At 39.1% G+C, this 72,089-nt stretch overlaps 1 protein-coding gene across 1 annotated transcript; it reads left to right on the top strand.

Moving 5' to 3' along the window:
• Positions 1-34,129: 34,129 nt before the first annotated feature.
• Positions 34,130-62,986, top strand: LOC308646924 (cytochrome P450 3A9-like; the record flags this gene model as incomplete). Its single annotated transcript, XM_081290502.1, has 13 exons — positions 34,130-34,200; positions 36,064-36,157; positions 37,203-37,255; positions 38,687-38,786; positions 40,996-41,109; positions 41,373-41,461; positions 42,139-42,287; positions 47,972-48,099; positions 49,666-49,732; positions 52,047-52,207; positions 52,696-52,922; positions 62,066-62,228; positions 62,852-62,986. The coding sequence occupies 13 exons, from the start codon at positions 34,130-34,132 to the stop codon at positions 62,945-62,947; spliced, it is 1,512 nt and encodes a 503-aa protein (XP_081146628.1). The 3' UTR covers positions 62,948-62,986.
• Between the last annotated feature and the right edge of the window lie 9,103 nt (positions 62,987-72,089).

The raw sequence follows: 72,089 nt of genomic DNA, 5'->3' as shown, positions 1-72,089 counted from the left end.
GTAGTAATATCTAGGTAACCATGGGTGGGTGAGTTAAACTTTGTGGGACTTAGTTTACTCATTCATAAAATAATGACTATAACCACACAAATCTCATTAAGGTGTTGGATGGATTGTGCCGGATAATTAAGAAGAAGTTCTTAAAACAAAACAACAACAACAAAAAAAACATACACTAGGAAAGACAATGGAATTAATTGAATGTCACCTTCCTATGTTCATATATGAATACAAGACCAATGAAACTCCACATCATGTACAACCACAAGAATGTTATTCTTATTAAAATAAGTTATACTCCATGTATGTGTAATGTCAAAACACACTCTACTGTCATGTATATCTAAAAAGACCAAATAAAAAATATAGATAAGTAAATTAATTCTAGCTATTTTTTCCTGAGTTATTGATTTCTGTGTGTGGTGCCTTTTTTTTTGCACTCCCAATTGACAGACCTCTGTAGATTTTACAGCTCAGGACATCTGTGGCAGGTGTGTCATCTTTCAGTTCCAGTTAATTCCACCTTTTATGCATCCTGATCATAGGATCTCTTGGTTTCTGCATGAATTGGAGAAATTTGGGGACTATAATATACAAAATAATTAGAATAATGAGGAAGGAATGTGTTTCATGCCAAACCTGAGATAGGCAGGCAGTGCTGAGTGGGTCTTGTGATTGAGATAACAAGGCTTTTGGACCTCTTAGGTCAACTTCTCCCACATGAGGAAAGAGGTCCAGGCACACCCAATGCCTCACACTTTCCATGCCTCCAGTCCCATTGATCCTGTTGTTTTTAAATTTTTCAAAGAATGACTGATTTGAAGAAAAGAAAGGATGAATGTATCAAATCCTGCTGCAAAGATTCAGTAAAGGATTCTTTTACTTCACAGAATTTCTCCCAATCTGTAATTCAAAATCTGTATGAGTGGAATTTTTGTTGTTGCTGTTTAGTGTCTCTTTCCCCCAGGAAAGGTTAAACTTCATGAAGGCCAAGGTTCTGCCTGGCTTATGTGTAATGCATGGCTCAGATCCTAAACACAGCAGGCATGCCAGACCAGTCACCCTTCAGTGATACTGGGGTGAGGTATATACTTCCTCCAGTGCCAAGAGGGAATGTCCCTAGATCTGAACCTCTCCTCACCAACACAAACAAAAATGCCAGAAGATTTGGCCATTCCCTCTCCCAGCCACAAAGCTTAGATATCTGCCCCTCAAAACTGGCAAGATGAAGATAGTCCCTACTTTTAAAAAAGGACATTTGAGAACTGAGGTACACAGATAATATTTCTCTTTTCTTTTATTCATTTCTTTCTTTTTACTTTTTGCATATTTAAGATTATGACCTTTGTGTTTTGAATGTAAAGCATAAACCAGTTTATTCCACCTTTTATGCATCCTGATCATAGGATTTCTTGGTTCCTGCATGAACTGGAGAAATGTGGGGACTATTCCACCATGAGAAATTTACTTGCCCCTGGACGTCAGAACAGGCTTCTCAAAGAGATGTCACATGTGCTGACGAAGAACAAGGGGACGGACCATCCCGTGGCAAGAAAGAAGCTCCACCATTCAGGATTGATAGGATGCTGTTTCTAATTCCACTGCGATTACTTTATTTGGCATCCTGCAATTTCCTGTTTATGTGTGCCTCTCTCAAATCATCAAAATATCTGGGGCTGAGTTTCTATGTAACCAAGTACTTAGAGCAGAGATTTATAGATGAACAGTGAACCAAACTTGGTGCCCTTCAACAGGTGAATGGATAAAGAAAATGTGTTCTATATACACAACAGAATATTACTCAGCCTAAAGGAATGAAATTATGAATTTTTTTAGTATATGAAGGGAGCTGGAAAATATTGTGCTAAGCCAGTCCCAGAAAAACCAAAGGCCGAATGTTTTCTCTGATATGCAGATGCTAATTCACAATAACGGTTGGGGGTTAGGGAAGAATTGAATTACTTTGGATTACACAGAAGGAAGTGAAGGGAGGAGAGGGGATAGGAGATAAGAAGGATAGTAGAATGAATCTATTGGTTGTACACTATGTAGAGATACAAGGGTTGTGTAATCATTTGCATAGAGTAATAATGTGTGATTCATTCTATTATTCTTCCCTTTCTATGTTTTATTTTGAGAAAAGGTCGATCTAAGTTTCTTAGGACCTCACTGAGTTTCTGAGGCTGTTTTTGAACTTGCAATCCTCCTGCCTTAGCCTCCAGAGTCTTGGGTATTACAGGCAAAATATAAATTGTCCTACTGTTTGAGATAAATAAGGAAAGACTCTACCAAATAAGCGCTATAGGAGATGTGTTTTGGAGGCTGAGCAGGAATGTTTTATGAGGCACAAAATCATACTAGGCAGATGAAACTGTGTGGGCAAAGATTTAAGAATGTTTTGATGAAAGTCTGTTTTTAACAACAGCTATGTTGCAGAGACACATAAGGAGATTTAATGCTAGTGGCTTCACTTTGCTTTCTCATGATATCAAATAACCTATGACATTACACAATGATTTATTGATTTCCCACAATATATGAACTAAAAGTATTACAGGAGTTCCAGGCCAGGTACAAAAGCCAGGTTTGGCCACTCACCCCAGAAACAAACCCAAATGCTAATTGTGAAAAGCAAGAAAAGAATTTTAATACCAGCCACAGTGGGATACATGTTTTAGGCATACATTCAGCATGCTGACATGACCGGAAGGTTTAAATAGAAGAAGAATTGGGGAAGTGGGGAAGAGGTATACATTTTTAAGTAGTCTTGGCCAAACTGTAATCTGATGGATCATTATCTCAGTTCTAGCACTCTGAGAAGTCCTTATCACTTGAAGTGGGTAAATTTAACTTACTGCACAGTATGTTCATCTACCAGACCTGGAATGCTAGAAGTGGCAGTGTAGGTCCCATAAAATGATTGCTCCTGTTGAGGGAACAATCTCCTCATGGTGATCTGTCTATAATGCTGTGTCATTTCTGGAAGGGATTGAACAATGACTGAAAACTTCTAGGCACCACACCAGGTCTCTGAAACAAGGTACTGTAAAAGCTAATGATTAAATGTTCCCTCCATCTTGCCTCAGTTTTCAAGGGGGTATCAAATATATTAGGTAAATTTGGGTTAATAAATGTGGTATTTCCAGTTTTTAGATGAGCACTCCTTAAATGATTAACATGTCTATGTGCAGAGCTGAGAAGTCAAAATATTAAGTTATTAAATGATACAAAGTAAAAGCAGAACACTAAGCTTTATCCTGCTTTTAGTTACCCATTGAACAGTGGACCTCAGAGTCACTGCATTTACCAAAGGTAGATTTTTGAAGTTCCTATTATAAAAGGACAATGTAAGACAGTGCATGATTCTTTGCCAACTGCAAAGAGGACACCTCACCCTACAATTTCAGGAAATGGAGAGGGCCTTTCTTCTGGCTGTAGCTCTTGTCACACCTCATTTCCCAGCACATAAACTGGCCTTGCACCACTTGGCACAGAAGGGATGCTCTGCAGGCACAGTTCTCCAAACAGCATCCCCCAGAGCTGAAAGTAAAATTCAGAAGACAGAAGTGTTGAATGAAAGTGGTGATGGATCTGATCCCAAATTGTTCCATAGAGACCTGAGTCCTCCTATCTATTAGCCTGGTGCTCCTCTATCTATAAGGAGCACCATTAGGAGCACCAACCTGATTAGGCCCCCAACTCCAGAGGAGAGGAGGCTAGCAGCACTTAAGAGTGAAATTCAGACAGAAGTCCACACAGGTTATATCAGACTTCTGTCTGAATTTCACTCTTAATTGCTGTCTAGCCTCCTCTCCTCTGGAACCCTGGAGTTGGAGGCCTAATAAGGTTCCTATTTCCCTTATGTTTGGAAGATCAAAGAAATGATGCAATTGAAATTGCTATGAACACTTAAGAAGTTCCTCTTCATCTTAGGCAGACTTCTTGAGCTCATCCCCACCTCTAAATCCATATTTCTGTGGGTAGAGGGATTGGTGGTGAGGTTTGTTCCTGGGGATGATCTGATTAGCTCTGAGTTTGCACCTAGTGTAATGAACCAGAAATAAACATATACAGCTAATGAATAAGTTATTACCATGTACAGTATAAACTTCACCCTTTCGAGCTTTGGGAATTTCGGGGACAACAAGTTTGCTTGGGTTTTGCCTTTATCCTCTGGGTTTTCTGTCTTCTGCAAAACAAATGTAAAAGGAATATCTCTCATGCATGTGGGGATTCCTGACTCCTCCTGCCCCCAGCACTATTTATACAATGAACCAATTACACCTGAGACTCCCCCAGGAGGCTAACTGCACAATTTCCTGTTTTCTGTGAACCACTCCTGGCACTCCCCTCCCTCCCAAAACTCAATTCTTCCACCCTGCAATACACAATACTGTTTCTTTCTATATCATGAGTATTTAGAGCAGAGTATACCTGACAGAAATTTTAAGAAGTCTTATTCTTTTGCTTTGTATTGATTATCATAAGTAAAGAGATGTATTTCCCCCAATATGAAATCTGCAAGCAACCTGAATAACACCCCAAAGCCAACTTGATTTTACAGTTTTTTCTCTATACTCCAGCATAAAAACATAAATAAATATCATATAGTAGAAAATTGTGCTTAATAATGAGATCATCATATCTTGAAGTTGAGGAAGAGAGATTACTTTGATGTGTGTGTAGGAGAGATTCCATGCAGGTTATATTCATTCTTAAAAGTAGGGAATCACAATAGCATTAAAAAGGAAAATGTAGATCTAGTTTCAATTCTCTGAAAGTAAAGGTATTAATTCGGGGTGTTATAGTGACATAATCCTCTTTCTAATGACATTTTCTAGTAAATTGATGTAGCTTAATTTTCTTGTATTTAGTTACATGATTTGTACAAAAGTGTATTAAACCTACATTACCTTCAACATTCTCCTCTAAATAAGTAGCATCAAGTGCTTATTGCAGCTGTATGGAACTCATCATGGATTCTTATTTTATGTTGCATATTTTCTGCTGTGTCAACAGGACTGTACCTGAACTTTGGAAGGTACTTCCATGTAGCTGAATGGAATTGCAGGGCTATTGAGCCATTTATACTTGCCACAATTTCCTTCTCTGCCACTATGGGGCCACCTATACAGAATTAGATGTTTCATGATTAAAACATCTGGCAGAAATCTCTTCTTCACCTTTTCTTCTTCCCCTAGTCTCTCATCTTTGAGTAATGCTGGGGTAGAGCAGGAGTTTTAGGATACAGAATACTCAGGAATGGGGGCTTGTCAACATGACACATCTGAGTTCCTTACTATTCAGCCCAAGGGTGCACCAGCCTTTGTGGATTTTCTTACAAAAAGAGTTTATGTATCGAGACAATAAACAAATTTCTTTGTGATTGACCACTTTGGTGAACATGAGCATGTCTGGCTCTGTGCTGCCATTTGACCATCACCAGTTGGAGGAACACACTCAACAAGAAGAGGAATAGTCTGGAGATGATTTTTCAGTCATTCATTCCTCAAAGTAGCACTTAAAGGATGTAAGGGAAATCAGCCTTCTTTATGGCTCAAGTCAACCTGATTGTCTGACAACAGACTTGGGTGTCACTCAATAGATCTCATATTTGTGTTAGGCCAATGGAAGTCTCATTTTTTTAAAATGACACATTTTTCATTCAATAGAAATAAGACTACTATGACTGCTTCCAAGTGCCCATGTGAAGTCAGATTTAAAGTAGTGCTGGATGCTGAACCAGGGACACGGCAGAGAGAAGAAAAAGCATAAAAGTTTTGTGAAAAAATTGCAAGGAAAAAAATGTCACCATATTCTCTCAGTGGATTCCCTAAAATTGAATGGACTTGGTTACCCAAAATCTCACCATCAAAATAATGTCAAAACATAAGACCCCCACCTTTTTTTACCTAGTCTAGAAATCTCTACATTAAGGAAGGGTCAACATACCAAAAAGACATAGCAAATAAAATGCCCTGGCAGAACACCAGCCTGGACCTCTCAGGAGCACTCACTTATGGGAATGTTTAGCAAGTACGAACCCAAGAATTTGGGCCATGAAGACTAAATATTTTTAGCTAATTGTTGTGCTTTTGGGGTCGGGAGGGGGTGTTCTCTAACTGGAATTGGAAAGAAGAGAATGTGCTGATGGGGTTTTCATTGTTATGTGTCATCTACATGTTACCTCCCTCTCTGCCTGGTCCAGTTTCTGAGTCAGAGACTGGCCAGTCCCTTATCTATAGAATGACAGTCATGGTTATCTGGGTTTCTCTTTTGCTTTATAGATACAGAACATCTTCACATGGGTTATTTAAGAAGATGAGAATTTCTGGGCCAGCACCTCTGCCTCCCTTTGGAACTTTCTGCACTACTACAAGGTGATTGTTGTATCTAGGGTATCTAGGGTATTGATTTCCATCTCTTTCCACCATCTTTCCTGCCCTCCCACACCCTTCCCACCCTGCCTATCCTTTGCCCAATCAAAGTTCTTCAATTTTTCCCATGTCTCCCCCCTCCCTGTCTTGGATCAGCATCCACTTATCAGAGAGAACATTCAACCTTTGGATTTGGGACATTGGCTTACTTTACTTAGCATGATATTCTCTAACTGCATCCAATTGCCTGCAAATGCCATGATTTTATTCTTTTAAGGCTAAGTAATATTTCATTTGTATATATACCACAGTTTCTGTATCCATTCATCTATTTAAAGGCATCTAGGTTGCTTCCAAAATTTAGCTATTGTGAATTGAGCTACTATGAACACTGATGTGGCTTGAACACTGATGTGGCTGCATTACTATAGTATGCAGATTTTAAGTCCTTTGGGTAGAGGTTGAGGAGTAAGATATGTGAGTCCAGTGGTGGTTCCATTCCAAGTTTTCTAAGGAATCTCCATACTGCTTTCTTGATTGGTTGCACCAATTTGCAGTCCCACCAGCAATGTATGACTGTGCATTTTCCCCTATATCCTTGCCAACATTTATTGTTGTCTGTATTCTTGATGACTGCCATATTGACTATCATGTGATGAAATCTTGAGTAGTTTTGATTTGCATTTCTCTGATTATGAAAGATGAACATTTTTTTTCATATATTTGTTGATCTACTATATATTTCAGAAGATCAGAAGAAAAGATTCTCTGTGCTCAGATTTCCTCTCCCAAAAATCTGAGACTTTTTAAAATTAGATTCTAATTCTATAATTCTAGACCTAATGTCCACCTGAGAATTCTATACTGCTGTTCTCTCTGTAAAAGCAATCATTTCCTTTTCATACTTCCCCAGTCAACTACTTACTAGACAGGAGCTAAGATCCACATTATTGGAGACTCCCTTTGCAGCATGAAAATATCACCTCTGAAACTTAGCAATAGGAAGATTTATTTTTAAATGTGAAAGCAAAAACTTAGAGCAAGTATTTAATTTGCTGACTCCTGTGTGTATTGGTGCCATTTACCCTTCTTTTCTACACTGAGCTAGGAAACTTGAAGGTGACTCCATTTTGTCATTCATCACTCATTTTTCTCACTCGACAACATGTTTGAGGACAACTGTTATGTTTTAAATATGAGGTGTCCCCAAAATCTCATGTATGAGACAATGCAAGAAAACTCAGAAATGAAGTTATTGGCTTATGAGAGCCTTAATGTGATCAGTGCATTAACTGTTATAACTGTAAGCAGGTAGGGTGTGGCTGGAGGAGGTGGGTCACTAGGCCCTGCCTTTGGAGCTTATATTTTGTCCTTGGTGAGTGGGGTTCTCAGTCTGCTTCCTGGTGCTGTGCCCTGAGCTGCTTTCTTCCATTATACTCTTCTGCCATGTTGATCACACGTTAGACCAGAACAAAAGAATCAAACATCTTCAAAATGAGACCTCTGAAACAGTGAGCCAAATAAATTTTACCTTCTCTACATTGTTCTTTTCAGGTCTTTTGGTCATAGCATGAAATGATGAACTAAAACAATCACATAAACTTTGTAAAATTAAATTCACTGGTGTTTTAACTTCATAATTTTACCAGTATTCTAGGGGATTCATAAAATAAATGAAAAAAAATCTGGAAAAATAAAACAAGTGAAGTGTCATTGTGAATATTTCTGGGAAACTCACTCACTTTCCCTCAGTTTTAGTTTTCTCACATTCATGTGGAGGAAAAACTTCAAATGTTGGCAGGATTCCAGAAGCAAAAAACTCACACAATAACGCTACAGAAACCCAGAGTTGCTTCATATTCATACTCAAAGACAACTATCCAAACAGTGACAAACACCTGCAGTCCCAACTACTCTCAAGGATGAGGCAGGAGAATAACAAATTCAAGGACAGCCTGAGCGACATAGGAAATATGACAAGATCTTCTCTCTCTCTCTCTCTCTCTCTCTCTCTCTCTATATATATATATATATATATATATATATATATATATATATATATATATTTCTTCAATATGTGCAATACTTCAAGAAAATTCAAGATACACTCTAAACTCCCTTTTCAAATATCCCCTCTATTTTCTCTCCTTTGCCTTCAGATGTTTTAGAATAGGAGCTTCTCTCCAGCTGCTAGCATTGGACAGACAATAAGTCTGATGCCAAGGGATTGGAACTAACTAGAATCATAATTCAATATGTTAAAAATAACAATATAATTTCTTTTTTCCCTCTTCCCAGGATTTTTGGAAATATGAACCCAATGTCATTAAAATATGGGAAAATGTGGGAGTGAGTATTCTGGAAAGTTTCCTTAGGTAGACTTGTTGGCATAAGGCACCCACTGCATGAGGACAATGCCAGTCCAGATGTACTACTGGCGACTAATTATCATAAAGCTTTTGGAGGCTCCTACTTCTGCCAAGGGTCCCATGTGTCATCTGGTGTCAGGACTCAAAGCCAAGAACGCCACACTCCTGACTTTTCTCAGTCTATGAAGACCCAGAAACTCCTGGTCACACCTTTTATCTAGTGCCCAGTCAATCCTCCCTTTTCCAATTTTTCTTCCTTACAAAACATTTAATAATGCATAGGAGACCTTACTTCAAACCCTTATAATATATGCACTATGCATGGCTTTATCTCCTTTCAAGATAGTCACTTTGATTGAAAGTCAAACACCATTATATAAATTTTGGGTATATCATGTGCATTTGAAAGAAAAGATGAGAGGCAGAGATAAACAGATTGGGAAACGATTTGTCCTCTATTTTATTTTAACTTTATCTACAAGTGTAAAATCTTGGGGTGGTTAATTTGTTTTTAATTGTCAAGTGTTTTCAGCAGAAGTGTATACAGGGATTTGTTTGCCAACATCATTCTATTGACTATGAAGAATGGATGTCCAGTACATTTAAATCACTGTGTTCCCTATGAGCTTATGTACTTCAGGATCTGGTAGAGTGAATACAGCTAATTTTAGCAGCTGTTTCCTTAATGCTGTTTGGTGAAAGCAGCTCCAGAGGTATAATTGTAGTTCTTGTGTGCTATAAGCAACTGGGAGAAGGCTTTGCCTCTTCCTGCCTCTTCATCTTCTCTCATTGAGTCCTCAGGAACTGCAGGACGGGCCACAGCATCCTGCCTAACTGGCATGGACCATAAAGGGCATGTGGTCAAAGGGAAAGAGCACACAGAGCTGAATCTCCACTGATACAACCCCAGTATCTGAATCCCTTGTAAGGACTTAATAATTACTTGCCTTCAAATTTTCACTAATCCAATACTCTTTCACAGCAAAAGGCCAATCAAGAACATGAACCAAGAATGTACAGAGGGGGAGAAAATCTTTGCCACCTGTATCTCATTCATGGTGTTAATTTCCAGGATATACAAAGAACTCAATAAGCTTAACATCAAAAAAAAAAAAAAAAAAAACAAAAAAAAAAAAAAAACAAATAACTCAATCCAAACTTGGCAAAGGAACTCAACAGATTTTCTCAAAAGAAAAAATACAAATGATCGATGAATGTATGAAAAAATGTTCAACATCTCTAGCAATTAGAGAAATGCAAACTTAAAACTCCACTGATAATGAAATATTTTAAAATACAAAAATTGTTACGTATGGAAGAGAAAATACATATGCACCATTTAGACTTATCTGACCAGCCTCTCCTTATGAAGAATTTTTTTGCCTTTAAATATCTCTTTCCTACTTCAGCTATATGACCTTCATTTTATGAAAATCAGAGTGGTTTCTATGGCCAGAATCTTGCTGTGTATCATACCCTAATTTGACTTTGTATCTAGTGTCACTGTGCATTATACAGTTAGGGATATGGGTTATGGAACATAAGTCTGGATTCCTGGGGGTCCCTCTAACTGCAGAATCTGGCTTTTTAGTTTTAATCAGCTCTTCTTTCCCATTACAGGTTGTGTGATGATCCACAGTCTGTGTTGGTTATTGCAGATCCAGAGATGATCAAAACAGTGATGGTTTGTTTTCATAAATCAGATGTAAGCATTCATTTTTTAAAATGAGATATTTTTATTAAATTTCTGTCTTAAAATGATTATACTTTCATAGAGAATTGCTAAAAAAATATACAGGGAGGTTTCATATACTATTCTCCTGCATTCTAGCAGTTATATTTTATGAGCACATTGCTTATCTATGAATATAGTCTAGTCTTCTTATTATAGTAATGAGAAATTGTCATTGATACAATTCACAGAACGTATTTAGATTTCACCAGATTTTTTTTTTTTTTTGCGTACCTCATGCATGTGTGCCTATGTATGTCTGCAAATTTGCTACTGTGGATAGATTCATGTAACTATCATCTTAGTCCAGAAAAAGTATTTCCCAAGGCTCTGCCTTACTCTTCTTTTAGAGTCCTTATGTGTATCTTGTCTTTTCCTCTTAACAGGGTCTTCATAAAAGCAAATATGGTTTTATTTGGAGGAGACTAATATATTAATATTTCTTTGTCATTTAGGCATAATATCTGAAAATTCTTTACTTCTGACTTCTGTTTTTCTTGTTTCTCTTCTAAAAGTTGTACTTTTATGTTTTGCATTTGAATCTATGATCTATGTCACATTCATTGTTAAACAAGATGAGGTTTGGTTTTGTTGTCTCATTTTGTTGACCTGTGTCTGTCCAGTTTCTCCAGTGCCATCTTTAGAAAGACTGTCCTTGCAGCACTTCCAAGCTCATTCTCTGAAGCCAATATCACCCTGATCCCAAAACCAGGCAAAGACACCAATATCTCTAATGAACATAGATGCAAAAATTCTCAATAAAATACTGGCAAATTGAATACAAAAACATGTCATAAAGATCGTGCACCATGATCAAGTAGGATTCATCCCAGGGATGCAAGTTTCATTCAACATATGGAAATAAATAAATGTAATCATCACATCAATAGACTCAAGGATTAAAATCATATGATCATCTCAATATGTGCAGAAAAAGCATTTGAGAAAATACAGCATTGCTTCATGTTCAAAACACTAGAAAAACTAAGGGTAACAAGAACATATTTCAATATCATAAAGACTAACTATGTTAAGCCTCAGGCCAACATCATCCCAAATGGAGAAAAATTAAAGGCATTCCCTCTAAAAACTAGAACAAGACAGGGATGTCCTCTTTCACCATTTCTATTCAACATAGTTCTTGAAACACTGGCCATCTCTGGAATTCTTGTGGGTTGCACTCTGGGGCCTGTGCATCTGTCATGGAGATCTGTTTTGTATTGGGCAGATCAGGACCAGGCTTTGTGAGCTACTGACCGGTCATGTAGCTACATGTGCCAGGTTAGTGGCTGTGGGGGTGAAGGGGGAGTTGTGGAACTAAAGGTAGCTTGATATTGCTTCTAGGCCTCAGCCAGTGTCCCAATATGGGAGTTGCCCCAACTAAAGATGACAACAAAAGTGTTTCAAGATAGAGGCAGCTGCTTTCAGAGATGGGGTGTCAGGTAGGGCCAGGCGGTGGCCTGGGGCAGCATGCTCAGAAATGCTGCTCTGTAGCATGCAGTGTTTTTGCTGGTAGCTATCTTTAGACCCTGTCAGTTGTCCCCAGGTGCAAGTGGATATGGCAACAGTTGCAGTGCCTCAAGATGGAGGTGACAGGGGATCCCCATGCTGGAAGATGGGGGCCCACATGGAAGTGGCAGCTGGGCATCCTGCACAGGCACTGATGCTGGGGGTCCTGCACATACATTGAAGTCAGAGGACCTGTGTGGACATGGCAGCCAGGATTACTACATGGGAGAGCTGTCAGGGGTCCTTTAATAACTCACAGAGAAACAGTATTCCCACTGGTTGAATCCTAGGTCATGGAGTGACAAGGAATGCAGCCTCCCTCCAGCCTGCTATCTTGGATCTCTTCCTCACAATTTCTTTATCCATTCATCTGTTGAAGGACACCTAGATTAGTTCCATAGTTTGGCCACTACAAATTCAGGTACAAACATTGATTTGGCTGTGTCACTGTAGTATGCTGATTTAAAGTCCTTTGAGTATAAACTAAGGAGTGGGATAGCTAGGTCAAATGGTGGTTCCATTCCAAGCTTTCAGAGGAATCCCCATACTGCTTTCCATAGTGGTTGCACCAATGTGCATTTCCACCAGGAATGTATGAGTGTACCTTTTCCCCCCACATCCTCACCAACATTTATTGTTGCTTGTATTCTTGATAATTGCCATTCTGACTGGAAGTGAGATGAAATCTTAAAATAATTTTGATAAGAAAAATTATTCAAATTAGCTCAGTTTTGATGGATGAAAGTTCCAGCAGCATGGCTTTGGCTCTTGTGAGAGTTCTTCTGGCTTCCATCCATCAGGTCTCATCATGGTAGAAGCATTTGAAAGAGGGAGAAATTGAAACCATTGGTTACCAGTGACAAGTCCTGCTTCCCCACATGTTGAAGTATAACATTAGAGAAGCATGTCCAGGCAAGCATATAAAGCAGGGTTTACTTAAAAAGGTATAACATAGACTTCTCCAAGGGAATGATAGCTGGTATCTTGGTATCCCGAGGAGTGAGATGTTCTGACTTTAAAAAAATATGTCATAGACTTCCTTTGTTCTTCTGCTTTCTTCCCTTTATTTCTTTCTCTTTCCTCTGTATGTGACTAGGCCCAAGAGATGCTTGGTAGGATGGCCAAAAGGTGAGAAGCTACCTTGATAGGGTGGAGAAAGCATTCTGAAGGAATTAACATTTCATTTCCTCCATTCTTTGGATCTGACCCTTGCCTATCTGCCTGTCTAATTCTGGCTTCAAAATGACAGGAAGAGATAGGATGCCAGACCATGGGGACAGGCCAGGAATGATTTCCTGCTATGCCAAACTAGTGGTAAGTTTCACCTGCTTATAACATCACCACACTAGGGACCAAGTTTCTGACATGATCCCTTGGGGTAAAAACCAAATCCAAACTTTAGCACTATAATTTTCAATATATGGTGACTATAAAAATTTTTAATACATTATTTCTATTTTTTCACACAGAGTCTCTCACTCTAGTAAATTCACATGACATTGGATAGCAGCTATCAATGGGGAGCAACCACATTTCAAGAGCTCAATCACGAGGTCCTACTGCATCAGACAGTGCAGGATTAATTTTAACTTGGAAATGAGAGAAATCCTAAGGAGAGTTGATAATTGACCAGGGACTGGACAAGCAGTGATAGGGTAGAAAAATCTTGGAGGTTAATTTCAAGTGACTATAGCCACAGATTGAAAGTGAGTGTAGTAAGAGACTGTGCACAGATTTCTACTACTGCAAATATTGTCACAAGGGATATCTTTACATAGATGATAGATATCTTTACATATCCTTGCTCTGGCATTGGATACCATGAATTTGAATAAGGTCCCAACATGAACCAGCTGTGTGACATGGGAGCAGTTTCTTTACTCCTCTGGGCCTTGATTTCCTCATCTGGAACATGAGGATGGTAATAGTATGTACCTCATAGAATTATTTGGAGACTCAGTGAATTAAACACAAAAAGCATATAAAATGCTTCCTATTGTGTAGTCGATGTTGGCCATTGTGTGTTTTTCTTTGCTGAATTATTCCTGAAAATGCATTCCCTGGAGAGAGGTACTAGACTGATGTTCTACAAGAGTGTGGTATGGACTGTGGGCACAGGGGTTCTGTCCTTGAACACTGCTAATATTTCACTTCTGTTAGGCTGTCCTCCTAAAGAAGGAAATGGTACTGAATCAAAAGAAAATTATTCTAAATTTTGCAGAGAGAACTTGCAGAGACCTGAGTAGTCCCCCCATCTGGAGTAAAAGTAGGCATTGTTTTTGAAGGAAATCTGCCTGTGCCAGATATGCATTCCTCTTGGAAGTAATAGATTTTGTGAAAACAGACTGGCACCATGTGGAGTATCTTGCATATGATCCTTAGAATTACAATCAACCCATATCTGTAAAGTTCTACTGTGTGTCAGGTGCTTTGTCCATGTTGAAGATACAAAGGTAAAATAGATAAAAGATCCCTGCCTCAAGAGGGTCACATGCTATGGTTGAGAGACAGCCAACAGGCAGGAACACAAACTCAGGAACTACCCATTGCTTAATTGCCAGGAAGGAAATGAATAGGATGTTGAGAGAGCAAGTAATAGGGCATCTAGTTGCCTAGAAGAGTCAGTGAAGTCTTTCTGAGTACAAGGGATTTTAAGCTGAGACATTAAATATTAAGCATCTGTCCCATGAGCAGCCAGGGAAGGAGCATTCCAGAAAGCAGAATCAGCAATGCAAAGGGCTGTTTTTTTTTTCCTCTGTGTTTCTTTCTCTGGAACACCACCCTGTTGTTCCAGGGTTAAATCCAGTTTATCATGGTATATTATCTTTTGATCACTGCTACTGGGTTTGGTTTGTTATTTTGTTTAAAAATTTTGCACTGAGCCTCATGACAGAGACAGGCAATTAGCCTGAATTTGTTGTTCTGTTTTTTGTTTTGTTTTGTTTGTAATTTGGATCTAATTGCTGTTTCCCCTAGAATGAGTTGGTCACAGTGCCCTCTTTTTCAAGTCTCTGGGTTGATTGACACTGTGGTGTCTCTTGGCTTCACCTGTGTATTCACAGCCTCTAGATGGTTGCCCATGGCCCTGTGTCCTAGGACTTATGTTTGTGTGCAATTGCTTCTCCTTTGCTATAATCTGGTGGTCCCTAAATTCTGTATTTTTTTAAATACAGAAATCCACATACATTGACATTAATATGTATCCTGGGTTGACTGTCACTAAGTGGTGCTTCATAGGACCTGTGGGTGAGCAGAAGTGGGACCCTCCCTACCAGCTGCCTGCTGAGGCAGTGGAAGTGGGTGGTTGGAGGAGATGATGTCCTGCTTCACTCCTGAAGGAAGAATAGGAATTCCGCAGATAGAAAACTGTTTGGGTCCATGTCAGGCTCTAGAACCATCTGTGAAAACTAAAGAGACAAGGCCATGCCACTTTTGGGGACTGTGGCAATTGGCAAAATGTTCCAGTTTCTTAAAACATCACATATCTCTGAATAAACCAGCTGTTGCCAGATGGAGAGGGGTCTGGTGCTACGATTCTGAGGCATTTACATTTTATCTCATGGTTTGGGGAGCAGTTGGAAGGATTTGAGCAAATAAGGAACATTATAAGATCTATATTTCAGGAGACTCAGACTGCAGACTGAGCAGAGAATTCCCTGGATATCTCACTCCTGGGTTCAGAAAAAAACTGATTAGGAGGTTACTGTCAGAATGATTGCAACCAGAGTTTTGAGATGAGATTTGATTCCCCACTTCACCAATTTTCTTCTGGGTTCTTTTCTCACAAATTTAAAGAATAAAATCCATGGACAATGATGGAAGGGAAGAGTAAAGGGTGTAAGATTTATTTAAATGAGAAGAGATAGAACTCCTGATGTGGGAGGGGGCAAGAGAGCAGGAAAACCCATTTTAGAGTGCTAGCTTAGGGGTTACAAGCATCAATCAAAATCTATGTTAAAAAGGCATTGAAAAAATATCAAGGCTATTGGTTGTGATCTTTAGCTTGAGTTTTAATCCTTCCTGTAATTCCCATCAGGGTTCACTCCCACCTTCCATTCCCACCCACCACCTCTCTGGGAAAAAGGAGTTGACTGGAGTGTTCTCACAGGTGAGCTTCATGGTCTTTTCCATTTGAAATAGGCCTTGATGGTGCCTAGTAATATTTCTACTGGTTAGCCTCCTGGTAGAGACTCTGCCTTTGAATAAGACCTTAATACCAGCCGAGTCTGACAGGTATCTATCCTTATTCATTATATGGGGACCCAGGGCACATACCTTAATGCTCATCTTTTCCTTTAAATATTGCCTATTTATTTCCATATGGTTTTCTGAAATTGGTCAACACTCTGGTTTTTCTTTGACTTGTTGATTTCATCACCTTTTATTTTATGCTCTCCTGGCACCCTAAATGATTCTGGTTGGGAAATATAACTGTTTGCGATGTCTGTTTTTCTCCTGATACCAGGAGTTCAGGGAATATGCAAGTTCATAGTGGGTTTATATTTATGGATATTTCTTTGTAACATCTCAGTAACATTTTGTAACTACATTGGGTGTATTCTGTGAGGTACATAAGGAAATATTTATCCAGTGGGGGAGAGAGGTAACCTGACAGGTTTTTCAGGAGGCTGCTTCATATGCAAACAAGCATAATAGTAGCACAATTTGGAATCACAAGATCTGGTTCCAGGACCTGGATTCCTGCTTTAGTTCATTGGCAGGTCTATCCCCCATTTCTCTGTTTCTACATCTGTAAGTGCTCATTAAAATAATCCCAGTTCTACTCCTGATGTAGGAAAAAAGAGGCTGAACACCCAAGGAATTTTCAGTTAGCAGGTTTATTGGCTACAGGGTCCAGAGGGGCTATCACCTGAAAAATTCTCTGGACCTTGAGTCTGGAAATTCTTGGAACTTTGTATGGGGGAGAGGTTGGTGGTGTACATGAAAAGTGCTTCTTGTCCCTTTTTTTTAGATTAATCAGAGATTTTCCAAGTTTTATCACAAAAGCAGAAGTAGCACCATCAAGTCTTTGGCCAATCCTAACTTTTGCAAGAAAGATCAATTTAGTCCTCACAAAAAATAGGAAGTTCTTTCCCAAATTCAGTTATTTCAGAGGGTAATTAAAGAAGTGATCCATCCCACATTTTCCCTGTGAGAGGTTCAATTCACCTGTTAATGGGAGACAGTCATTCTTCTGGTACCATTTTTGAAGTCTGAATTACTTGTTTCCTGTGGTGGGTGTGTGCTTAAAGACAGATCACTCCACCTAGGATTGGTAAAAGATAGTTTCCCACCCCCAGATTATAGAGGGAGAGAGGGAGGAGAGGAAAATAAAATCACGTCCATTTTAAAGTAATCCTTAGTGGCAGAGAATCCAAAAGCTGTATTCAAAGCATGAGGTGGATCACTGTTACAATAGGTGAAATTTGTTTTTTTTTTCTGATGTTTTGTTAATAAGAACAGTTATGGTAAGGGTCTCTGGAGAAGCTTAAGATTCTTTGATGGAAGATGGGACAACACCATGTTCAGCTCATGGAAACACCATAAGGATCCATGAAGAGAGATGTGAAAGCACTTTGTAAACTGTGAAGTGCTGTGGAGGTGTTAGCAGATAGCTTGTCAGGATAGACACTGGATGGAGTAGAAGGTGAGCAGCCATGAACTTCTCCCCTTTTTTTCTGTTGGCTGCTTGGCAGCTACTTTTAGAGGCAATTACCTATGCTTGTGGGGACAGAAGAAGCTACTGCTCTTTAAGTAATTGTTAATAAGCTTTCTACATTGTTCTGCATGAGGCTCTAAAGTAGAAAACCACGAAGAACCTGCCAAACCAGCCAAAGCAGTTCAGCTTCTCTTTCAGGTGAAGTGAAGTAAACTTTTCTCATTATAATCTCCTTATAAAGCTTCCTTCCACAACATCTTGAAATGTGATGCATGAATAGGCAGGTATGTCACTGAGCCTGTGCAGGACTGTGCCCGGCTCTGTGATGAGGAGTCTTCCAATATGAACAGACATTTACTTCCCCAATAAAAGACCCTTTCTTTTTGTTAGGGGGGACATAGCCTTGGGATTTGTCCATATCCAGGATGCTCTCCATACTTGCTGCAAGTAATAAACTTTTCTTCACCATTTCATCTCTGCATTGTGCTTATCGGTTTTCCAACACCAAAGTCCAAAGCCATTAGGTTTGGTTCTTTTTTTTTGACAGAAAATCAATAGAAGTGCTTACCCTCTGGGGCAAGGGGGTCAGAAAGGACAACCCTCTCCCTCACTCCATCCCTCATCAGTGCACTTACTGTAGTTCTTCACGCTGGCTGACCCTGCGTATGGGAAGAGTCAGTTCATAACTCATTCAGAAGGCATGTGCTGAAGTGCCAATCATCCACTAATTCTGAGTGGCCTTGGGCAAGTCTGAGCTGGTGTTAAAAGATTAAGGCCAGAAATTCTAAAACTAGACTATCTAAATTTGAATTGTGACTCTGTATGGAATTACCTATATGTTCTTGCAAGGATCAGTTGATATTACTGGAACTTCATTTGCTTTCTGTGCATTCTTAATGGTGCCTGTCTTTTATGGTTGTCAGAGGTAAATTTTTTTAGACAAAAATTTCACCTATTGTAACAGTGATCCACTGTCGCGACCCCCTTGCCCGCAAGGAAGACGCAACACCAGGAATCTTCTTTCAGCCGTTTATTCGGATCCTCGAACTTTCTTCTACTACTCCCCGGAAGCCCCTCCCAGCCTTAATAAAGTATCCCAAGGCCCAATGCAAAGCTGCCACGTGGAGCTTTCTCATAGGGTGTTAAAGAACCATGCGCCAACTCTCCCAAATAAGGAGTTGTTTGTCACAGACCACAACGAGGCCAGCGCCATCTTGTAATGGCGACCACAGTCCGCCGAAGCGGCTCACCACAGTTCCCCCTTTTGTTTTCTAAAAACAATACAGGCGAGAGTAGAGGTCCTATCCCACTGTGCAGAAAGGGCTGCATAGTATGGCTCAGCCCCAAGGAGGCGCCTTCCCCAGATCCGAGGCCATATCAGCCGACGCTTTTTCCGTGGGACGGGGCGTGGACGCGTCTAACCCGCATGCAATAGGACATGCTCTCCTTGAGGTCCACTCCAAGGATCACTCAAGTGCAGTGCCTTGCCTCGCATCCTGTATCGTGACGATGGTGGACGAAGGGGGATAACCGAGGCTGAACTGTGGCTGTTTAGAAATACAACGACAAACAAGTTGGTAACACCCTAAAAGAAAGGCACGGGTCCTAAAGCGATAAAAAAGCACTAGTGTGGAAACCCATCTGTGTGCAATGGCAGTAAAGCCGGCAGAGTGCAAGGGCTTTCCAACACTAAGAGAATAGCAAGAAGAGACATGTCGTTCCCAGTGCAATGTCCGTAAAACTTGGGGTGCAACGACCATGTCAAAGATTTACTGTTTAATTTGCGCAAGCCAAACTTGAGGTGAATTGCCATTTTCTAAAGCTGCAAGAGCTTGTATGATCATAGCCTTACCATGAGCATTGCGGGCCTTGAGGCGACAGAGAAACCACAAGCAGAGAACCATACCGAAACAAAACATTGCACCAAAAATGCCTACCCCCACCCATTCTTTAAAAAAGGAAAAGGCAGAAGATATCCAATCGGTGAATTGACCCAAAGTTATGGGATCGACATGGGTACTATTCAAGACAGCTATCTGGGTTAGTTGAGACTGGATCAGGTCTTCCGCTGCCATGGACCAATTTCCGGCCAAGTATTCGCCAATGATACGGGAAGCATTCCTGGAATCATTAAATCTGACAGAGGTTATACATAAATGTGCACGTTGGTCAACACAGCCCAAAAGCACTAGGTCAGCCAATTCTTCTACCTGAGCTTGGAGTAAATCTATTCTTTGGTTGGCAGCTAAAATCCCTGACAAAATATGTTGATTAATTGCATTTTGGGATTCAAGTATGGTGGAAGTTTGTTGAACAACTTGATTAACAGTGGCAGCAGTCTGCACTTGATTAGCCATGGCCACTCCGGCCGCGACCGCTGCAGCAGCAGATACCGCCACGGCTGTCACTATAGCAGCCGTGATTCCAAAATCCCTGCGGACTCTAAGTAGCTCAACAATGGGGAATTTGTCAGGGTCCGCAGTGACTGGGATTGGGACAAAAGTTGGAATTTTCATAACCACTGCCACAGTCGAGGAACCATCCCAACATTCAGCTAAGAGACAGGTAACATTAGAACAATCCAGCATCTCTGACGAGGTGTCATTAGCCAAAAGGAGTAAGAACGGGGATTGAACACAAACCGCTGCAGGGGGCAATGTGGCATTATCTAACAGAGAGTTGAACGAAACAGATGTGAGTCTATTACCTCGCTCACTCTCGTAAACAGTGCCAGAAACATTAGCCAGCCAACTTTTGGCCCCCAGCAATCGAGCCAATGCAGAAATATCAGCTGAAGCCCCCTTGTTGTTGGAAATCAGCCATTGAAACCAGGACCAACCCGCTCCTGTAGAGGAGTTGGCACTGTTGTTAAAGTTGTAAACATGCCTCTTAAGAGAGGGGGAAAAGGAGAAACCTTTAGCAACTTGACGTTTCTCCCAAGAATGATCCTGACAAGGCGTGAATGTTGGGGGGAAACCGAGATTAGGGGTACAGTAAGGAGAGGCCTTAAAATGAGTGGCATTATAAAGATTATTAGAAGAAGGAGGCACTGGGATTAGTACCTCAGAGATAATAGCCAAGGTAGTTATGTTTAAAGCAGAGCTACTTGCAGGGGTTCCTGAGCCAGATTGTTCCCCCGAGACTACTTGGCTCAATACAGCACTGAGAATGCTCCCTGAGACCTGACTGGACCGCAATGGATCCTCCCAGTTAGTCAAATTCTTGGTCTTAAGACTGATACAATGAGCGTTCCCAAGGCTAAAACAAAAAACTCCTGTGAGATTAACTTGAGACTGATTGAAAATGCTTTCCACGTCCCCTCTAGGAGAGGCACAGGGAGCAGACATCTCACATGAGGTAGAAAAAAGAGTGGGAAGGACACTAGAATTACCATGAACCGGCATCGGCATTGGCCAAGCCCGTGCCACTGCCCACCACTGCATTGGTGTCGTCTGCGTCATCGGCATCAGCACCAGAGCCAGAGCACTCAGCAGAATGAAGATCCTCATCGCAGGATTGCCGTGGTAATTCTTGTTGCTGAGTAGCTGGCGCCAAGACTCTTCTTGTCAGGCGTTCAGGGACCCACAATGGTTCCGTGCGATCCTGAGGAAAAACACATACAGATCCTCGTGCCCATGTCAGCACGGGATCAGGGCCGTTCCATTGGCCCGTAAGAACATCTTTCCACTTAACATAGCCAATCACAGAGGGCTGAGGGGACACATGTCTATCGGCCGCAGAGCGACCATGAATATCCAAATTCAAAAAATTAATGGTAAAGAGAGCTAAAGACAGGCGTTCTTTAGGAGTATGTTCAGCTCCTATTCCCCCTTTTTGTTTTTGTAAAGTTTCCTTTAAGGTGCGATGAGCACGTTCAACAATGCCTTGCCCTTGAGGATTGTAAGGCAAACCATGAGTAAGTTGTACTCTCATAGTAGAACAAAAGGACGTAAATTGTCTGCCAGTATAAGCAGGTCCATTATCAGTCTTAAGGGACGTGGGCGCACCCCACGCCGCCCAGGCCTCCAGGCAATGAGTAATGACATTACGTGCCTTTTCTCCTGATAAAGCAGAAGCATGAATAATTCCGGAGAACGTGTCAACAGAAACATGGACATACTTGAGGTTACCAAAGTCAGGTATGTGTGTCACATCCATTTGCCAGACAACCAATGGTTTCAATCCCCGTGGGTTCACTCCATAAGTAGGGGGATGAAGAAACGTGACACAATGGGGACAGTGTAATACTATCTGCCGAGCATCTGCTCTCGAAATGGAAAAACGCCTGCGCAGTGTTAAGGCGTTAACATGGAAATTTTGGTGAAATAATTTAGCCTCCTCTAAGGAGGAAGCCAAACAGATCAACTGACTTCTAGTGGCTAAGTCTGCACAGGCATTACCCTGCGATAACGGACCAGGGAGAGAGGTATGAGCCCGGATGTGCAGTGGATAAAAAGGAGCAGTGCGGCTACAGATAAGCTGTTGAAGCTGATTAAAGTAAGCAGATACATTACGGGCGTCACTAATAGCTCCCACAACCTCCAAGATTTTTAGTGCTTGTACTACATAGATGGAATCCGAAATGAGATTAAAGGGAAAAGAACACTGCTTAAAAACCTCAATAACAATTTGCAGTTCTACCCACTGTGGATTTCCAGGAGCAAATTGATGCTGAATAGGGGGAGAATCATTAATTACATAAGCTCCCATTCCAGACTTGGAACCATCAGTAAAAATGTTAACAGCCCCCGGAATCGGACTGGATGAAGTTACTTTAGGGAAAATGATAGGATGTTCTTTAACAAAATGGAGTAACGGATGAGAAGGGTAATGATTATCAATATCCCCTTGAAACGAGCAACATAAAATAGCCCAGTTATCTAGAGTAGCACACAAAACAATAAGTTGAGCTTTAGTATAGGGTATAATAAGAGAAGAAGGTGATTGTCCAAAAAATTGAATGCTTTGTTGAATCCCTTTAAGTGCTAATGCTGCAACAGCATCAGGATAATATTCTAAGGATTTTCCTGGGGATACATGTGGGTGTATCCATAGCAAAGGTCCCTCTTGCCATAGTACTCCAGTAGGTTGCCGCATAGTGGCAAGCACACATAGCTGGAAAGGTTTATCACTCTGGAGCCTGCATAAAGTTGCATGTTGTATAGCTTCTTCTACTGACATAAGGGCCGCTCTAGCTTCTTTGGTGAGGCTACGAGGGGAGGTAAGATCTGGATCACCCCTAAGGGTAGCGTACAAAGGCTGTAGCATAACATTAGAAATATGTAAATATCCCCGTATCCAATTAATATCTCCCAGCAGTTTCTGAAAATCATTTAGAGTTTGGAGATCCTGAGTTCGTATGGTGATTTTTTGTGGTCGTAATTTGTCACACCCAATTGTTGCTCCCAAATATTTAACAGAGTCCCCTGTTTGAACCTTTTCAGGTGCAATGTGCAGTCCAAATTGAGCTAACAACTTCACTAGGTCTTCATAGGCCTCATGAACTGTCTGCTCTGATTTAGCAGCCAATAATACATCATCCATATAATGAATGATCTTGATGGAGGAATACTTGTGCCTGAGAGGTGCGAGTGTCTTCCCCACATACATCTGACACATCGTGGGACTATTAGCCATTCCCTGCGGCAACACTACCCACTCGTACCTTTGATCTGGCTCCTCGTGGTTACACGAGGGAAGGGTGAAGGCAAAACGCTGCGAGTCTTTAGGATGCAAAGGAATAGAAAAGAAACAGTCTTTAATGTCAATAACAATAATGTGCCAGCCTTGAGGAACAGAGGAGAGCAGAGGCAGCCCTCTTTGAATGGGCCCCATAAGTTGCATTTGAGCATTAACTGCTCGTAGATCATGCAGTAGGCGCCACTTCCCTGATTTTTTCTTAATGACAAATATGGGAGTATTCCATGGAGAAGTAGAGGGTTGGATATGACCCAAGTCAAGTTGCTCTTTAACTAGAGCATGGGCTGCTGCCAATTTAACCGAGGGAAGAGGCCACTGAGGCACCCAAACAGGCTCCTCGGTGAGCCATGTTATGGGTATTTGAGCCCCAGCGGCCCCTAGGAAAAACCCAGACCAAATCTGTCAAGCTTTTGATGACCTTGTACAGGATGCTTACGTCCCTGTAAATGTTTTCCTAGTCCTAGACCTGGCCTATACCCCATATTTTGCATAATCTGTTGGGACACTGGGGAATAGTCATTACTAAGAGTGAACCCCATGTCTTTCATCAGGTCACGGCCCCATAAAGAGATAGGTAAATCAAGCACATAAGGCTGAAAAGTACCATTATGTCCTTCCGGGTCTTTCCAGAATAGATGCCTGCAGCTGATCCGAGGAGCTTGGGCATATCCAAGTCCTCTCAGAGACTGATCAGAAGTCTGCACTGGCCATCCCTTAGACCAGTCCTTAAGTGCAATAATGCTACGGTCTGCCCCTGTATCAAGCAAGCCCACAATAGATTTACCCTCTATACTTAATTCCAAAGTAGGGCGATTGCTCATATCTAGTGACAAATAAGCACAATTCCCTCCGGTGGTACCAATCTCATTCCCTGTCCGTGACCTTAAGTCTGCAGGGAAATGATCATGTAAACTAGGCAAAATTAGTAATTGAGCAATCCGATCCCCTGGGGAGATGGACACAATGCCCCTTGGAGCTTCTACCATAACCTTTACTATCCCAACAGTATCAGGACTTATGACTCCGGGGAAAACATGAAGACCTTGTAAAATAGAGGATGCACGTCCAATTAGCAAACCTACAGTGCCAGGTGGTAGAGGCCCTGTAAACTCAGTTTCCACCAGTTGGACTCCCATCTTAGGTGTTAATACGAGTCTGGAGGTGGAACAGAGGTCCAATCCCGCGGCACCTGTAGTGGCTCTCCGCGTTTCATGGGATGGCGTAGAGATGGCCATGTCTCGGGTTCGGGTGTGACATTCTCCACTGCCCCATATATTTGCGGGCCCTGGGGTCGGGGGCCCCGTCGGCCGTTTTTTGGCCCAGCTGAAATAGGCTGTCCATGGATGTCCCTCACTGATCTACACTCTCTTGCCCAATGCCTCCCCCTTTTGCATTTTGGACACAATCCCGGTGGACGAAGGCCATTGGAAGGGCCACCGTGAGGAGGTCCAGTAAAATTGTCTTTGTTGGAAGTGTCTTTTTTGGGACATTCACGTCTAAAATGACTGGGTTGACCACAATGGAAGCATGTTCCGGCGGCAGGACCGCCCTCTTTTGTAATCCGAAGGACAGCAGCTGCAAGACCTGCATTAGTTAAAGGTCCTCCAATCTCTCTACACACCTTCATCCATGCTTCTATGCCTTTGTTCTTATAAGGAGCGATTGCTGCTTTACATTCCTTGGTGCATTGCTCAAAGACCAATTGCTTGACAAGGGGCATGGCTCTATCAGGATCCCCAAAAATCTTTCCAGCAGCATCCACCATCCTTGCTACAAAGTCTGAAAAGGGTTCTGTTGGGCCTTGTATAATCTTGGTCAAATTACCAGATACCTCTCCTCTGTTTGGAAGTGACTTCCATGCCCGAATGCAAATGTTATTAATTTGATCATATACCTCAAGAGGGAATCCTGTCTGTTGATTAGCAAATCTACCTTGCCCCAAAAGCATGTCCTTATCCCAATGAGGATGTCCTGCCGCATGGTTTTGGGTGGCTTGCTCTATAGCGCCCTCTAGCACAAATGCTCTCCAGTCCAAATATTTACCTGGAGAAACACAAGCCCGAACAAGGCTAGCCCAATCAGAGGGAGTCATACAGTATCTAGACAGACTCTCCACCTGAGTTAGTGTGAAGGCGGCATCCACCCCATAAGTGCGCACAGACTCCGCCAGGGTCTTTACAATTTTGAAATCTAAAGGCTCCTGAAATCTTCCCCTAGTTTCATCCTGAAAAACTGGATAAGCAAGACCCATTTCAGCGTTAACAGCCTTCCATGTTTGAGCATGGAAAGCTCTCCCCGAAACACCCCCACCATACGGTGGTGGATCCGGAGGATCACATTTCTTGAGCCCCTGTCTATCTTTGTTTCCTTCTCCTACAGCTAAACTCCCTAGCTGGCGAGACAGCCTCCCAAGCTCCTCCTCCTCATCCTCCTCTTCCTCTGACCCACTTTCACATGGGGGTGTGCGCAGCGCACTGAGATCTGGATACAAGCGTTTCTTCCCCTGCTTCTCGCTCCGCACACTTCCATCCTCCCGAGATACCTCACCTTTTGCCGGAGACAATCGTCTCCTCCCCTGTTTCACGCTCCGCACGCTCCCGTCCCCCTGAGATACCTCACTTCCTGCCGTCTCTGATCTCTCCTCATGTAATTGTTCTAGAACTTCCTGTCCTTTAGTAAGTGCGTCATGACATCTGTCATCTGTGAGACAACTACGGACTATTTTCCAAAGGGGTATCACCCCACCCTCTAATATGCCCTGCTCAGAAGCAAAATTGATATCTTTGCCTAATTTATCCCAACTAGGTATAGTAAGACTGCCCGAATATGCAAACCACGGTGCAGCAATATCCACCTTCTGTAAAAATCTCTGTAAAGTGCTATGTCTCACTTTCAGGCCCTTGGAGCGTAACAGGCCGTCTAGGGCCAGAAGAAGTGGACTTGAAGATGTGACACCCATGACACAACAACAAAACAGACACAGAAAACAAAAATGAAAGCACACAGAAAACAACAATGAAAGTACACAGTGCAGCTGCAATAAAATATGAGGCTCTCTCTGTCTTTGTAGAGGAGCTGATTCCGCTTTGGTTGCGGGTCCCGCTCACCGGGACTATGGGGTCCCGCTCTCCGGGACGATGGGGTCCCGCTCTCCGGGACGATGGGGTCCCGCTCTCCGGGACGATGGGGTCCCGCTCTCCGGGACGATGGGGTCCCACTCACCGGGACGATCTGGTGCACCACCCCTGACGACTGAGAGTCCTGGTTTTCCCGGGTTTCGGCACCACTTGTCGCGACCCCCTTGCCCGCAAGGAAGACGCAACACCAGGAATCTTCTTTCAGCCGTTTATTCGGATCCTCGAACTTTCTTCTACTACTCCCCGGAAGCCCCTCCCAGCCTTAATAAAGTATCCCAAGGCCCAATGCAAAGCTGCCACGTGGAGCTTTCTCATAGGGTGTTAAAGAACCATGCGCCAACTCTCCCAAATAAGGAGTTGTTTGTCACAGACCACAACGAGGCCAGCGCCATCTTGTAATGGCGACCACAGTCCGCCGAAGCGGCTCACCACAATCCACCTAATGCTTTGAATATAGCTTTTGGATTCTCTGCCACTAAGGATTACTTTAAAATGGACGTGATTTTATTTTTCTCTCCTCCCTCTCTCCCTCTATAACCTGGGGGTGGGAAACTATCTTTTACCAATCCTAGGTGGAGTGATCTGTCTTTAAGCAAGCACACACCCACCACAGGAAACAAGTAATTCAGACTTCAAAAATGGTACCAGAAGAATGACTGTCTCCCATTAACAGGTGAATTGAACCTCTCACAGGGAAAATCTGGGATGGATCACTTCTTTAATTACCCTCTGTTCTTGGACTGGGGCTATTACTCAGTGACAGAGCACTTGTCTAGCATGTATGAAGCACTGAGTACAATCTTTACCACCACATAAAATAAACAAACAAAATAACGTCATTATGTTCATCTATAACCACAAAAAAATAAATAAAATCCTTCTGTTTTCTGATGGGCAGAATCATAGCCTCTGGGATAGGAGTCCCCTGTGCTTCTTTCCTAGTAGAGCAATAAAGCTTCCTCCTTTGTCTCAAAACCATCCTTGTTATTGAATTGGCATCAGGAACAAGACTGAGCTTTTGGTAACACTATTGTTACTTGAGATAAATTCTGTGAGTGTACTGGGCACAGTGGTGCACATCTGTAATCCCAGGGGCTCTGGAGGCTGAGGTAGGAGGATTGCATGTTTAAAGGTTTAAGCAACTTAGCAAGGCTGTAAGCAACCTAGTGGGACCCTGTCTCAAAATAAAAAAATAAAAAGTGATGGGGATGTGGCTCCGTGTTTAAGCACCCTTAGGTTCAATAATTGATACTAAAAAAAGTTATCTGTGTGTTTGTGGGCAAGTGTGTGTGTGTGTGTGTGTGTGTGTTGCCCTTTCCTCTGTAGTCCTAGTTGAGAAACCAGTCTAGAACTTTAAAATTAGGACCTCCTTAGCAGATGTCTTCTGCAAGGTCCTGTCTATTCCATCTTTGTGCTTGATCCTGCCCACAGGAGCTCTTGGTTCCTGGCTGGACAGGAGGGCCTGGGGAACTCTCAGTGATATGCAAGATAAAGAGAAAATGAAGAGATGGTATGTTTTTGAAAGTTCAAGAGAATTATAGAGTAGAGAGAGGCTGGCAGTCCTGTGGGGTCCTGTGACTTGAAGGACCTTGACTGAGCCTCTTCCAAAGACGAGGAAACAGAGCTAGGCACACCCAAGTGCTTACAACCTCATCCCTCAAGTCCTGTGGATTCTGCTTTCATAACTTTCAAAGTAGGAGAGAGTTAAGGGGTAAAGTAAAAGTCATGGCATGATTTTGATCTGGAATATTCCTAAAGGCTCAAGTGTTAAAGGCTCAGTTTCTAATGCAGCCTTTTTGGGGGGGTGATTTGATCATGAGCTTCCTTAACCTCATCTGTGAATGATCCATAGATGGATTCATAATTTTATGGCATTATCAGAAGGTGGTAGAGAGGACAGGGCCGAGGGCCTAGTTGGAGTTAGGTCACTGGGTGTATATTCTGGAAGAGTTTATCAAATACCTTGCCCCTACCTTGCCCTCCCTATGCTTCCCAGTCACCATGAGGGGAGTGACTTTGCACCATGGTGCACTTCTGCCATGGCAATCTGCCTCACCACAGTTCAGAATCAATGGATCCAAGTGATTATGGACTGAAATCTCTTAAACTGTGAGTCAAAATATATCTTTTCTTCTTTAGTTAATATTTCTCAGTTATTTTTTCTCTTGTGGTTTTTAAATTTTATATTGTGCACTATAATTATACGTAATAGTGGCTTTCATTGTGATATATCCATACATACAATGTATACACATAGCATACATTAGTTTATTTCATTCTCATGTACCACCTTCTTTTTGCACCACCTTCTCCCTCCCCTGATTCCAATTCTCTACTCTATTGTTCTCTCATGTTTTCCTTTTCGTTCTCTATCTTCCACATATAATAAAAATGTATAACCCTTGATTTTATGAATCTTGCTTATTTCACTTAGTATGATGCTCTCTGTTATGGTTTTGATGTGTGGTGTCCCCCAAAAATTCAGGTGTGAGGCAATGCAAGAAGGTTTGGAGGAAAAATGATTGTGTGATATAGCATAGCCTTAACCCAATCAGAGGATTAGTTCCTGATGGGTTTAGCTGAGTGGTAACAGGAGCCAGGTGGGGTATGGCTGGTGGAAGTGGTACATTGGGGGCATGGATTTGGCATATATATTTGTATGTGGCAAGTGAACACCTCTCTCTCTGCTCTGATCATCATATGAGCTGGCTCCCTCTGCCACACTCTTCTTCCACGATATTCTGCCTCATCTTGTACCCTGAGGAATGGAGCTGGCCTTCTATGGACTAAGCCCTCTGAAACCATGAGCCCTTAAATAAACTTTTTCTCCCCATACAATTGTGCTCGTTGGGTCCTTTAGTCATAGAAGCAAAAAAACAACTAAAACATTCTCCATTTCTATTATTTTTCCTGCAAATGACATAATTCCATTTGTGTTTATGGCTGAGTAAAACTCCATTGGATATATATATATATATATATATATATATATATATATATATATATATATATATACCACATTTTCTTTATTCAGTAATCTGTTGATGGACACCTAGGTTGGTTCTATAAACTTTGTTATTGTGAAGTATGCTGCCATAAACACAGATATGTGTGTGCTGCTATAGTGTGCTAATTCTATTGGACAAATATGGAGGAAGGTATAGCTGGGTCATATATTGGTTTCATTCTTAATCTCTTATCACAGCAACAAAAACCTGACAATAGAGGTCACCTGTGTCAAAAACTGATGGGAACTTCAGGAAAGGTTTCCTTCATTTCATAATAATTATCTCAATTTGTAAATTTAATATTATTTTTTGTGTTTACTTGGTTAGCATCCCTCACCATTAATCAAGGTTGAGACTCATAAGGGCAAAGATTCTAACTGGCTTGTTGGTGGTATTTGGCACATGTCCTAAACACAGCAGACAGGCAGCCCTGCCAATCCACAGTGACACTGAGGTGCAGCACGCACCTCCTCCAATGCCATGAGGAACTGTCTCTGGAACCCATATGTTCCTTGGCACTCCCAACCATGAGACCCCATCATTCATCCACCAAAGCTTAGATACCACCTGGTTCCCCAAATTAGCAAGATCAAGTTTTACCCAACTGAGAAGTATGTGCACTTAGCTAAGTTAGATAAGTAATCTTGCCTGCATTTTTTCATAATCACAATTATGAATTGTGGATTTTGAACCTCATACACAAATCGTTCCAGAGCACTACTCTGCCTCTCTATACCCAGAGAAATTCACTCAGACAGTGCAAGTCAAGATAGGCTTCCCATGGGAGGAACCACCTGGGCCACCATTATGAAAGGATGGAAATGCCATAATGATGTCATCCTTACATCACTGAGTTGGTGGATCACCTGTTCATTTACACTTATAACAGCCTGATGCCTCCCTGAATGTTATCTAGATGGAACTTTTACCTGTTGTCAATGAGAACAAGAAAGGAGATAAACCATTCATATTGATAAGGACTGTATGTTTCTCATACCTGTATGATCCATTTTATGTGGCTGGACTGTCCTTATTTAAACTACGTCCTCATTTATCTCTATCTGCAATCAGAATAATAACTGGGCATTAGTCATCTGAGTACTTAAATATTTAGAACAGATCTTTTAAGATATGTATTTCCTGCCTTTTTTCCAGATTGCTCCCTCTTGAGATCAACCAAATATACACATGTATATCACCTGGCTTTTATTTCTGTAAATTATAATTGTGTCTATGGGATAGGTAAGGAGAAGCAATCTAACTGCTTCCTCCCAGGTTGATCAAACGGCATCAAGTTCAATACGCATTTTACCATCTTCTATCTATTTATTAGGTGGACAGACAGCCAAATCCAGCCAGCTAGGATCAAGGCAGGTCCCAGGGTTAGGCTGTCAGTAATAATCTCACCATAACCCAAAATCTTTTATATACTTTTTGTATGTAAAACCTCTATGGAACTATATAATTTCATCTTTTTTCAAGACCTGTATTTGGCTAAGACGATGAAATAACCAAGGCTAATATGATTTTCCCCTTATTTATTTCCTTATTTCCTTATTTATGCTATGTCCTTATTTGTCTCTATCTGCAACCAGAATAATAACTGGGCATTAGTCATGTGAGTTACTTAATATTTAGAACAAACCTTTTAAGGTATATAGTAAGTGTTTTACTAAATATGTGTGAGGAGGAGAGGCCAGAGGTCACGAGGGCACTCTTCTGGCACATAATGCTTTCCTGCATTGGTGCAGCACAGATTTAGTATGCAAATCATTTTGTGTTTGAAGATATTACCCTCTATGGAATTAAGTTCATGAGGAATCTCTCTCTCTCTCTCTCTCTCTCTCTCTCTCTCTCTCTCTCTCTCTCTGTGTGTGTGTGTGTGTGTGTGTGTGTGTGTGTGTATGTGATAACTTCTCCCTTCTCCCTGTGTTTCCTGGCTTTGAACTCTTAGGCTCAAGTGATCCTCCAACCTCAGCCTCTTGAACAACTAGCACTGCAGATGTTTGCCACCCTGCCTGGTAGAGCATGACTTATTTGATTGCCCTTTGCAGAACAAGAACCTTTGCATAGGTTGGGCCCCAGCACTGGATGCGTTTTTCATCTCAAGGAATGACTAACCCGTCCTTGGTGGTACAAATGCCAAACAATCCAACCAGGACCAGAGCTAAGCAGGACAGGGCAAAAATCATATTAGCCTTGGTTATTTCATCATCTTAGCCAAATATGTGTCTTGAAAAAAGATGAAATTATATAGTTCCATAGAGGTTTTACATACAAAAAGTATATAAAAGATTTTGGGTTATGGTGAGATTGTTACTGACAGCCTAAACCTGGGATCTGCCTTGATCCCAGCTGGTTGGATTTGGCTGTCTGCCCACATAATAAATAGACAAAAGATGGTAAAATGAGCATTGAACTTGATCAACCTGGGAGGAAGCAGTTAGATTTCTTCTCCTTACCTATCCCACAGACATAATTATAATTTACAGAAACAAAAGCCAGGTGATATACATGTGTATATTTGGTTAATCTGAAGACGGAGAAAGCTGAGGAAAAAAAGGCAGGAAATACACACATGCAGATTTAGTTAGTCTGAGTTGTCCCAGAAGGAAGGAAATCCCCACTTTCATCTTCTTTGGTGCCTGTCAGGGTGAGAGGTGGAAGCCCCATGGCCCCCAGCTTCTACTCTCAGCATGAGGAAGTCATTCCCAATTTCAGATGAGGTGCCTCTGAATGCAGTCTGCTTCAAGATTATTAATTGTCAACAGTTCTCAAATGACACTGTAATCTCTCCTTGTTTGAATGCATGCCAGAGATGTGGGAAGGGTTGGTGAAGGGTGAGTATCAGTTGGCACAGAGTCAGAAGAAACGGAGAAGGGAGCACACAAGCACAGCTTGAATGTCTTCTCATTCTGTTATGTTTGAGAACTTGGAGACTTTGTTACCTAATCCTCAGTTCCTCAGGCTAATCAGACAAAGAATTTGACTCAGAGTTAAGTTAATGAGCTTATATGATTTACAAACACTCAGACCTGGCATCACTCACATCAGGAATCTGCTGAGAGTCTCATAATGACAATTGTTCTTAGAAGCCTCCTCTTCCCAGCTCCCAGGGTCTGCTCTCCATCCACAACCACCCATTTACCAAAAAGCAGGGAGCCACCTGCTCAGACACTTCTTGGCCTAATGAAAAATCTGGGATCATCTTTTTGGAGTTCTGGTGCTGGATGTGCTCTCTGTGGTGATATCTGCCATGAGATGGGTGGGTAGAGATTTGCAGTTCACCTGGCCATGCAGGATGCAGTTCTCCTCTTCTGTCCTTTCAAACCCATTGATCATGGACATGCATTATATTCAAAGACAGAGGCTATTCTTTGCTCTAAAATCTATGTGCTAGCTACTGCAGGGATCTCTTAATGGCTGCACAGGATGTATTCTGGATTGACATTACTCAGTGCATCCATCAGCTTTATTGTGGCCATGCCCACTATTTTTTTTCCTAGGGGACTTCTGGCCATCAGGGTACTGGCACAACATCTTGAATGTTCTGGGAAGGTGGCTGTGGCCCAAACAAGCCAAATCATCTTCCTGTATAAACCAGGGAGATGAAGTGGTCACCAAAGACTCACAGGGAAAGAACCTGCAGAGGCCCAGCAATCTCACCTGACTCAATGACCAAACGTCCTGGATATCAGCTCTTTGTAAAGAACTCTGCTAGGGACTAGGGGCTTAATAGTGGATAGTACACAGACCCTGCTCCAGGGAAGTTCACATTTTGGAAAGTGAAACAAAGGTGTAATCCAACAATGTTGTAGGACAGTAAAGAGAACAACAAGAAGAGAAATGTGTTCCAGGGATACTAGAAATTGTACAGGAGAGGAAGTGGCTCCGTGTGAGGAGGTGGTGTTGAAAGCCTTTAGCAGATGAAGTTTTGATTGAGCTGGGTTTTGAAGGATGATCAAGAGTCTTCTGGGCTGGGGCTCGAGCTGAGTGGTAGAGTGCTTGCCTAGCATGTGTGAGACCCTGGATTTGATTCTCAGCACTGCATACAAATAAATAAGGAAAGAAAGAAAGGAGGGAAAAAAGGTCCATTAAAAACTAAAAAAATATTTTTTAAAAAAGTCTTCTATGAGCATAAGAGCATTCTAAGCAGAGGAAAGTGCATGAGTAGTTATTTAGATATAACCTTTTTGGGTGGAATTCAAGGATTTTGTAATGAGAACACCCAAGGAGACAAAACTGATTAGAGGACATTTAATTCTAATGTTTCATTTGAGTTTCTGATAAGAATCAATAACTTTTGTGCGTAATGATAACTCTGATGGAATTTTTTATTGATATTTTTTATTAAACTGAGCTCAAAGATAAAAATGGGCATGTCTCATGACTCACTGCCAACTGCCAAGGTGGAGGGGGCACCTGGATTCTGCAATAGGGGGTGGGGCACAGGTGGTTTTTTCTACTGGCTATAAATCCAACTCCACCTCCTTTCCCAGCATATAAATATGCCAGACTGACTTCATTGACTCACAGCTGTTCACAGAAGGCAAGCTTGGAACCTTCTGCCCTGTCAAAAGATAGCTCACATAGCTGGAAGTCAAACTCAGAGGAGAAAATTTTGGAAGGAAAGTAGTGATGGAACTGACCCCAAACTTTTCCATGGAAACCTGGGTTCTCCTGGGAATCATCCTGGTGCTCCTCTATCTGTGAGTAACTATCCCAGTTTCTATCCCCTTCAAACCTCCCATTTCTGTGACTAGGAGGTTTAGTGATATGATTTGATTTGGAGGATGAACTTTGGAGTGAGTCTCAGTTTGAACCTAGATTAATCAACCAGAAGAGTTCAGTAGATGCAGATTACAAACAACTGGACACCTTCTGAAAAGTGATGCATGCTCTGCAAACTTTCAGAATTCTGGAGGTAAAGAGGGGCCTTCACAAGTTTCTGTGTCATTGTTTATCTTTTGTGTTCTATGTGAACTACAAGAGATGTGTAGGAGGCTTGTCTCCTGTGGAACAGGTGGTTCCTGCTCCTCCTCCCCATGTCCCAGCACCATTTGTAAAATGCACCAAGTGCACCCCAGGTGCTACCATAGGCTCAGACTCAGTTCTTCTCTCTGTTCTCTTCCTTTTCCCTGAAATAGCCCTCCTTCCAAAAACTCAATTCCTCCACCTTGCAATATGCAACTACTGCTGAATGATGAAAGTATTGAGCAAAGACCTGGGAGAAATTTTGAACTTTTATTCCTTAAGTTAGCATCAGTGTAGAGATTTGTTTCTTCCTTGATATGAAACCTAATGGCAGCTTCAGGAGACAGAAGTTAAAAAGCCAATTTTGTATTTTAAACATTTTCCCATGATATTCCAGTACAGGAGCATGAATAAAGCCATCTAGTAGAAGAATTCCTTTAAATAGTGGGATTTATGGTCTGAGATTGTGGCTCAGTGTTAGAGAGCTCCTCTGGCATGTGTGAGGCACTGGGTTTGATCCTCAGCATCACATAAAAATAAATAAGTAAAATAAAGGTATTGTGTCTGCCTACAACTAAAAAAAAATATTAAAAATAGTGGGATTCCTGGTTTCATGGAGCAAGTGAAGAGAGCAGTTATTTCTAACGAAGGGTAGAAGACATTGCCCCAAGGAGACCTTTGACTTCTATCTTAAATCCACTTTTACAAGATTAGGCATTCATAATGATGTGAAAATAGAAAATATAAACCTGGTTGTGTAACAATTGAAATAAAGGATAATATTCAGGCTTTTGTTGCATCTATTTTCCCTCCAGTGGCATTTTAAAATTAATGGAAATGTTTTAATTTCATTCTTTCAATAGTACAATTTTTTTGAGGTAAGTTCCTCATGTTCCTTTTGAAGGTCAAAATAGGACTCTTGGATTCTGTATTTGTAAAAAAACAACCTGTTTAAAAACGACCTCACCTTTTGTGAACAATTGAAGAAATATTTATCTAATACATACATCCATGACATAGATTGCACATGTCTTTAAATATACCTGCCCAGGTATATTTAAATATACTAACTCAACAGTTTCCCATACACCAGTGTTCTTAATCTCTTACAGCAGATGAGTAAGACAGAATGTGGACCAGGGATGCAATAAAAGGCATCCAGATATGAGTTATGAAAAAGTGGGAGAATATTCCTCTCTGTTCAGAGAAGAAGGCCCAGAGTGGAGATGGCCCCCACTGGAGGCCACTAGAGGGGCCAACGTAATGGTATCAAGTCATCTTCCGGAACTGACACCAGTGAGTAAAGTGACCTGGAAGAAATCTAGGCTGAAATACTCTTTTCAAGTTCATGTTTGGGGACTTATATCAGATATTCACTGTAGCATTGGGAGCCTAATGATGACTTTTGGAGTCTCTCAGGGAATGTGAGAGAGGAGATGACGAGCAGATGTAATCAGGGGCATTGGAGTTTTTGTTGTTATTTAGGGCCTACATGTTATCTGCCTGGCTTCACTGTTCCCATTCTTGATCAGTGACTCATGAGCCACTATACACACACAGTCACAATCTCTTGACCTGGATTTCTCTTCCACTTTTAGATATGGGACCTATTCACATGGATATTTTAAGAAGCTGGGAATTCCAGGGCCAACACCGCTGCCTTTTTTGGGAACTATTCTTAATTATCGCCAGGTGAGTGTCATTTGAGCTCCCTGTTTTGCCTCTTATGGTTGCAAACATCTGCTTAGTTACATCAGTAGAAATTCAGCTCTGTGAGAGAAGTTTTAAGAGTTCTAAGCTTCAGAAACTGTGTGAGGGCCCCATCCAAAGCACAGTCAGGTTTACCCTGGGGCTCTGTTTACAACTCCTCCTGGCCTCAGGTTCACTTCTGTTGATGAGCTAAGGACTCTGGCACATCCACACTGTAAGCTGTGGACTTTATGTTCAGCAGACTGTGAGCATTCTCACAGAGTTTTCATTTTTCTCAGTGCAGATTCTAGGAAGACACACTCAAACCTCTGGGATGCTTTATTTTCACAGTTAAAATATTACAAATGAAACTTAGCATGAGGAAGATTGATTGCTTAGTTTCTATGATGAAAACTCAGAGCCAGTGTCTACCTATCTATGTCCTATGTGCAGAGAGATAGCATCTTCCCTTTTCCAAGTTGAGCTCCAATACAGAAAGGCAAGTCCACTTTTATTTGCTCACTATGTCACTTACTTACTCAACAAGATGATTGTGATAACATAAATCTCCTAGGCTAGAAGAGGTTCCTGGTGCCTTTACTCCCTAATTCTACCAGAATTCTAGAGAAAACATGAGATAAATTAAAATGATACTCAACGAGGAGATAAAAGATCATTCATAGCCCTGGGAAACACTCATTTTCCCTCAGCCTGGGTTTCCTCATGTGCCCATGGAGGTGATCATTCAGAAGGTCCCAGTATTTCTGAGACAACACAAGGAGAAGAAGTACTGCAGAAGGATGTCATATTCATAGACAAGGGTAATTGGTTGAGTATAAATAATACTCAGAGAAAATTCAAGTGACTTTACATATTTCATTTCAAACATTGCATATTTTCTCTTTTCTCCTCAGAAGCCTCTGAGTAAGAGCTTCTCTCTAACCACCTGTTAGGAACAGCAAGCCTGATTTCATGGGATTTGGGTAATTTGATGCAATGTCAGTACATTTATAATAATAATGGAATTTCATATTGTTCTTCTTCCCAGGGTTTGGTTAATTTTGACACAAAATGTTATAAAAAGTATGGAAAAACATGGGGGTAAGTATTCTGGAAATTTCTCTTTGGAAGACTTGTTATGATGTGGTGCCCCAATACGTGAGGACAACCTCAGCCCAGAGCTTTTGGGATGCAACCCTCTGTGCTGCACAATCCTTGGAGGCTTGTCCTGCCAAGGGTCCTGCATGTCACCAGGAGTCTGGGTCTACAGTCTGACTTAGGTTGAGAATGTTGCATGTTTTCACTTTTCTCCTGCTTTTGATGACCCAGAGACTCCATCCTTACTTTGTGTCCAATGTCCTATCTTCCCCATTTTTATTTCTTTTTGACCCCTTTATCTGAATAAAATGTATTATTTGAGAACTTTTTTTAAAATCATGGGCTTACAAATCTATGGCATCATCTCTTTCCTCCATTGATTTCCTTTTAATTTAAAGACAAAATCCCCTTATTTAAATTTCAGATCTAATGTACGCTTTTGAACAAAAGGCTGGGAGGTACTGGGAAGCAGATGGGAAACCATTTCTGCTCATCTTTTTTTTAATTTCCTTTACTTTCTTTCTTCTTTTTATTTGTCATCATTATTGTTGCTCATATGCCATTTTTAAGTTTTCAGCGTTGGCTTTTCAATGAAGTAGACCCAAGCATTTCTTTCTCTCCTTCATCCATTATGTTAAGACCAGACATAGGATATAGTTACACCACTGAATTCCCTGGTGGATTGATGGGGTTTACATTGGAGGGTGGCCTCAGTTAACTATAGCAACTATTCCCTTCAGAGCTGGTGGGAGTTTGGTGAGAGCCATAGAAGAGGTGTAATCATTTTGCTCTACACTAAAAATAGTGGTAGAAGACATTGACTCTTCTCCATCTTCTCTCTTCAATCTCCCAAAAGCCACAGGGCTGGCTAGAGTGTTCTGCTCAGTTGACATGCCCATAGATACCATGTGATCCAAGGACACAACATGCCCCACTGGATCTGCAAAGCCCCCATTTCAGCTACCACTTGAAAAACTTAGTAATAATGAAAGTCAATTATCTGCTTTAATTTTTTTCTTCACTAACCTAACAGCCTTTTGAATAATCCAATATTTTTGTGATGTAAAATGTTATATAGACTATGGGCAGAGGCTGGCTCTCAGTGGCAGGGCGCTTGCCTATATCATGTGTGAGGCACTGGGTTTGATCCTCAGCACCACATAAAAATAAACAAATAAGGGCATTCTGTCCACCTACAATTACAATAAATAAATAAATAAGTTATGGAAATTAGTGTAGGCAATACTATTGTATTCACCATCTAGATTTAAGAAGTGTTCCAATGCTATTTCTAATTATAATCTCTTAGAAGATGTATTTTTTCTATGTACTGTAAACTAGGAAGGTAGAATAGGTAACATCAGGATCAAAGTCTAGATTTCTGCTGCAGAATCTGGCCTGTTAGATTTAACCAGCCCTATTTTTCTAACACAGCCTATATGATGGTCGACAGCCTGTTTTGTTTATTATGGAGCCAAACATTATCAAAACAGTGCTCATCAAGGAATGTTATTCTACCTTCACTAACCGGCGGGTATGCATTCACTTTTCAACATTTTAACATTTACTTAGTTATTTTTAAGTTTTTAATTTATTCTTTTCAGTTATACATGACACTGGAATGTATTTTGACATATTATACATACATAAAGTACAACTTCCCAAGCCTGTGTTTGTACATAATGTGGAGTTTCTCTGATTGTGTATTCATATATGAACATACGAAAGTTATGTCTGATTCATTCTACAGTCTTTCCTATTCCCATCCCCTCACCCTTTTCTTTGTTTCCCTTTGTCTAATCCAAAGTAACATTTATTTATTAACTCAATTTTTATTCTGAGATATTTATAAATTCAGAGGGCATTCTTTGCAAAAAAAAAAGTTACCAGGCAGTTGCATGTATAATCTGTTTTACCCAATGATAATTTCTTACATGACTATAAATTTATTAAGTTCCTTTTTCTATACTAACAGGAAATTGATACAATCTAGGCTTTTTATTTTCATTTTTCCTGTTTTGTGTGCCTATATGTATGAGTGTGCAGCTCTGTGCAAATGTATCACATGCCTACAATTTGTGTAGATGAATTTAGATTGTGTTTTTAATGTGTTTTCACAAATTCTTCATTAACCTCAGAAATATGCCCGGTTTCTTGTGTGCTAACTACATTGGACAAAGATTGCACCTATAAATAGGGAAAATCCTATCTGTATTTCTTTCATTTATTTGTTTTTATTTTCCTCTGATATTAGCTGGGAGTTCCAGTGTGAAGTTGAATAAGAGCCAGAGGAGTGAACATTTCTTTTGAAGGATATAGACTTTAATCTTCCAAAGTTTACCCTAATTTTAGATGAGGCTGACGTGTATGTGTGTGGATTCCCATACAATCTCTATCTTCACTTTTTAAAAACTTTGGGTGTGGGTTTAGCTCAGTTGGTAGAGTGCTTACCTTGCAGGCACAAAGTCTGGGGTTCAATCCCCAGCATCACAAAAATATTTTTTTAAAACTTTGATTAATGTATGACATTTGTGCATAATAATAGGATTTGCTGCTATGTTCAATACACACATATATTCCACTCTGCCCAAATCCAGCCTCTATTTACTTCCCAACATGTCCAAATCACTAATCTACACTCAGATGAACGTTTTTACTTGTCTTTCTATATGTGGCTGAGCAGACATTGTTGAATTATTCCTGATGCTTGGGAGAAAGCATTCAGTTTGCCACCAGGAAGTGTATTGTTAGCTGAAAGTGGATTTTTTAAGAATCTCTTTATCAAGTTGAAGAAGCTTCCCTCTGTTCCTAATCTCCTAAATTTTTATACTGAATGAGTTCTGGAAACATACATTTTGGGGGTGGGGTACTGGGGATTGGATTTAGAGGCATTCGACCATTGAGCCACATCCCTGGTCCTATGTTGTATTTTATTTAGAGACAGAGTCTCACTGAATTGCTTAGCACCTCACTGTTGCTGAGGCTGGCTTTCAATTTGTGATCATCCTGTCTTATACTCCTGAGCTGCTGGGATTACAGATATGCACCACTGTGCCCAGCTGGAAGCATACATTTTAATTAAAAAATATATTTAACATCATAGAAGTAAATTTCAAGGGTTTTGCTTTGGTGGGCTAGCACCTACGTGAAAATAAGAATTATCTTCCTTTCTCCTTCTGCCCTTGTAGAAAATATTGGAAGAACTTCCATTAATAACTTGTTTTTTTTTGTATTACACTTATATTCCAATCCTTTAAATTTCAAATATTTGTATTTTTAAAATTATCATATCTAACCACCCCTTTTTCAAGATGCTTATGCTGTAAATGCATGTAAAGACAGAACTGTTCTTAGGTAACATACAGTTGACCAAGAACACCTGGTATCTGTCACCAACGGATTTCTGCTCTGCACAGCCCTGGGGGTTGTACTAGGTTTTCTTAGGTCTTCTTTATGTCTATTCCCCTAGAAAAAGCTTTCAACAGAGTGAAAATTTTTCATCTAAACAAAGGTTGGAATATAAAGTCCAAAAACAGTGTGAGGTCCCTGGGTGTCTCTTCCAAACTCACAGGAGGTTAGGCACTTGGAATAAATACTATTGAGTGTCTGACATAGGGCTAGCTACCTAGCAGGCAGTCACTAAACATTTTTTTTAAATAAATGATGCTTGTTTAACAAACTTTTGCAACTGTGGAGACCTCCACATTTATATAGGACAAAATCTCTTTTTCTTTGGACTCTAGAATTTTGGTCCAGTGGGATTTATGAAAAAAGCCATCTCTTTGTCTGAGGATGAAGAGTGGAAGAGAATAAGAACACTTCTGTCTCCAACCTTCACCAGTGGAAAACTCAAGGAGGTAATAAAATAGGAGGGCTTTTCATTGGAAACTTAAAGAATAAATTTGGGGATGGATAGAAAGTGAGATAGATAGTAGTCCCTTTCCAAGGGATAGTCCTCTGAATTTGAACTTCCTAAAAATGTTCTTTTGTCTTTATGTTTTAGAAGATATATAGAAAGATTCATTATAAATGTCTCATACTTCTTCATCCTGGGAAAACCATAGCCTTGGGGACTGAGTCTCCTCACTTAACTATGGACAATCTTGTGTTTTGTGCATAGATGTTCCCCATCATTAACCAGTATGGAGATGTGTTGGTGAAAAACATGAGACTGGAATCAGAGAAGGGCAAGTTTATCAACTTGAAAGAGTAAGTAGCAGGGCATCTCTGGCATTCCAAGCTCCAGCAGGAGCCCCTTCAACTGCCTGACACAGAACTGAATTCCAACTGCTGAGCTAGTGCAATGAGCAGACAAAGCAAGTGTTTGGAGTCACAACTCCAACTATTCATCCAAGAAGGAGCTGCTCCCAGGAGGAGACAGGGCAGCTGGGGGAGAAAGGATCTCTTCCTATCTGCCAAGGTTTATTTCGCTGCTATTTATGACTTTGAATATACTAGAAGAAAAAATACTGTCAAGGTCAAGGTCACCTTTTTTGAGTCAGTACCTCCACTCTTGTCCTGCTGAAGCTCAGTTTGTACACAACTATCCATCATCCTCATTCTACTTCTGCTACTGTAGTGTGTCTGATTATGGAACTTATCCCTGTGTGGGTGAACTTCTTGAGTTCAGAGGTGAGTCTAACTCAACTCACTGTCCCCATCACTCTTGGCACAAGGGCAGTATTTCATTTGCAACTCATAAAGGCCTCATAGTCAGTTTGAAGGGATCATGGACTCATCTGATAGTCCATCAGATAACTGAGTGTGTGTGGCTCTCTGCTTGTCTTGTCTGAGTATGTGGACTTACTCTTACTTCTTGCTGCATGTGTAGTGGAAGGATTGGGAAGAGGCACTGATTTTACCTTTCCATGTCTTTCTCTATTCAGCATCTTTGGGGCCTACAGCATGGATGTGATCACTGCAACATCATTTGGAGTGAACATCGATTTCCTGAACAACCCACAAGATCCCTTTGTGGAGAAAGTCAAGAAGCTCTTAAAATTTGATTTCTTTGACCCTTTGATCCTCTCAATAAGTATGTGGACTACCATGCTATTCGTTCCTTCTCTCCATTTAAATAAGATCATTATTGTTACGTAATTAACATATCTTTTAATTTATACACTTAATTTATACAATTAAGTGGTTTTCAGTACAAAGATATATGCAGCCATCACTAGTGACCATTTGTCAACTCAGAAGCAGGCTACCATTTCATTATCAACTCTCTATTTTCCAAGTCTAAGCAACCATGAATCTATTTTCTGACTATAGATTTGATGATACTGTGAATTTTCTATTAATGAATCCAACAATATGTGGCTTTGCATGTCTGACTTCTTTCATTTATCATTGTATTTTCAAATTCTTCCATCCTAAGCATGTGTGAGTACTTCATTTCTTTTTTTAGAGAGAGGGAAAGAGAGAGAGAGAATTTTTAATAAGTATTTTTTTAATTTTTGGTGGACATAACATCTTTATTTTATGTGGTGCTGAGGATCAAACCCAGCGCCCTGCACATGCCAGGCGAGTGCACTACCGCTTGAGCTACAGTCCCAGCCCTTCATTTCTTTTTTAAAAGAAATTGTTTATTTATTTGTTCTAATGAATTATATATAACATCAGAATGCATTTCACTAAATAATACACAAATGGAGCACAACTTTTCACTTCTGAACTTCTACATGAAGTATATTCACAACATTTGTGTCATCATACATGTTCCTAGGGTAATGATGTTCATCTCATTCCACCATCACTCCTACACCCATTCCCCCTCCATTTCCCTTGCCCTATCCAAACTTCTTTCATTCCTCTGATGATTGTCCCACCTATTATGAATCAGCATCCACTTATGAGAGAAAACATTTGGCTTTTTGTATTTTGGGATTGGCTTACTTCACTTAGCATGATATTCTCAACTTCATCCATTTATCTGAAAATTCCATGATTTTATTCTCTTTTAATGCTGAATAATATTCCATTGTGTATATGTACCACATTTTCTTTATCCATTCATCTGTTGATGGGCATCTAGGTTGGTTCTACAGTTTAGCTATTGTGAATTGAGCTGCTATAAACATTGATGTGGCTGCATCAATGTAGTATGCTGATTTTAAGTCCTTTGGGTATAAACCAAGAAGAGTGATAGCTGGGTCAAATGGTGGTTCCATTCCAACTTGTCTGAGGAATCTCCATATTGCTTTCCAAAGTTGTTGCACCAATTTGCAGTCCCACCAGCAATATAAGTGTCTTTCCCCCCACATTCTCACCAACATATATTTTTGCTTGTTTTCTTCATAACTGCCATTCTTATTGGAGTGAGATGAAATCCTGGAATAGTTTTGATTTGAATTTCTTTAATTACTAGAGATGTTGAATATTTTTTCATATATTTGTTGATCAGTTGTAAATCTTCTTCTGAGAAATGTCTGTTTAATTCCTTAGCCCATTTAAGGATAAGGTTATTTGTTGTTATTGTGGGTTTTTTTGGTGTTAAGTTTTTTTTTTTTTTTTGAGTTCTTTATATATCCTGGAGATTAGTGCTCTATATGATGTGCATGTTGTAAAAATTTGCTCCCATTCGTTAGGCTCTATCTTCACCTTATTGATTGTTTCTTTTGTTGATAAGAAGCTTTTTAGTTTGAATCCATTCCATTTATTGTTTCTTGTTTTTATTTCTTACACTTTAGGAGTCTTAAGGAAAGTTTGAGCCTACTTTTTCTTCTATTAGGTTCAGGATCCCTAGCCTAATTTCTAGGTCCTTGATGCACTGTGAGTTAAATTTTGTGCACGGTGAGAGATACTTAATTTCGTTTTGCTACATATGGATTTCTAGTTTTTGCAGAATCATTTGTTGAAGAGGCTTTTTTTCTAGTGAATGTTTTTGGCACCTTTGCCTAGTATGAGATAACTGTATTTGTGTAGGTTTGTCTCTGTATCTTCTGTTCCATACCATTGGTCTACATGTCTGTTTTGGTGCCAATATGGATTTCCAGTTTTGCCAGCATCAGTTGTTGAATAGGCTCTTTTCTCCAGTGAAAGTTTTTGGCACCTTTGTATAGTATAATATAACCATATTAATGTGGGTCTGTCTCTGTGTCCTCTATTCTGTACCATTAGTCTACAAGTCTATTTTGGTGCAGATATTATGCTGTTTTTATTACTATAGCTCTGTAGTATAGTTTAAGGTCTGGTATAGTGATGCTTCCTGCTTCACTTTCTTGTTAAGTATTGCTAGCTATTCTGGGTCTCTTATTTTTCCAAATAAATTTTATGATTGCCTTTTCTATTTCTATGAAGAATGCCATTGGGATTTTAATAGGGTTGTATTAAATCTGTAAAACACTTTTGGTAGTATGGATTTGCCAGAACTTAATTGAGACTTTTTGCATGTATGATCATTAAAGATATTGGTCTGAAATTTTCTTTTGTTGATGTGTCTTTGGCTGGTTTTGAAATCAGGGTGTACTGGCCTCATAGAATGAGTTTGGAAGTGTTCCCTCTTTTGCTCTTTCATTAAATAATTTTAAGAGTATTAGTATTAGGTCTTCTTTGAAGGTCTTGTTAGAATCTGTCTGGCTGGGTCTCTTCTTTGTATATAGGCTTTAGATGGTGTCTTCTATTTCCTTGCTGGAAATTGATCTATTTAACTTGTGTATATTACCTCGATTCAGTTTGGGTAGGTCATGACTTCAGAAATTTGTCGATGTCTTTGATATTTTCTATTTAATTGGAGTACAAATTTTCAAAATAGTTTCTAATTATCTTATGTATTTTAGATGTGTCCATCATATTATTTCTTTTATTATCACAGATGTTAGTAATTTAAGTTTTCTCTCTCTTTATTTGTGTGACTAAGGTTTATGAATTTTATTTATTTTTTCAAAGAACCAACTTTTTGATTTGTCAATTTTTTCAATTGTTTCTTTTGTTTCAGTTTCATTGATTTCAGCTCTGATTTTAATTATTTCCTGTCTTGTACTACTTTTGATGTTGATTGTTCTTTTTTTTTGGGGGGGGGGCTTTGAGATGTAATGTTAGGTCCTTTATTTATTGACTTTTTCTTCTTTTAAGGAATGAACTCCATGCAATGAATCCCAGAGATTTCAATATGTTGTATCAGTATTCTCATTTACCTCTAAGAATTTTTAAATCTCCTCTCTGATGTTTTCTGCTATCCCTTGCTCATTCAGTAGCATATTATTTAGTCTCCAGGTGTTGGAGTAGCTTCTTTTTTCATTTTATCATTAATTTCTAATTTCTTTCCATTATAATCTGATGGCATTCAGGGTAGTATCTTTGTATTTTTCCAAGAGTTTCTTTGTGGCATAATATATGGTCTATTTTAGAGAAGGATCCATGTACTGTCAAAGAAGAAAGTGTATTCACTCATTGATGGATGAAATATTCTCTATATCTCTTAAGTCTAAGTTATTGATTGTATTATTGAGTTCTATATTTTCTTGGTTTAGCTTTTGTTTGGGAGATATATCCAGTGGTGAATGAGGTGTGTTAAAGTCACCCAGTATTATTGTGTTGTGGTCTATTTGACTCTTGAAATTGAGAAGAGTTTGATGAATGTAGATGGCCTTTACATTTGGCCTTTTCATGTTATCCCATAATTAATTGTTTGGCGCATAAGTATTTATAATTGTTATTTCTTGTTGATGAAGGTCTGGGTTTAGAAATCTGAGAGATCCTAATTGATTTCCTCCTATATGTAATCTGATTCCTTTGTCTTGTGGCTTTTAAATTTCTTTCTTTATTCTCTATGTTAGGCATTTTTATTGTTATTTCCTTAGTGTAGATCTGTCGTGATTTTGTACACTTGGTATCCTATAAGCCTTTTGTATTTGATTTTCCAATTCATTATTCAGGTTTGGAAAAGTTACTGATATTATTTCATGGATAAATTGTTCATTCCTATGTTTTGGAACTCTATGCCTTCTTCTCTCCCAATAATTCTTACATTTGGCCTTTTTGTGTTATCCCATAATTCATGAATGTTCTGCTCATGGTTTCTTACCATCTTCACTGTGTGGTCAACTTTACTTTCAATTTTATATATTTTGTCTTCATTGTCTGAGGTCCTATCTTTCAAGTGATCCAGTCTGTTGGTGATAATTTCTATTGAGTATTTTAATTTGATTTATTGTTTCCTTCATTTCAAGGATTTCTTTTCCTTTTTTTGTAGAATCTCTATCTCCTCATTGAAGTAATATTTTGCTTCCTGTATTTGACTGTGTAGCTCTTTATTGAATTGACCTTTTGTTGCCTATGTTTGCTTTCTTTAATTCACAGAACATTTTAATTACATACATCCTGAACTCCTCTTGGAAATCTCTTCTGCTGTGCTGGCCATTGGTTCTAGTAATGTATCTTGGTTTGTTTGGGGCACTTTCTTCCCTTGTTTTTTTCATATTGTTTGTCTTTCCCTTTAGCAGTGTAGATCCAAGGTATTACAGTTTTTACCAATAGATTTATAGTGTCCATGCAGAATTCCATGACCTCTCTTTTCAGGAGGAGATCAATATTAACATATCCCAATGCAAACAATATGCAGGCTTAATTAAACCAAATAGCTTTCATTGAGATGTTTCCTGTTTTGTTACAATAGACAGGAATGGTGAGTTTGATTATTATTAACAATATAAACAGTAGGTTGCAAAAGGACCTACAGTTTATAATGATGGACAAAGAGAGAAGTGGGGGTGGGTTTAGGACGAGATGTCAAGGAGGTAGGAGATGAGGATATAGAGTTATTAGATCTTAGGAAACATAAAGGAGGAATCAAAAGATGTTGGATAGTAGCAGGAGAAAAGAGACTTTGAGGAGATAGATAAGTGGGAAGGGGAGAGAGAGGGAGGGAGGGAGGAAGAGGCTAGAACAACAAATTATTTTGCCAATATTCTGTTGAGATTTTGCATCCATAATTATAAGATATATCAGTTTGTAGTTCTCCTGTGTTATCTTTGTGTTAATTCTTGGGATTAGGTTAACACGGGCATTTTAGGATCTAATACAGTGTTCACTGTATTCTATATTTAGAAAACAATAGATATTTCTATGAATGTTTGTAAAGAGGTAAAGAATTGGTATTAGTTCTTTTAGTCTTTGGTAGAATTTTCCATGAAACATCTGGACCTGAGCTTCACTTTGTAGAAAAGTTCTTAATTTCTAACTTAGTCTCATCACATGATGTATGTCAATATATATTTTATATTACTTTTTGTGTCAGTTTCTGTTCTTTGTGTCTCTTTAGGAATTTGTCTATTTCATTTATGTAATATATATAATTATTGTGATAATCTGATTGTTACAATATCTTTATATTTCATGCTCTGTTGGTCCCATCCTGACTGCTCTTTCTTGAAGAGCATGATTAACTGCAGCATCAGTCTAAAGCCTAGTTTTATCCAAAGACACGCTATTCCAGTACACGAAGGGGAAAGGGGTCAGGGTTTTCATCTTGCTCCTTTGGTCACTCCATAGAGATAGAAGGGGCCACTGATTTCAGTGGTATGGTGCTGGCCCTATATATGACATCCTCTTGCTCAGCCAGTGGCCTGCAGCCCAATTAGTGGTCCCAGCAGAAACAATTCCTCTTTAGGAACCCTTGTGACTTCCACTTTTCTGATTGGTAGAAAAGATGTAATTGCTCCAGGTAAATTTTACATTTTTCACTGAAGTGTCCTTTGTTTTTTCTTTTCCCTGCAGCAATCTTTCCATTCCTTACTCCAATTTATGAGGCAATGAATATCTCTCTGTTTCCAAAGGATGTCACAACTTTTTTAAAGAAAGCTATAAACAGAATGAAAGAAAGTCGCCTTCAAGAGAAACAACAGGTAAAATCTGGTGGTGGATACAGAGGAGGTTCATTTTTGATAATTTATTTGCCTATGGGTGTATGACTTCCATACTTCTTTGTATATTTTTAAAAGGTAGATGAAGAATAACTCTTGGTTGAGAGTAGTAGAAGCTTTCCATTTGGGGAGAATAAAGAATTTAGCATCTGGTAATTGAGAAACAAGAATGAATCAGAGAGGGAACTGAATTAGAGTAAGATATATTCCATGCTTTTATAATTATGTCAAAATGGACTCTACTCTCATATAACTAAAAAGAACTAATAAAAAAGACTTAAATAAATAAAATTATGTATTCCAAATACTGAAAAAATAATGAACCAGAGAGAAATCATTTACAATTAAATAATGGGCATGGTAATTAGTTTGTCAAGGCATAAATATTGCTGATAGGAAAAGTCCCAAATGCTCTAAAAAGGAGTTCTTGTACATTGTTGAATAGATCTGTAAATTTGGATAGCCTTTATGGAAAACTGTCTGGAGGGCCTTCAGAAATCAAATACAGACCCACTGTATAATCCAGCAATCTCACTACTAAGTGTATAACCACAGGAAATGAAATCTGCACTCCAATGTTTATTGCAGCACTATGTTAAAATTGTTCTTATTAATTGAGCCAAATCTATTTTGAAAATATTCATCATCAGGAAATGATAAATGCAGTTAAAGATGTGTCTAAACTGACATAAACATCAAACAGCATATACATATATCAAAGTAATAGGGTACCTTGTTAATATGTAGAACTTAATTTTTTTTATAAACCTTAGGGTTTGCTCTTTGAAATATTTTTTTTAAATAGAGGAAAATATTTTATCATATTCCTTCTTCTCAATAGATACAATTTCAACGTAAGTTTTTTTTTCCTGGTGCTTTAATTTTATAAGATTTTATATGATCAAGAATCATTGCATTTCCAAACCTCTCACTTTACAAACGCTCCACAGAATGCATCCTCAGGCTAGCTGGCACTGTTTGGCCCCTCATGGAGCAGGCATGGGGTTCTTTAGGTGAAGGTTTTGCCTCATGTACAAAGCCCAGCACAAGGATGTGTGCAGGCCAGGGACCAGGATGGGCCCTCCAGGTGTCAGTACAAAGTTCATAGCTTCAAGCATGGTGGGATCTTTCAAGAAGCTTGCTCAAAATCTGATGGTGAACTCTAAAAATGGCAGGAGATTAATTTGTGATGTCTTTGGTGAAGAGTAGTGCAGTCCAGGACTTCTCCCTGAGCAAATAAATGTAACAGGAGACAAAGCCAGCCACTCTCTTGCCAGGAGGCTGTGTTCAGAATCTATAGGAGCTCACAAGCAGGGAGAGCAAAGGCCAGTAGCTATTGGACACCATAGCCTGCTTTCACTCAGGGAAACGTCCTACTGTCCAAAGTTTGTAGATGGATACTCTTCTTCACTGATGACTTAGGAAACTCCAGCTGGACTTTTGTACTTGAAGAAGTCATAGCCTCAGAAGGGAAGATAAGTTCTTCACCCTTAATTTTTTTCTGACTTCATAATTGATCTTCTATCTTTGAAATCTCTATGTTTCTAGCATCAGGTGGATTTTCTTCAGCTTATGATAAATTCTCAGAATTCCAAAGATGTGGAGTCTCATAAAGGTAAACAAGGTTGCTATCTCGTCTACTGATGGGGAAACTCAGAGGGAAATATTGTTCTGGAAATGTGCAGGAGATTTTCCAGGAAGAAGAGTATTTCTACCAAGTTGCAGAAAGTGCATGCTTGGATATCATATACAGTAGCCTGAGGAACTTTCTAGAGAAGCACACCTACAGCCATGTTCAATGTTGAAGCTGATTTAAACAAGTATTTCTTTTACCAGCATGGTATTTTTATGCAACTTATTTTCTTACTGTTTTTATTTTGATGCTCAATTCTCCCATATTTGTCCACTGGAATCCCTTTCATGTAGGCTCCTGAGTCTTCTATTATTATTGTCACCTTTTAAATGATTGTTTTAAAAGTAGCTTCTTTTTATTCTGGCCATAGCAATATTGAGCTAAAAACACAGAGGTTCTTCATGTAGTCTTGAATACACTGCTTCACTCATAATATCCACCACCAGAGAGTTATATTTATCACAGTTCAGGAACCTGTGCTGACACACTTCTATCATTCACAGTCCACAGATTTCCTTAGGGTTTGCTCTTGGTCTTGTACATCCTATGACATATATCCACATTATAGTAGCACACAGTGTATTCTGTGCCCTTTTCATTTATTTTCTAAGTATTTTCTTGCTTTCTAATTTAAGATATTCTAGGTTTCTGCTCTGTTTCCCCTGACAGGTTTGTTTCTTGTTTTTCCAATTAATTGAATTTAGAAATCAAAATCTGTGATCATCTTGTGAATTTTTGCTTTTAGATACTCTCAGTAGACAAGATTATTAACATGAAATACTTCTACATGGAACAGAGGAAAGAAATATTTCTGTATCTACTCACATCCAGTAATATAAACTATTTTTCTCTCTCCTTCAAAAATTTTTTCCTAATTTATTGCTTATTTCTGTAATACACAAATACTCCCATTGCAGTTCTAATTTGAGGTACTTAGTGCCTTGACAACCATCTGAAAAAAGTCCTGAATGTTGAGCAATTAATTATAAAGATGAACACTTGGCTTACTACAGCCTGCCAGTATACATATTTTTTTAAAAGATATTTTTATTTTTTAGTTGTAGGTGCACACAATGCTTTTATTTTATTTTTATGTGGTGCTGAGGACCAAACCCAGTGCCTCACGTGTGCTAGGTGAGTGTTCTACCACTGAGCTACAACCCCAGACCCAGTGTACATATTTTTAGGTTCACATTTACATATCATCTATCTATCTATCATATCTGTCATATATATATATATATATATATATATATATATATATATATATATATATATATATATATATATATATTTGTCTATCCATCCATCCATCCATCCATCCATCTATCCTGAATGTATCTACCCAGTTCTATTCAGGTTTCTAAGATAAAGGAAACAGTCTATAGTTTAACTCTTCAATAAAATAGCCACAAAACACATATGCCTACTTAGCACTTGACATGTGGCTAGTGCCACTGAAGTATATTGATTTTTAATTAATTAAAATCTAAACCCCCACAGGTGGCTGGTAGCTATGAATGCCAACATTCAAGCTCTAAATCTTGACTTTTATTTGGTGCAGTAGAGAGGGTTACCAGGAGTTGAACTCAGGGGCACTCAACCACTGAGCCACATCCCCAGCCCTACTTTGTATTTTATTTAGAGACAGGGTTTTACTGACTTGCATAGTGCCCTGCTGTTGCTGAGGTTGGTTTGAACTCATGATCCTCTTGCCTCAGCCTCCTGCAGGGATTACTGGTGTGTGCCACTGCACTGGCCTGAACCTTGACTTTATAGTCCTATTTCATGGGGTTTATACTCACTGGGATAAAAGATTTGATAATTAAATGTTCTCATGACATCATCATAGAAAATCATAATCAGTAAATCTGAAATCTGTAGACCATTCAAACACTTGTTTTATGTATTTTTTTTATCTTGAATTGCATGTTTGGCACAGAGACCATGTTTATTTCAGGGCCCAGGTATCTAAAAGTCCATATTGATCTTACTGTGTATCTTAGATAGAAATGGTATCTCTTGAAATTACCTATCTTTGGTGGTGCTGAGAATGGCACAGTTAGTAGCCAAGTCCAAGAGTGGTATAGACCTCAGGAAAACTGGATTAAAAATGTTTTCCTTCGTTTCCCCTATTGGATAGACATGAGAGTGAAAACCACTCTGAGAATGACCCTGAATTGCTTTTCCATGGTCCTGCCTAGTGATCTGTGGGTTTTAATGGGATTTCTCTTCATCTAAACCCTGATGTTGTGATTTGCTGGATTTACCTAAATTGTGTTTCCTCTTCCCTTAGCCCTGTCTGATCTGGAGCTTGTGGCCCAATCAATTATCTTCATTTCTGCTGGCTATGACACCACTAGCAGTGCTCTTTCCTTCATTTTGTATGAACTGGCCACCCATCCTGATGTCCAGACCAAACTGCAGCAGGAGATTGATGAGGCTTTGCCCAATAAGGTGAGAAGATGGTATCTGGAGAGGGAGGAGGGAGGCTGAGCCTCAAAAAGACTGCCTCCTTTTCACTTCCTAGGAGGCTTTGTCCAAAATATAGTCACTGATTCTTTTCACCAGCTCTATTTGGAAAGGTTCTGAAGAGAGAAATGAAAGGGAAAACACAGTATTAAAGGGAAAATGCTATTCTCAAAACTACAAGGAATTTTGAAAAGAGTGTAATTTCAGTAGTACCCATTACCAGTTACCATGATGATACCCAGGAAGTGTAAGCATGTGTCACTCAAATGTCCAGATCATGTGATCTGATGAACTGTGGCAAGAGCTCCTGCCTGGCTGTTTGTCTATTATAATGCTTAGTCAATTGTAAGCACTACTCTCCTTCACCATTCCGTTATTCTTGGGACCTTGTAACACTTTAATAAACTATGTAGATTGAGTTAAAATTTAGTTCCAAACATGCATTTCCAAAAAATCTCTTTTTTTCTCTTCAGGCACCTGCTACCTATGATACTGTGTTACAGATGGAGTACCTGAACATGGTGGTGAATGAAACTCTCAGGTTGTACCCAATTTCTGGAAGACTTCAGAGGGTCTGTAAGAAAGATGTTGAAATCAATGGAGTGCCCATTAGGAAGGGGACAGTGGTGATGATACCAAGCTTTGTTCTTCATCGAAACCCACAGCACTGGCCAGAGCCTGAGGAGTTCCGCCCTGAAAGGTACAGGGCCTCTGGGAAAGGGAACCACCCTGGGCTAGGGTTGTCCAAGCATGTCCTTGTATTTCTTATCATAGATGAAATACAGGTAGCTATGTAATCATTTTTTTATTGGTTGTTCACAACATTACAAGGCTCTTGACATATCATATTTCATACATTAGATTGAAGTGTGTTATGAACTCCCAATTTTTACCCCAAATGCAGATTGCAGAATCACGTCGGTTACACATCCATAATTTTACATAATACCCTATTAGTAACTGTTGTATTCTGCTACCTTTCCTATCCCCTACTATCCCCCATCCCCTTCCCTCACATCTTCTCTCTCTACCCCATCTACTGTAATTCATTTCTCTCCTTGTTTATTTTCCCATTCCCTTCACAACCTCTTATATGTAAATTTGTATAGCAGTGAGGGTCTCCCTTCATTTCCATGCAATTTCCCTTTTCTCTCCTTTTCCCTCCCATCTCATGTCTCTGTTTAATGTTAATATTTTCTTCCTGCTCTTCCTCCCTGCTCTGTTCATAGTTGCTCTCATTATATCAAAGAAGACATTTGGTATTTGTTTTTAGGGATTGGCTAGCTTCACTAAGCATAATCTACTCTAGTGCCATCCATTTCCCTGCAAATTCCATGATTATGTCATTTTTTAGTGCTGTGTAATACTCCATGGTGTATAAATGCCACATTTTTTTATCCATTCATCTATTGAAGGGCATCTGGGTTGGTTCCAAAGTCTAGCTATTGTGAATTGTGCTCCTATGAACATCAATGTAGCAGTATCCCTATAGTACGCTCTTTTAAGGTTATTAGGGAATATTCCGAGAAGGGGAAAGCCTGGGTCAAATGTTGGTTCCATTCCCAGCTTTCCAAGGAATCTCCATACTGCTTTCCAAATTGGCAACACCAATTTGCAGTCCCACGAGCAGTGTACAAGTGTACGCTTTTCCCCACATCCTCACCAACACTTGTTGCTGTTTGACTTCATAGTGGCTGCCAAACTTACTGGAGTGAGATGGTATCTTGGGGTGGTTTTGATTTGCATTTCTCTGACATCTAGAGATGGTGAGCACTTTTTCATGTACTTGTGGATTGTTTGTATGTCCTCCTCTGAGAAGTGTCTACTCAGGTCCTTGGCCCATTTATTGATTGGGTTATATTTTTCTTATTGTTTGATTTTTTGAGTTCTTTGTATACTCTGGATATTAGGGCTCTATCTGAAGTGTGAGGAGTAAAAATTTGTTCCCAGGGTGTAGGCTCCCTATTTACCTCTCTTATTGTTACTCTTGCTGAGAAAAAAACTTTTTAGTTTAAGTAAGTCTCAATTATTGATTCTTGTTATTAACTCTTGTGCTATGGGTGTCCTATTAAGGAATTTTGAGTCCATCCCCACGATATGTAGATCGGAGGCAACATTTTCTTCTATCAGACGCAGAGTCTCTGATTTGATATCAAGCTCCTTGATCCATTTTGAGTTAACTTTTGTGCCTGGCGAGAGAAAGGGATTCAGTTTCATTTTGTTGCATATGGATTTCCAGTTTTCCCAACATACTTTGTTGAAGATGCTATCCTTCCTCCATTGCATGCTTTTAGCCCCTTTATCAAATATAAGATAGTTGTAACTTTGTGGATTAGTCTCTGTATCCTCAATTCTGTACCATTGGTCCACCCGCCTGTTTTGGTAAGACTATCATGCTGTTTTTGTTAAAATTGCTCTGTAATATAGTTTGAAATCTGGTATCGCTATACTGCCTGATTCACACTTCCTGCTTAGAATTGCTTTTGCTATTCTGGGTCTTTTGTTTTTCCATATGAATTTCATGATTGCTTTATCTATTTCTACAAGAAATGCCTTTGGGATTTTGATTGGCATTGCATTAAACCTATAGAGAACTTTTGGTAATATCGCCATTTTGATGATGTTAGTTCTGCCTATCCATGAACAGGGTATATTTTTCCACCTTCTAAGATCTTCTACTTCTCTCTTTAGGGTTCTGTAGTTTTCATTGTATAAATCTTTCACCTCTTTTGTTAGGTTGATTCCCAAGTATTTTATTTTTTTTTGAGGATATTGTGAATGGAGTGTTTTTCCTCATTTCCGTTTCAGAAGTTTTGTCGCTGATATACAGAAATGCCTTTGATTTATGCATGTTGATTTTATATCCTGCCACTTTGCTGAATTCATTTATTAGTTCTAGTAGTTTTTTTGTAGACCCTTTTGGGTCTTCTAGGTATAGAATCATGTGGTCCACAAATAGTGATAATTTAAGTTCTTTTTTTCCTATTTTTATACCTTTAATTTCTTTCGTCTGTCTAATTGCTCTGGCCAGTGTTTCGAGAACTATATATTGAGTAGAACTGGTGATAGAGGGCATCCCTTTCTTGTTCCAGATTTTAGAGGGAATGCCTTCAATTTTTCTCCATTCAGAATGATGCTAGCCTGAGGCTTAGCATAGATAGCTTTTACAATGTCGAGGTAAGTTCCTGTTATCCCTAGTTTTTCTAATGTTTTGAACATAAAGGGATGCTGTACTTTGTCGAATGCTTATTCTGCGTCTACTGAGATGATCATATGGTTCTTATCTGTGAGTCTATTGATGTGGTGAATAACATTTATTGATATCCGTATATTGAACCATCCTTGCATCCCAGGGATGAATCCCACTTGATCATGGTGCACATTTTTTTTTTTTTGATGTGTTTTTGTATCTGATTCGCCAGAATTTTATTGAGGATTTTTGCATCTAGGTTCATCAGAGATATTCGTCTGTAGTTTTCTTTCTTTGAGGTGTCTTTGTCAGGTTTTGGAATCAGGGTGATGTTGGCCACTTAGAATGAATTTGGAAGAGCTCCCTCTTTTTCTATTTCCTGAAATAGCTTGAAAAGTATTGGTATTAATTCTTCTTTAAAGGTTTTGTAAAACTCTGGTGTATACCCATCCGGTCCTGGGCTTTTCATGGTTGATAGTCTTTTGATTGCTTCTTCAAATTCATCCATTGATATTGGTCTGTTCAAATTGTGTGTATCTTCCTGACTCAGCCTGGGCAAATCATATGACTTAAGAAATTTATCGATGTCTTCACTATCTTCTATTTTATTGGAATATAGGTTTTCCAAATAATTTCTAATTGTCTTCTGTATTTCTGTAGCATCTGTTGTGATATTGCCTTTTTCATCCCGTATGTTAGTAATTTGAGTTCTCTCTCTTCTTCTCTTCATTAGCATGGCTAAGGGTCTGTCAATCTTATTTATTTTTTCAAAGAACCAACTTTTAGTTTTCTTAATTGTTCAATAGTTTCTTTTATTTCAATTTCGTTGATTTCCACTCTGATTTTAATTATTTCTTGCCTTCTGCTACATTTGCTGTTGTTTTGCTCTTCCTTTTCTAGGGCTTTGAGATGAAGTGTGAGCTCATTTATTTGTTGTTTTTTTCTTTTTTTGAGGAATGACCTCCAGGCGATGAATTTCCCTCTTAAAATTGCTTTCATTGTGTCCCATAGATTCTGATATGTTGTGTCTGTATTTTCATTTATCTCTAAGAATTTTTTGATTTCCTCCTTTATGTCTTCTTTAACCCATTGATCATTCAGTAACATATTGTTCATTTTCCATGTGATGTAGGATTTTTCCTTCCTTCTTTTATCATTGATTTCCAGTTTGATTCCATTATGATCAGATAAAATGCATGGTATTATCTCCACCCCTTTATATTTACTGAGGGTTGCCCTATGGCATAATATATGGTCTATTTTTGAGAAAGATCCATGTGCTGCTGAGAAAAGAGTATATCCACTTGATGATGATTGATATATTCTATATATGTCAGTTAAGTCTAGGTTATTGATTGTGGTATTGAGTTCTATAGTTTCTTTATTCAAGTTTTGTTTGGAGGATCTGTCCAATGGTGAGAGAGGTGTGTTGAAGTCACCCATAATTATTGTGTTGTGGTCTATTTGATTCTTGAACTTGAGGAGAATTTGTTTTATGAATGTCGCAACACCATTATTTGGAGCATAAATATTGATAATTGTTATGTCTTGTTGGTGAATGGTTCTTTTTAACAGTATATAATGTCCTTCCTTATCCCTTTTGATTAACTTAGTCTTGAAGTCGATTTTATTCGATATGAGGATGGCCACCCCTGCTTGCTTATGAGGACTGTGTGCATGGTATATTTTTTCCCATCCTTTCACCTTCAGCCTGTGTATGTTTTTTCCAATCAGATGTGTTTCTTGGAGGCAGCATATTGTTGGATTTCTTTTTTTAATCCATGATACCAGCCTATGTCGCTTTATTGGAGAGTTGAAGCAATTAACATTTAGAGTTACTATTGATATATGGTTTGTACTTCCAGGCATGTTTCATTATTTATCTTTTTTTTTAATTTAGTTTGTTTCTCCATGATTATCTTTCCCCCTGCCCTCTGTCTTTACTGAGGCACTTCCCACTAATGGTTTTGGTAATTGTTTTTCGTTTCTTCCTCGTGTAGTGTTTTGCTCAAGATGCTTTGCAATGCTGGTTTTCTGGCTGCAAATTCTTTTAAATTTTGTTTATCATGAAAGATTTTCATTTCGTTGTCATACCTGAAGCTTAATTTTGCTGGATACAGAATTCTTGGTTGGCATCCATTGTCTTTCAGTGTTTGAAATACATTGTTCCATGACCTTCTTGCTTTCAGCGTCTGTGATTAAAAATCCATTGTTAACCTTATTGGTTTACCCCTGAATGTAATCTGCCTCCTTTCTCTTGTAGCTTTTAATATTTTCTCTTTGTTTTGTATATTGGATATCTTCAGAACAATGTGTCTTGGCGTTGGTGTACTGTGATTTTGTATGCTTGGTGTCCTGTATGCATCTACAATTTGAATATCTATTTCCTTTTATATATCTGGAAAGTTTTCTGTAATTATTTCATTCAGCAGGTTACTCAGTCCCTTGGTTTGAATCTCTATACCTTCCTCTATCCCAATGACTCTTAAGTTTGGTTTTTTTATGTTATCCCATATCTCTTGGATGTTTTTCTCATGATTTTTTACCTGCCTTTCTGAGTTGGCTAGACTCTTTTCAAGATGATATATTTTGTCTTCATTATCTGACGTTCTGGCTTCTACTTGCTCCACTCTGTTAGTGATACTCTCATTTGAGTTTTTAATTTGGTTTATAGTTTCCTTCATTTCTAGAATTATTGTTTGATTTTTTTATAATCTCTATCTCCTGATAAAGGTGCTTAACTTCTTGTTTTATCTGTTTATGTAATTCATTTTCAATATGTTCTTTCACTGTTTGAATTTGGTGTCTCATATCCTCTTTAAGGTTCCATTCCATCTGTCTAAGGTGTTCCTTGCGTTCTTTATATGACCATTTTTCTGATGACTCCAGGTCCTCCTGAATATTTAGGCTGTCCTGCATTGCTGGTACTCATTTTCTTCCTTGCTTTTTCATGCTGCTCATGTTACTTCTTGTTCTGTTTGACTGCTGAGGTACTGTTTACTCCTGTAAATTTATTTGATGCTTGGGAGGAAAGGTATTAAAAGGGAAGGGAAGAAGTCACTAAAGAGAATGAGAGTAAGCAGGTAGAATTCAAGGAAGGGGGAATAAGAAAATTGAAGAAAATGAAAAAACAAAAGAAGAAACAAAATAGGAAATAAAAAAAGAAAAATATTTTTTAATAATAATAATAATATTAATAATAATAATAAAAATTAAAATTAGAAGAAAAAAATTTTTAAAAAATTTAAAAAATTTAAAAATCAACAAGTAAGAAAAATTTAAATGAAAAAAAAAAAAACCCAAGTCAGAAAATGAGAAAAAAAACTAATAAATGCAGTGTTTGAGTTTGATTAACTTCTCTTCCAGTCGGTGGAGCTGTGCCCACCAGGCCATGTCTCCTGTCAATACATGGGAACCAATCACTGTGCAGCAGCTCCTCCTCGCAGACTGGGCGAGTCTCCAATCCTGAGTGCCTAGGGCCTCCTCTTGTGTCTAGTCACTTCCCCACTTTTCCTCTAGCCAGGCCCCTCTCTCCAGTGATGCTCACCACAATACTGGCTACACGCCAGGTCTGCTGCTCCAGGGAGCCCCTATTTTCATGAACGACTGGGCACACTCTCCCTGTTTGCCATTCCCTCAGACCCTAAGTTTGTAGAGCTTGGGGCTGAGAATCCTCAGGGAATTTTACTTGCCCTCCGGTAGCCACGCCCCTGGTAGCTGGTGTAAGAGACCTCAGTTGTCAGCACTGGTGGGAGCGGTAGCCAGGAGTTCTGTGCCATGGGTCCCGTGCCACTTCTGATTCCCTAGGTCTGGCTATTGCACTCACGGGAGAGCTGGTAGGGGCCCTTAAGGTTTCCCCGATGTGTGGAGAGGGAAGGCTAGGGGATTACACACCTGTAGCTGCAGGTTTCAATGAAGTTATCTCCTCCAACACAGTCTGGTTACGTCAGTTCTCTGCCATGGTGGTATATCTTGCAAATGGTGACAGTTTGTTTCCCTTTGCCAGGTGACCAATGCAATGGATGGGTCCTTACTGTCTCTCCCAAGCCCCATTTCAAACCTGTGGCCACTACCTATGAAGGCTCAGTGTGCAGTTACCTCCATAGGATGAGAAGGGCTGACCAGTTGTTTCAGCCGGATGGATTAGTGCTGAGTCACAGCTGTTTGTCTGCGGGAAGCAGGCAAACGGGAGCTTGAATTCAGCCGATGCGGGCTCAGTGTGTGTTCTGAGAGGCCCAGACTGTTCGCCCCAGATCCACGTCAGCTCAGCATTGCCTAGTGATCCTGAGCAAACAGCATTTAGACTGTTTACGTCTCCCTATGCCCACACAGCTGAAGAAGTCAGAGACTTGATCTCTCCGCACCCGCCGCCATGTTGGATCTCCCTATGTAATCATTTTTATATATGTCTTTGTATTTTAAGCAGTTTTATTGTTATAAATATAACATTTTCTTGCAAAATGATATGAATTTATGACAAGGAACAAAATGAATGCCATGTCCATTCACTATCCTAAATTCTTTTTTAAAGTTTTTTAAATTAATTTAAAAAATGACAACGGAATGCATTATAATTCTTATTACACATATTCAAGACAATTTCTCATGTCTCTGTTTGTATATAAAGTATGTTGACACCAATTCTTGCCTTCATACATGTACTTTGGATAATGATATTCATTACATTCCATCATCCTTGCTAACCCCCTGCCCCCTCCCTTTCCCTTCCACCCCTCTGTCCTATATAGAGTTCATCTATTCCTCCCATGCTCCCTCTCCCTACCCCACTATGAGTCTGCCTCCTTATATTAGAGAAAACATCCAGCATTTGTTTTTTTGGAATTGGCTAACTTCATCTTCTCCAATGCCATCCATTTACGTGCAAATGCCATGATTTTATTCTGTTTTAATGATGAGTAAAATTCCATTGTGTATATATGCCACATTTTTAAAATCCATTCATCTAATGAAGGGCATCTAAGGTTGGCTCCACAGTTTATCTATTGTGAATTGTGAATTGTGCTGCTATAAACACTGATGTGGCTGTGTCCCTGTAGCATGCTGTTTTTTAAGTCTTTTGGCTATAAACCAAGGAGAGGGATAGCTGGGTCAAATGGTAGTTGCATTCCCAGATTTCCAAGGAATCTCCACACTCCTTTCCATATTGGCTGCTCCAATTTACAGTCCCACCAGCAATGTATGAGTGTACTTTTTTCCCTACATTCTCACCAACACTTATTGTTGTCCTAATAATAGTTGCCATTCTAATTGGAGTGAGATGATATCTTAGAGTACTTTTGATTTACATTTCTTGAATTGCTAGAGATGATGAGCATTTTTTTCATATATTTGTTGATTGATTGTATGTCCTCATCTGAGAAGTGTCTGTTCAGGTCCTTGGCCCATTTATTGATTAGGTTATTTGGTTTTTTGGTGCTTTGCTTTTGAGTTCTTTATATACTCTAGAGAGTGGTGTTCTATCTAATGTGTGAGGGGTAAAATTTTTCTCCCAAGCTATAGGCTCCTTATTCACTTCACAAATTATTTCTTTTGCTGAGAAGAAACTTTTTAGTTTGTTAAATTCTCTAAATAATTATGAATTAATAATATGACCATGTTCTCATAAACTTTTTTATGCATATATAGATATTTTTGCAAAACTAGATTGTATCATATTTTATTTGATTTTTGCTAGCACTTGATAATTTTTGCATTCAACCTCTTGCATGTATGCTTTTTTTGGGGTATCAGGAATTGAACTCAGGGGCGGTGGACCACTGAGCCACATTCATAGCCCTATTTTGTATTTTATTAGAGACAGGGTCTCACTGAGTTGCTTAGTGCCTCACTAAATTGCTGAAGCTGGCTTTGAACTTGGGATCCTACTATCTCCTCCTCCCAAATCACTGGGATTACAGGCGTGTGCCACTGTGCTCAGCCTGTACGTATGGTTTTTGGATCTATAATTTCAACTAACTAAATAAACATTTTTTCTTGTCAGTTTCCCCTAAACAGTCTAATACAGTAAGTATTTATATAGTATTTACATATTATTAGTTAATATAAGCAATCCAGAGATGATTTAAAATATATTTCAGGAAGTGCATAGGTTATACCAGTATTTTCTCATTATTTTATAAGAGACTTCAACACCCAGGATTTTGTTTATTCTGATGCTAAAACTAATTCTCCTCAGATATGGCACCAGAAGTCTGTTTGTGTATATGTGTGTGTGTGTGTGTGTGTGTCTGTTTTCAAATTTCATAGCATGTCCCATAACTGACATAACCACTATCTCATTTCATTTTATGTATTCACTCTTATACTCCTTATATTTTATATGTGTGTTGTTTCCTTTACTGTTTCAATTTATCATGATTTCCTTTGAAACAGAATTTATCTCATCTCAAAAAGACTGAAAGATCCTATAGACTAAGGGGGAGAAAGGTGGAATAACTCCTATAGGCTAAGGGGGAGAAAGGTGAAAAAACTCGATAGCTTAACAATTCTTATAGCAAAACCACAGATGGATTTCAATAACCAGCCCAGAAATAATCTTTTACACCATTGCTTGGGGATGTCTAAGGCACAAACGGAAATAAGTAACTGTTGTAGTTTTAATGTTTTGTTGACTTGTCATCTTTGTTGACCAGGTTCAGTAAGCAGAACAAGGACAGCATTGATCCTTACATGTACATGCCCTTTGGAAATGGACCCCGAAACTGCATTGGTATGAGGTTTGCTCTCATGAACATGAAAGTTGCTCTTGTCAAAGTAATTCAGAACTTCTCCTTCCAACCTTGTAAGGAAACACAGGTCAGTAGATTTTCATATAAATAATGTTTATTTGAAGATGTTTTTCCAAACAGGGGCCTAGTCACAGAAAAATATATGCTTATTCATCATTTAATTCTTAGATGTATAGTCCAGTGAATCTCTTCTTCACCATCTTTGAGATTTTAGAGTTCTTCACTGTGGGGGCTCTAAATCTATGGCTTTATGAAGAGCAAAGTGTAAAAAATGTATGGACTCAATGCAGATTAGTGTGCCATGTGTATGTGTGGACTGTGAACTTGAGCACAGTGTAAATTCAGCTTTAAGTATCCTGGAGAGACCCTGTGCACAGTCGTGAGGTGTGGTGACCACAGGGTTCTGATGTTTGAGAGAAGCTCTCCTCACCAGAATTTAGAGAACCTCCCCGTCTCAGGCCTTGTACAGAATAAATGTTTATGAAATAATTTTTCAGATAAATTAATAATTTTACTATTTAATCATGACCCACCTTAGAGAATGAGTAGGATGAATACAAAGTACATAATACTAAAAGTAGTTTTATGTTTGTGAAGCATCACTGTGCTTAATATATCTTCTCGACTTTGCTGCTTTGGTTCTTGTTGTTTCATTCAGTGCTTCTCCATGTGCTTGTCGAAATTTTTCAGATTCCCCTGAAATTAGCCAATCAAGGACTTCTTCAACCTGAAAAGCCCATTATTCTGAAGGCTGTATGCAGAGATGGGACAATAAGTGGAGCCTGAATTTCCCTAAGGATTTGTGCATTGTTGTCCTCAGAGCCTGGGACCCAGAACATCAGAGAACAAAAATTTATTTTGTGAAGAAAACTCAAAATGAAGATAGACTCTATATTCCTCAGTTGATCAATGATAAGAGATGCTGGACCTTTCCTAAGCTTTCTCAGGGTCTGTGCAGAGTATTGTCTATTTTCTGATGGAAAGGAGGTGACCACCTCAGTGCCAGACATGAAGACTCACCTTTTCTGGGTCTAATGGGCTCTCTCCTCTCACCGACAGTTAGTCCTGGGAGCTCCTCCTGAGCTCTGATCAGAGAATCAGCAATTATCAGCAAATTTGTCAACAATTTTTTAAAAAAATGAGGGTGGTTGTGGTGGCTTCTGTAGTGACATTGATATATGATGTGTTCTTTGAAATATGCTGTGATAAGTTTTATAATGAGAAAGTCAATAAACATGTCCTTGTAGAAGTTTATCTGAAGCCTCTATGCCCATTTAAGGGGATATATAGTACTGAATCAGTGGAGTCAAAATTCAATCTTTTGATCATCACAGTAAGTGAATACATGGAGCTTTTTCAGCAATTCAAATTAAATAGTAAGGTAGATAAAGTTAACCCACTGTGAATTTTCCCATTAGTGGAAAAGTATATTCATAGTGTCCTTCTGCCATTTTTGAACTGCAAAATTTGTAAAAATTTACTGAGGTGTAGTTATTACTATATCTCTAGCTTAGATTTAATACTCCCATATTATCTCCCTTTTTGATTCTGGAAAGCAAGGAACATAGTTGTAGTCAATCTTCAACTCCTAATGGTGCAGCCCTTATCCATTTATTTTATTATTATTTTTTTATTGGTTGTTCACAACATTACAAAGCTCTTGACATATCATATTTCATACATTAGATTGAAGTGGGTTATGAACCCCCAATTTTACCCCAAATGCAGATTGCAGAATCACGTCGGTTACACATCCAAAATATTACATAATGCCCTATTAGTAATTGTTGTATTCTGCTACCTTTCCTATCCCCTACTATCCCCCCTCCCCTCCCCTCCCATCTTCTCTCTCTACCCCATCTACTGTAATTCATTTCTCTCCTTGTTTATTTTCCCATTCCCCTCACAACCTCTTATATGTAATTTTTTATAGCAATGAGAGTCTCCCTTCATTTCCATGCAATTTCCCTTTTCTCTCCCTTTCCCTCCCATCTCATGTCTCTGTTTAATGTTAATATTTTCTTCCTGCTCTTCCTCCCTGCTCTGCTCATAGTTGCTCTCATTATATCAAAGAAGACATTTGATATTTGTTTTTAGGGATTGGCTAGCTTCACTAAGCATAATCTACTCTAGTGCCATCCATTTCCCTGCAAATTCTATGATTTTGTCATTTTTATTGCTGCATAGTACTCCATTGTGTATAGATGCCACATTTTTTTTATCCATTCATCTATTGAAGGGCATCTGGGTTGGTTCCACAGTCTAGCTATTGTGAATTGTGCTGCTATGAACATCAATGCAGCAGTATCCCTGTAGCATGCTCTTTCAAGGGCTTCAGGGAATAGTCCGAGAAGGGCAATAGCTGGGTCAAATGGTGGTTCCATTCCCAGCTTTCCAAGGAATCTCCATACTGCTTTCCAAATTGCCGCAACAATTTGCAGTCCCACCAGCAATGTACAAGTGTACCCTTTTCTCCACATCCTCGCCAGCACTTGTTGTTGTTTGACTTCATAGTGGCTGTCAATCTTACTGGAGTGAGATGGTATCTTAGGGTGGTTTTCATTTGCAATTCTCTGACTGATAGAGATGGAGAGCATTTTTTCATGTACTTGTTGATTGATTGTAAATCCTCCTTTTAGAAGTGTCTGTTCAGGTCCTAGGCCCATTTGTAGATTGGGTTATTTGTTATCTTATTGTTTAATTTTTTGAGTTCTTTGTATACTCTGAATATTAGGGCTCTATCTGAAGTGTGAGGAGTAAAAATTTGTTCCCAGGTTGTAGGCTCCCTATTTACCTCTCTTATTGTTTCTCTTGCTGAGAAAAAACTTTTTAGTTTAAGTAAGTCCCATTTGTTGATTCTTGTTATTAACTCTTGTGCTATGGGTGTCCTATTAAGGAATTTGGAGCCTGATCCCACGATATGTAGATCGGAGCCAACTTTTTCTTCTATCAGACGCAGAGTCTCTGATTTGATATCAAGCTCCTTGATCCATTTTGAGTTAACTTTTGTGCCTGGCGAGAAAAAGGGATTCAGTTTCATTTTGTTGCATATGGATTTCCAGTTTTCCCAACATACTTTGTTGAAGATGCTATCCTTCCTCCATTGCATGCTTTTAGCCCCTTTATCAAATATAAGATAGTTGTAACTTTGTGGATTAGTCTCTGTGTCCTCTATTCTATACCATTGGTCCACCCGCCTGTTTTGGTACTGGTACCATGCTGTTTTTGTCACTATTGCTCTGTAATATAGTTTGAAATCTGGTATCGCTATACCGCCAGATTCACACTTCCTGCTTAGAATTGCTTTTGCTATTCTGGGTCTTTTATTTTTCCATAGGAATTTCATGATTGCTTTATCTATTTCTACAAGAAATGCCTTTGGGATTTTGATTGGCATTGCATTAAACCTATAGAGAACTTTTGGTAATATCGCCATTTTGATAATGTTAGTTCTGCCTATCCATGAACAGGGTATATTTTTCCATCTTCTAAGATCTTCTTCTACTTCTCTCTTTAGGGTTCTGTAGTTTTCATTGTATAAATCTTTCACCTCTTTTGTTAGTTGATTCCCAAGTATTTTATTTTTTTGAGGATATTGTGAATGGAGTGTTTTTCCTCATTTCCATTTCAGAAGTTTGTCGCTGATATACAGAAATGTCTTTGATTTTTGCGTGTTGATTTTATATCCTGCCACTTTGCTGAATTCATTTATTAGTTCTACTAGTTTCTTTGTAGACCCTTTTGGGTCTTCTAGGTATAGAATCATGTCATCTGCAAATAGTGATAATTTAAGTTCTTCTTTTCCTATTTTTATGCCTTTAATTTCTTTCGTCTGTCTAATTGCTCCGGCCAGTGTTTCGAGAACTATATTGAATAGAAGTGGTGATAGAGGGCATCCCTGTCTTGTTCCAGATTTTAGAGGGAATGCCTTTAACTTTTGTTCATTCAGGATGATGCTAGCCTGAGGCTTTGCATAGATAGCTTTTACAATGTCAAGGTAAGTTCCTGTTATCCCTAGTTTTTCTAATGTTTTGAACATAAAGGGATGCTGTACTTTGTCGAATGCTTTCTCTGCGTTGATCGAGAAGACCATATGGTTCTTATCTTTAAGTCTATTGATGTGGTGAATAATATTTATTGATTTCCATATAGTGAAACATCCTTGCATCCCAGGGATGAATCCTACTTGATCATGGTGCACAATTTTTTTGATGTGTTTTTGTATGCAATTCGCCAGAATTTTATTGAGAATATTTGCATCCAGGTTCATTAGAGATATTGGTCTGTAGTTTTCTTTCTTTGAGGTGTCTTTGTCTGGTTTCGGAATCAGGGTGATGTTGGCCTCTTAGAATGAATTTGGAAGAGCTCCCTCTTTTTCTATTTCCTGAAATAACTTGAAAAGTATTGGTATTAATTCTTCTTTAAAGGTTTTGTAAAACTCCGCTGTATACCCATCCGGTCCTGGGCTTTTCTTGGTTGGTAGTCTTTTGATGGCTTCTTCAATTTCATCCATTGATATTGGTCTGTTCAAATTGTGTGTATCCTCCTGACTCAGTCTGGGCAAATCATATGACTTAAGAAATTTATCGATGTCTTCACTATCTTCTATTTTATTGGAGTATAAGGATTCAAAATAAGTTCTGATTATCTTCTGTATTTCTGAAGTGTCTGTTGTGATATTGCCTTTTTCATCCCGTATGCTAGTAATTTGAGTTCTCTCTCTTCTTCTCTTCATTAGCATGGCTAAAGGTCTGTCGATCTTATTTATTTTTTCGAAGAACCAACTTTTAGTTTTGTTAATTTTTTCAGTACTTTCTTTTGTTTCAATTTCATTGATTTCTGCTCTGATTTTAATTATTTCTTGCCTTCTGCTACATTTGCTGTTGTTTTGCTCTTCCTTTTCTAGGGCTTTGAGATGAAGTTTGTGCTCACTTATTTGTTGGTTTTTTCTTTTTTTGAGGAATGACCACCAGGCGATGAATTTTCCTCTTAAAATTGCTTTCATTGTTTCCCATAGATTCTGATATGTTGTGTCTGTATTTTCATTTATCTCTAAGAATTTTTTGATTTCCTCCTTTATGTCTTCTGTAACCCATTGATCATTCAGTAACATATTGTTCATTTTCCATGTGATGTAGGATTTTTCCTTCCTTCTTTTATCATTGATTTCCAGTTTCATTCCATTATGATCAGATAAAATGCATGGTATTATCTCCACCCCTTTATGTTTACTGAGGGTTGCCCTATGGCATAATATATGGTCTATTTTTGAGAAGGATCCATGTGCTGCTGAGAAAAAAGTATATCCACTTGATGATGGTTGATATATTCTATATATGTCAGTTAAGTCTAGGTTATTGATTGTGATATTGATTTCTATAGTTTCTCTATTCAAATTTTGTTTGGAGGATCTGTCCAATGGTGAGAGAGGTGTGTTGAAGTCACCCATAATTATTGTGTTGTGGTCTATTTGATTCTTGAACTTGAGGAGAACTTGGTGAATCGGATACAAAAACACATCAAAAAAATTGTGCACCATGATCAAGTAGGATTCATCCCTGGGATGCAAGGATGGTTCAATATACGGAAATCAATAAATGTTATTCACCACATCAATAGGCTTAAAGAGAAGAACCATATGATCATCTCGATAGACGCAGAAAAAGCATTTGACAAAGTACAGCATCCCTTTATGTTCAAAACATTAGAAAAACTAGGGATAACAGGAACTTACCTCGACATTGTAAAAGCTATCTATGCTAAGCCTCAGGCTAGCATCATTCTGAATGGAGAAAAATTGAAGGCATTCCCTCTAAAATCTGGAACAACACAGGGATGCCCCCTATCACCACTTCTATTCAATATAGTTCTCGAAACACTGGCCAGAGCCATTAGACAGATGAAAGAAATTAAAGGCATAAAAATAGGAAAAGAAGAACTTAAATTATCACTATTTGCAGATGACATGATTCTATACCTAGAAGACCCAAAAGGGTCTACAAAAAAACTACTAGAACTAATAAATGAATTCAGCAAAGTGGCAGGATATAAAATCAACACGCATAAATCAAAGGCATTTCTGTATATCAGCAACAAAACTTCTGAAACGGAAATGAGGAAAAACACTCCATTCACAATATCCTCAAAAAAAAAAAAAAACTTGGGAATCAACCTAACAAAAGAGGTGAAAGACCTATACAATGAAAACTACAGAACCCTAAAGAAAGAAATAGAAGAGGATCTGAGAAGATGGAAAAATATACCTTGTTCATGGATAGGCAGAAGTAACATCATCAAAATGGCGATATTACCAAAAGTTCTCAATAGTTTAATGCAATGCCAATCAAAATCCCAATGGCATTTCTTGTAGAAATAGATAAAGCAATCATGAAATTCCTATGGAAAAATAAAAGACCCAGATTAGCAAAAACAATTCTAAGCAGGAAGTGTGAATCAGGTGGTATAGCTATACCAGATTTCAAACTATATTACAGAGCAATAGTAATAAAAACATCATGGTACTTGTCCCAGAACAGGCGGGTGGACCAATGGTACAGAATAGAGGACACAGAGACTAATCCACAAAGCTACAACTATCTTATATTTGATAAAGGAGCTAAAAACATGCAATGGAGAAAGGATAGCATCTTCAACAAAGGGTGTTGGGAAAACTGGAAATCCATATGCAACAATATGAAACTGAATCCCCTCCTCTCGCCATGCATAAAAGTCAACTCAAAGTGGATAAAAGAGCTAGATATCAAATCAGAGACTCTCCGTCTGATAGAAGAAAAAGTTGTCTCCGATCCACAGATTGTGGGGACGGGCTCAAAATTCCTTAATAGGACACCCATAGCACAAGAGTTAATAACAAGAATCAACAAATGGGACTTTCTTAAACTGAAAATTTTTTTCTCAGCAAGAGAAACAATAAGAGAGGTAAATAGGGAGCCTCCATCCTGGGAACAAATTTTTACTCCTCACACTTCAGATAGAGCCCTAATATCCAGAGTATACAAAGAACTCAAAAAATTAGACAATAAGAAAACAAACAACCCAATCAACAAATGGGCCAAGGACATGAACAAACACTTCACAGAGGAGGACATACAATCAATCAACAAGTACATGAAAAAATGCTCACCATCTCTAGCAGTCAAGGAAATGCAAATCAAAACCACCCTAAGATACTACGTCACCCCAGTAAGAGTGGCAGCCATGATGAAGTCAAACAACAACAAGTGCTGGCGAGGATGTGGGGAAAAGGGTACTCTTGTACCCTGCTGGTGGGACTGCAAACGGGAGCGGCCAATTTGGATAGCAGTATGGAGATTCCTTGGAAAGCTGGGAATGGAACCACCATTTGACCCAGCTCTTGCCCTTCTCGGACTATTTCCTGAAGACCTTAAAAGAGCAAGCACACTACAGGGATACTGCCACATCGATGTTCATAGCAGCACAATTCACAATTGCTAGACTGTGGAATCAACCCAGATGCCCTTCAATAGATGAATGGATAAAATATGTGGCATTTATACACCATGGAGTATTACGCAGCACTAAAAAATGACAAAATCACGGAATTTGCAGGGAAATGGGTGGCACTAGAGCAGATTATGCTTAGTGAAGCTAGCCAATCCCTAAAAAACAAATACCAAATGTCTTCTTTGATATAATGAGAGCAACTAAGAACAGAACAGGGAGGAAGAGCAGGAAGAAAGATTAACATTAAACAGAGACATGAGGTGGGATGGAAAGGGAAAAAAAAGGAAATCACATGGAAATGGAGGGAGACCCTCATTGTTATACAAAATTACATATAAGAGTTTATGAGGGGAATGGGATAACAAACATGGAGGGAAATGAATTACAGTAGATGGGGTAGAGAGAGAAGATGGGAGGGGAGGTGAGGGGGGATAGTAGAAGATAGGAAAGGTAGCAGAATACAACAGTCACTAACATAGCAGTATGTAAAAATGTGATGTGTAACCGATGTGATTCTGCAATCTGTATTTGGGGTAAAAATGGGAGTTCATAACCCACTAGATTCTAATGTATGAAATATGATTTGTCAAGAGCTTTGTAATGTTGTGAACATCCAATAAAAAAATAAAAAAATAAAAGAAAAAAGAAAAAAAAGAAAATGCTCGTTTATTGAGGAACAGCTCTGCATATTTATAGCGCCGGGGATGGTCTAACAGTTGAAATGGTTTAACAGTTTAATGGTTTTGGCAGCTGGCATGGGGTGCTTTCTGATTGGTGGGTAAGGATCAAGTGAGTCAGCAGGAGTCACCATTGGACGGCGATGGGGAAGTTCTGATTGGTGGGTAAGGATCATGTAAGCCAGCAGGGCTAGTCTGATTGGTGGGTAAAGTTCATGTGAGCCAGCAGGGCTCACCATTGGATGGCTCTTCTCAGGGGATGGGGAAATTAGTCTTTGTAGCCAGGGCAACTCCCAACAGTTACCAAGGCAAATTAAATAATTTTATCACAAGGATAATGACTTTCTATCTGACCAAGAAAATTAGCAAAAGCTACTTGCCAATTATTAGAAATTTGAAAAAGCCAATCATTCTGTTGAGCAGAAAATGAAATGATTATAATATTAAGTTCTGATCCAACTAGCTATAAAATTCTTCCCTTGATAACTAATTGAGGAACAAAATCATGAAAAGGAGTTAATGACCTTTTAGAAGAGTAGGCTAAATGAATCCACTCAATAACTCCCAATGATTGCTATATTGCCCCTGTAGGAGATTAAGTAGTGGTGAATATCAATAAATATATAGGACCTTGTGGGTTAATTCTAATAAGGTGAGCATTTTAAATAGCAATTTTAACTTTTCTCAAAGCCATTCTTGTTTCTGCTCTGAGCTGATGAGAGATTGGAGAAGGCTCTCCCTGTAATATCTGGAATAAAGGACTTAAATCGGAAGGAGTTAGCTTTAAAGATGGCCTCAGCCAATTTATATCACCTAATAGTTTTTGAGAATCATTAAAAATGTGCAACTCCTTGACTCTAATTTGTATGTTTTGAGGACACAATGTCCGCCTTTCAATCACATGACCTAGATATTGAAAAGGAGATATCCTCTGTACATTTTGAGGTGCAATGCACAAACCCATTGCTGTGAGTGAGGTCTATAATTGGGTAAAGAAATTTAGGAGTACATCTGGATTAACATGAGCTCAAAGTATATAATCCATATAGTAAATAATATATGCATCAGGAAATTTCTCCCTCACAGGCATGATGGTGTATGCCACAAAATTTTGACAAAGGGTAGGACTGCTACACATTCCCTGAGGCCACACTTTCCAGCAATATCTTTTAATTGGTTTTTAAAATTTATTGCTGGGACACTAAAGATAAGTCGTCTGGGCATAATGGTATACAAAATAAAAGAACAATCTTTAAAATCTACTACTATTAAAAGAAATCCAAAGGGATAGCTGTAGGAGAAAGAAGCCCTGGTTGTAAGGCTCTGTGGGCTTGATAACACAATTAATTGCCCTGAGATCTTGTAATAATCTCCAGTTGCCAGATTTTTTCTTAATTACAAAGATGTTCCAAGGACTGAGCATAGGTTGTAAATGGCCAGCCTAAAATTGTTCCTGAACTAACATGTGGGCTATTTTAAGTTTTTCCCCTGTTAAGGGCTACTGACTAACACAGATTGACTCTTCTATGAGCCAACGGATATTTTCTGCTGTTCTCTGGGTTGGGGATGAAGTTAGGAGGCCTATCAAAAGTTTTGACTGGATACATTAATAAGTCTCTCTTGGGAAGATTGAGTTGTAGGTAAATACCCTTGTAAATTTTCCTAGGAAAATTTTTTTTATTAAGTCTCTCAAAAAACATGATAAAATTTGAAGTTACTAATAACAAACCTAAGCTGCTTAGAATATCATGGCCCCACAAATTTAC

This window comes from Spermophilus citellus (genome assembly GCF_964194105.1).
Source record: "Spermophilus citellus genome assembly, chromosome: 4".
Lineage (NCBI taxonomy): Eukaryota > Metazoa > Chordata > Mammalia > Rodentia > Sciuridae > Spermophilus > Spermophilus citellus.
Note: the sequence above shows the minus strand (reverse complement) of the source record. Positions and strands in the feature narration are given on the sequence as shown.